The sequence below is a fragment of the Artemia sp. Qi Xiang Cuo genome, chromosome 3 (assembly GCF_049724085.1).
Source record: "Artemia sp. Qi Xiang Cuo chromosome 3, ASM4972408v1, whole genome shotgun sequence".
Lineage (NCBI taxonomy): Eukaryota > Metazoa > Arthropoda > Branchiopoda > Anostraca > Artemiidae > Artemia > Artemia sp. Qi Xiang Cuo.
In genome coordinates, this window is record NC_142796.1 from 85,010,550 (window position 1) to 85,082,638 (window position 72,089).

The 72,089-nt window shown below is 35.6% G+C and overlaps 1 pseudogene; it reads left to right on the forward strand.

Moving 5' to 3' along the window:
• The first annotated feature begins 541 nt into the window (after positions 1-541).
• On the forward strand, positions 542-39,174 carry LOC148954674 (general transcription factor IIF subunit 2 pseudogene; annotated as a pseudogene).
• The last annotated feature ends 32,915 nt before the right edge of the window (positions 39,175-72,089 follow it).

Sequence of the window (72,089 nt, forward strand, 5' to 3'; positions counted from 1 at the left end):
TTTTTGAAGCAGCATCATAACCAAAGTTATCCCTCCCTACTCCAGAAGGACTAACTGTGCGTTTATGTATCTTTTTAATTATGTATCTTTTTACATGTGTAATTAAGTATTGTATCTTATTTTTTTTTAGGAATATGTCAGACTCTAAGAAAGCTGCTAACAGCAGTGAGCTTGAACTCGATACGTCGAACTCTAGAAACAGTGTATGGCTTTTGAAAGTCCCAAAGTATATTTCAAGCAGATGGGAGAAGTCAAAATCGGACATGCCTGTTGCAACTTTAAAGATTGCTAAAACTCCTGGTCAGAAACCATCGGTTTCTCTATCTCTCACAGAAGAAGCAATGAGACTAGAAAGTGATTTGATCTTCGCCTAACCGAAGTCTGGATTCCGTCCCCAGAATGAGTAAACACTGACAAAACTCCCCCGCAGTGCGGGGGATGGGTGGTAACAGGAATTTCTCGAAACAGAATTTCCCCCTTTGTGTTTTTTGATATTTTTGCTAAAAATAATATGCCTTTGGTTGCTTAAGGACTGAGAAAAATGGCTCGGTGGACTGGACACTTCCTCGGAGGTGGCCAGCGAGGGGGCCGGTATCATAGTGGAGGGCTGTTGTGGGCTAACAAAAATAAGAAAACATTTAAAAATTAAACACTTGAAATTTACCACTTTGCGCAAAGAAAAAAACATAAACATAAATGACTAGATAGAAAAAGGCAGTGCTGCGCAGGTGGAGGAAAAACAGGCCCCCTCCTCCCCACAGACGCTCCTCCGCCCCTGAAGTCCTCTCCCCTCATCTTTCCTTAAATTACTCATGGTATTGTTTATATTTTATCCTTTTATAAGGCACAATAATGCCTAAAAATTGCATCTATTATCATGGCACCCTCTGAAAATGAATGCGAGGTGGAGAGTGTAGCCTCAGATATTGTGACATATTCATAAATTTAGTTCAATGAAAAAGGGATGTTTCCTTAAAAGCTCTTAAAACGTTTTAAATCCATCTGTAATATCACTCCCCCTCCCCTACTCCCCAGGGTTGCATGCTCGAAACCCCTTATTTTCTATAATACGCGGTCACCATTTAGCCGGGTCGCTTCTTACTTACAATTACATGTACAAAGTGTATCTTTATTAAGTTCAGTATAGCCCCACAACATTCTTAAAAAGTTTTAACTTAATTACATTAGCTATTACTGAGATTTTGAACACGTCATACAAACGGGATGCACGTAGTGTCTTTTGATTAATTTCAACACACACCCCCCTCAACATACTCTAGAAGTTTCAACATCATACCCTTAAAAGTTCCTGAACTATTGCAGACGTGCTATTTTGACAACCAGAATATATATAGTGGCTTTTGGTTCAGATAAACATTAAAATTGACATTTCCTGAAAGTTTGAACTTAATAATTCTAGTCGTTCCTGAAATACTGTAGCGACGCCCATTTGACAACCAGAATGTGCATAGTGTCTTTAAGTTAAAAATCCCCTCAGTATTCTGTGAATGTTTCAACGGAATATCCTTATTTAATTCTTCTTGAAATATTGAAGATGTGATGTTTGGACAACCTGGATGCATATAGTGCCTTTTGATTTAGTTTGGTATCTCCTTAGCATTCCCTGAAAGATTCAACTTAATGCTCGTAGTTGTACCTGAGATCAATATGGAAACGCCCAGATATGTCTTTTCGACAAATTGGATTAACCCAGTGTCTTTTCATTTAGTGCAACATCCCCCTCAGCATTTTCTTAAAGTTCAAACTTCAAATCCTTAACAGGTCTTTAGATATTTCAGATACGCCCTTTCGAGCACATATATGCTTATAGAGTCTTTTGATTTAGTTCAACATCCTCCTCAATATTCCCTGAAATTTTCAGCTTAATAACCTTAGCCATTGCTGAGATATTGCAGCTAAGCCCTTCGAATACCTAGATTTTCACCAGCAAGATACACTTACACTCTTTTAATTTGATTCAATAGTTTTAGTTGAAGTAGTAGAAATAGTACTAGTAGTAGTCGCAGTCGCAAGCAGCTGCAGTCACAAGTAGTCATAGCCATAATAGTCGTAGTCGTAGCTAGTCATGGTCGCCAGTTGTCACAAGTAGCTGTAATCGCAAGTGTTCCCAGTCGCAGTCACAAGTTGCCTTAGTAGCAGTGGCAAGTAGTCGTAGTCACAAGTAGTCGCAGTCGTAGATGCAAGTAGTCATGATTTCTGTTCTGGTTTCGAAACGTTGGGAAATTTATTAGGTTGCCAAGTGATTGATATGTACAGCTCTCTGTCCTAATGATGTGAAAAGTACCAAAAATCAGAATTAAAACAAGATTGAAAATGAGACTTCGTGCTTCGATTCAAAATTAGAGTGAATATAGCCTTGCCAACCAAGCTTCGATTCACAATTAGAGGGAATATAGCCTTGCCAACCAAGCGACTTCGTGCTTCGATTAATAATTAGAGGGAATATAGCCTTTCCAACAAATCTACTTCGTGCTTTGATTCAAATTTAGAAGGAATATAGCCTTGCCAACCAAGCGCCTACGTGCTTTGATTCATATTTAGAGGGAATATAGCCTTGGCAACCAAGCGACTTCTTGCTTCGATTCACAATTAGAGGGAATATAGCCTTGGCAAACATGCGACTTCGTGCTTTGATTCACATTTAGAGGGAATATAGCCTTTGCAATCAAGCTCCTTCATGCTTTGATTCACATTTAGAGGGAATTTAGCCATAGCAATCAAGCGCCTACGTGCTTCGATTCACAATTAGAGAGAATTTAGCCATACCAACCAAGCATCACCTGCCAGCTGCAAAAGTGAATTTTTAAAGCATAGTTTTGGGAAAAAATGGTCTTTTACCTTAGCCACAACAGTATGCCTTATTTCATTATGTGTATCCAGTTGTTTTTTTTTTCCTTTTTTGTTTAGTATAAATTGCCGTGAGCCACAGTTCGATAGAGAAGCTATTAATAAAGGAGAATCATACTTCCTGTAAATTTTGCCCAAACAAATGCTAGAACACGATATAATGAAAGTCTACAGATAAGAAAAGCTTTTTTTTCAAGTACCCCCTTCCTTCCCCCTCCGAGAAAATACTCTTTTTAAAGGTTTCTACATACTTTTGACTGTACAATACACCTTAGACGGTTCTTTTTTTTATGGTCATGAGTTCGTTAATAATATTTTCTTTCTTTATTGGTAAATGCAAATGCTCTTGAAGAACAGTCCCTGAACTTGTAAAAATAGTGGCTTCGCCTAGAAAAACATTCCTTTTGGCCTCTCTCTTATTCAAGTAGGGAATGTCAAGATGACCTTTGTTGCTTTCTTCTGTTACATTCAGATAAACAATTCTTGCATTGTTTGTCAATATATTCGATGACAGATAGCCGATCTGAAGTAGGTCATTATCATAGTCTGAACTTATTCTAAGTTGTGGTAAGACTGGAAGATAGTAAGATAAGACAAGGAAACTTAACACCTTGTATGAGGTCAATGTCTTTGGAACCAGCGACAGAGAAAGAAATTACTAAAATTGTTATGGGATTGATAAATTCTTCGTCGTCTGGCCCTGATAATATTCCTACTAAAGTAATTAAGTTCATACTTACTTCCATTATTTCTCCCTTAACAAAACTTATTAACCTCTCCTTTCAGCATTGTATTTCTCCGAGTAGTCTCAAGGGCGCTTGAGTCATCATATTGTATAAGGGGGGGGGGGCACGAAATGATCCAGCCAACTATCGGCCAAATTTTTAGCGAGGTTTAGCAAAATATTTGAGAAGGTGATGCTTTTTCGTCTTAATAATTTTCTTACTTCTACAGATTTTTTTCAAGATTTTCAATTTGGTTTTCGAGCAAAGCATTCGACTGAGCATGCTTGTGCAGTTTTACTGAATTATCTTCACTCTGCCCTAGACTCCCTTTTGATTCCTGCTGCTTTGTTTCTGGATGTTCGTAAAGCCATTGATTTCTTAACCCACAGTGTTCTTCTATTTAAACTTTCTGATTTTGGCATAAGAGGTAGCGCTTTTTTTAGGTTCAAGTCTTTCATGTCTGGTAGAATAATTTTTGTTGATCCACTTTTTCAATCACCATCAAGTGTTGGCCAGTGGGTCCCTCAAGGGTCAGTTTTAGCGCAGTTAATGTGTTTAATTCATATAAAAGACCTAATTTTTGCAGTTAGAAATAAAAATCCTCTTTATTTCTGTCGTCTATGTCGTCCAACATTTCCCGTACCCAAAACTATAGTTTGCAAACCTCGGATTCTCTTGTTACTTTTGCCGATGATACCACTCTTATTATTTCTGGGAGGACATAGGATGAGGTTCGTACAAAGTTAGCGGACCTCTTCGAGAGAGTTTCAATTTGGTTTGATGGTAACTCCCTTGCCTTAAATGTTTCTAAAACTAGTTTTTTAATTTTTTTCTCGTATATCTCAGGCTTGTGCTCAATTATCTGAAATTCACCTATCCAACGGCTTTATTAGTAGACCAAAGGATGGCCATGTCCGTTTCCTAGGTATCCTCTTAGATGAAAATTTATCTTTTAAACACCATATTGATTTGATTAAAATGAAGGTATGAAGAAACCTCGGTATTCTAAGTAAACTAAAACATATCCTTCCAGGACACCCTCGCCCGGGGTCATAAATACAGGCGGAGGAGGAAGAAGGCCCCTCAATGTTGAAGTAAATCAATAAATTAGGCTAGACATTAGTTTTACAAAGTAATGTTGAAGTAAATAAATAAATTAGGCTAGATGTTAGCTTTATATTAGTTCTACATTAGTTTTACAAGCTAATGTTGAGGTAAATCAATAAAACAGGCTACACATTAGTTTTACATTAGTTTTTACATTAGTTTTACAGGCTAATGTTGAAGTAAATCAATAAATTTGGATAAACATTAGTTTTACAAGCTAATGTTGAGTTATATTAAATAAGAAAACCAAAAAGTATTCTGTATAACTTTGTTCATACTTCCCTATAATAATTTGATATTTAAAAAGTCATACAGAAGACTATACCATTTTCCATGTTTAAAGGAAACATAATATTTTTAATTGATTTCATTTTCATGTTCCTGGCCTCCCCCAGGCCATTTAGCGTGTAGGGCGATAGGGGAATGCTCTTCAGATATGTAGGGTACCTCCATAGGAGGCACGGACCAAGGAGGGACCTTGTCCCTAGGGGTCCATAATTGAAACAGGGGCACCCTCGCCCGGGGTCATAAATACAGGCGGAGGAGGAAGAAGGCCCCTCAAATGTACACTCAAAAAGGCCCACTGGTTTTTCTACAAGTCCCATGAGTTGCAAACCTTCTCCCAGTAATTGGTGAAATTGCATGGTGATGCAGAACACCATCGCGGGAGGTTCCTCTATAGGAGGACAACTACGACAGGGCGTAAGATCCAAATCTATGGACAACCGCCTCTGCAAAGGGCTGCCTCGACCTTTTCGGTGTACCTGCAAGACTGGGGACCTTGCGGTCAACTGTATTCCCACTTGAAGAGTGGCGCCCCTCGAGGAAATTATAGCCTAGTAAACGACACAGCATTCGCACGGGAATCTGACTAATGGACAATTTTTCTGGGCTTGGTATGTTTTGATGGGTGTCTTTGGGCTGAAAAACCTCTTCCTAGCTGATTTATCTATTATGGGTTGCCTCCCCGTAGTAGCATGATATTTGTAGGCATGAATATATAATGAGTCGGAGGTAATAGGCTTGAGACTGTCTGTGCAGGATTTCGACTCCTGTTGATAGAAGAACATCGCCAAGCGCTGAAAACCATGTTGTGACCAAGATGGGCCCAGGATTGCACAAAGCCTTCATTCATGGAGGTCCCAGGGACTTCTTGCTGTCCGGTTCTAAGCCGGTGTAGACTTCGGTGTAGACTTTAGAAGATATGTGATCCCCGTCCTGCACTGGTATACGGGATCATTACTTTTCCTGAGGCGAAAATAATTTCAATGATTTAAAGAACATGAAAATTGGAACTTGGAATGTTACGACATTAAAAAATGACTATCGTATGGACATTTTGACTGACGAATTCAGACGATTCGAACTGGATTTATTAGGAATTTCAGAAACTCATATCCCAGGGGTAGGAAGCATGAAATTCGGTGATATAGAATTTGTTTACTCAGGCATGAAGGATTTGGTACATAGACAGGGAGTAGCGCTCATGATGAATAAGGAAGCTGCTAAGTCTTGTTAAGGCTGGGAAGGTATTAATAATATAATACTAATTGCTCATTTTATGACTAGAAAGTTTGGGGTATCACTTATAGTAGTATACGCCCCTTTAGAACTGACTGACGGAGATACTAGTGACTCACATGAATTTTACTTACAGTTACAGGAGCAAATAGACAGGGTCCCAGGTAGAAATATGATGTTATTCCTGGGAGTTTTTAACGTCCAGGTTGGTAGAAATAGGGATAGATGGTATCCCAGCCTAGGTAAATTTGGTGTAGGAAACGAAAACAGTAATGGATAAAGACTTTTGCAATTTTGTAGGTATAACAATCTAGTTATAACCAATACGGTGCTTGGTCATAAAATGGCTCATAAGTTAACGTGATATTCAAATGATGGTAAGACAGTAAGCTTCATTGATTATATTATAGTAAACCGAAGACTAGCAGGATCAATACAAGATACTAGGGTATATAGGAGTGCTGTTATTGATGTTAAAAGTAAAGATCACTATCTAGTAGTGTCAAGGGCTAATTTAAAACTGAAATATCGGAAGGATAACTACCTCCCGGGAAGTTATGATGTTGGTAGACTCCAGGATGAGAATTTGAGAGACACTTTCCAGAAACAGTTGAATACTAAACTTGAGAGTTTAAAATTTGATAATGTGGAAGATGGTTGGAATAATTTTAGAAAAATAATTTGTGAAGTTGCTGAAGGTGCATTAGGGAAAACAGCTTGAACTGCAGCTAAGAATATTAGTGAAAAAGCTTTATGTTTAATAGAAAGGAGAAAGGACTTGTACAAGAATTATCTAAGTGATAGATCGTATGAAAACAAAAGAAATATAATGAAAGTGGAGAAAGCATTAAAATGTGAACTAAGGAGGTGTGAAGTAAAGGCCATGGATAAAATTGGCGAGAATCTGGAAGATGCAGCTAGACGGAATAATAGTAAAATATTTAACTGGCTCGTTAACAAATTGAGAGGGAGTAGTCAATCCGGACTTGGCCCAGTTAAAGATAGGAATGGGGTCGTAATTTGCGATAAGGAAAAAACTAAAGAGAGATGGGCCGAACATTTTGAGAATCTGCTTAACCGAGATAGAGTTGCAGGGAAAGATATAGAGGAAAATTAAAAAGTTTGTGATACCTTGGATGTGAAGTAAGATTTGTTTTGTGAGGCAGAATTAGCAACATTACGAAAAGGACTAAAAAATAATAAGGCTCTAGGTGCTAAAAGGGTGATAAATGAGTTTTTTATATATGTTTGCTCTGAGGACAAATGAATTACTGGAGACTGTGAATATGATTTTCGTAAAAGGGGAAGTACCAAACGATTTTACGAAAACCTTAATTAAGCAACTATATAAGATAGGTGATAAAAGAGAGTGTGGTAATTATTGAGGCATTAGTCTGTCTCTGTAGGTAGTAAATTACTTAGTAATATGATACTTTTTAGACTGAGAGATGCTGTAGACAAAGTTTTAAGAGAAGAACAGTACAGTTTTAGAAAAGGTAGAGGATGTGTCGACCAAATTCTCAATCTTAGGCTAATAATTGAGAAGTGCCTGAGTTTTCAAACACCTTTGGTCCTCAGTTTTATAGATTATGAGCAACCTTCCGATTCTGTTGATAGAAGAGCCTTAGTAAAGGTTTTATCCTTGTATGGTACACCAGACAAATATATTAAAGTGATTGGTGCTATGTATGAGAATAGCGCTGCTGCGGTTAAGGTAGGAAATGAAGTTAGCGGCGGGTTTTGTATTAAATCAGGAGTTAAGCAGGGTTGTGTTCTATCCCCTTTTGTATGGATTATTTTGATAGACTTTGTTTTATGGAGCAGAGAAAATTCAATGGGAGACCACGGAATCAAATGTGGAGGGAAAAGTCTCCTGGACTTGGATTATGCAGATGATTTAAGCATCCTAGATGAAAGTGTGAGCAAAATGAATGAAGTTTTAGAGATTTTGCGAGCTCAGGGTGCTAGAATTGGTTTTAAAATTAACGTTAGGAAGACTAAGTCATTAAGGCTAGGAATAAGTTAAGATGAAAAGGTTACGTTGGGTAACGAAAAGATTGACCAGGTGGGCAGCTTCACTTACCTTGGTAGTATTATTAGTAAAGATGGTGGGAGCAGTGAAGATGTTAAATATAGAATAGCCAAGGCTCAGGGTGTTTTTTCACAGTTAAAAAAAAGTGTAGAAGAATAGGAAGATAAGTCTGCAAACCAAGATTAGAATATTAGAAGCTACAGTGATGACAGTGGTCAAATACGGATCTGAAGCATGGACGCTCCGAAAAGCGGATGAAGATTTTCTAGATGTTTGCCTGAGAAATAGCTTGAGGATTGATCTGGGTACCCTGCTGACTGACCGTGTTTCAAACGATAGGCTGTACGAACATTGTAGTTCAACACCGCTCTCTATGGCTATAAGGAAAGAAAGGTTGAGGTGGCTAGGACACGTTGTTTGGATGAAGGATGACAGATTGCCGAAGATTGTTCTTTTCGACCAGCCGTCTTGGGCTAAACGGAAAGCAGGTCGTCCCCGTCTGGGGTGAGAGGACGTCATAAAGAAAGATTTAAAGGAAATGGGAACTTCGTGGGCGGGTGTAAAATGGGAGGCTTTGAATAGATTGGGGTGGAGGAGGAGCGTGCGTAGCTGTGTTGGCCTCAGTCGGCTTGGTGCTGCGGTGAGTTGTTAGTAGTAGTAGTAGTAGTATATTATGATATGGCTTTTTTCAACTTTTACTTTTTGTCGTGTTTTTAACTGTTTTTTCTATGTTTTTAATATTGATTGTCAATTTGTTTGAAATAATAAAATCTTTCATTTACAAAGTCTTTGTTTTTAAGATGTATTGTTTTGGACAATTAAGGAGATTTCTTGTCTAAACCACTCCTTGGTCTGTGTATCTATTAATACCTTGACAGCAATTGTCTTCTGGAGCGTGTCAAATCGGGAGAGTAACACGTCCTTCAAGTGTTGGCCAAAAATAGGGAATCTTAGGTGTTACGCATTAGGTTAATTTTAGAATACTAAGAGTAGGATAAAATACTGGAAATGGTTTCATGAACGACATGCTTAGGGCACAAATCCATTGGAGGAAAATTGACCTTTCGAATCCTAGCGGGATCAAAGAAACATCTAATGAAAGAAAAAAAGCATTGTTTGTTTCGGAAGAAAAATGAAATGCCCAAAAAAGGTATTAAGCAACAGTGAAGGATGCACCGTCCTATGCGTAAGATGCGCTAACCTTATATAAAGTGTGTGCCACTATTAAGTAAATGAAAAAAAAACACTTTGAAGTTTTCAGGCGAAAAAAAGTATTACGTGACAGTGATTCACAATCATTACGTAAGGTATGTGCTCTCGTTACGTTATAAGCGGAGCTTCCCCATGGTTTCCTGAGGCAGGGTAACATAAAATTGCGCTAAGCATATTAGACCTAACCGTTAGAAACGGGGTGTGCTATGTCATCATTGGAGTTTAGAGGGGTGAGTCATGTGAGTCTGGTCGAGTGTATTCCCTTTAATAGAACCGGGGACTGCATTGCGTAGGTGTGACGACTAGAGGGCTCTAATCGGAATCTTGCCAGCTGACTGCATTTTACAGGTGTAATGGCTTGAGGGGGTGGTAGCTCCACATATCTAATGTATTAAAAAATGGCGGTTGTTAAGGGGAAATATTGGACATGTTCCATAATGACCGTCTATGGTTTTCAACAGAAAAAAAATCGGGGGATTCTACCACCTAGGAGGCATGTTTGAACATGCATAAGAGGAAAATCACCTGGGAATTTCGCCTAGAAACAAGGGGTGGCATTGACTAGTAGTAGTATTTATTTTCAAACATATCCAAAGCAACATCCAACAATCAACATAACCATCAAACAACATAACTATCAACAAACATAACCAACAACCAACAAACATCAAATATAACCCACAAACACAAACAGCTAACAACATCCGGCAATCATAACCATCAAACCACATAACCATCAAACATAACCAACAAAAATAACCGACAATCAACAAACATAACCAACAAACAACACACATAACGAACAACCATCAACAAACATCTAACAATCATAACCATCATTCAACAGACATAACCATTAACCAAAAATCATATTCAAGAAACATCAAACATGACCATCAACAAACATAGCCAGCAAACATAACCAACAAACAACATAACCAATAACCATCAAACAACATAACCATCAAACATCAAACCAAATAACGAAAAAACATAACCAACAAACAACATAATCAACAAACATTAACCATCAACAAACATAACTAACAAAACATAAACAACATCAAACATAACCATCAACAAACATAACAAACAACAATCAAACAACAAACATCAAACTACATAACCAAGAAATATAACCAAAAAACAACAAACAGAACCAACAAACAACATAACAATCAAACAACCTACAAACATAAAACAACATAGCCATCAAATATAAAACCACATAACCAACAGACATAACAAACAACCAACAAACATCAAACATAATCAAAAAACAACATAACCAACAACAAACATAACCAACAAACAACATAACCATCAAACAACCAACAAACATCAAACAACATAACCATCTAATATCCAACAACCATCAAACATAACCAACAAACAACATAACCAACAATAAACATAACCATCAAACATAACCAACAACCACATCCAACAAACATAATAAACGTTAAACATAACCAATAAACGACAAGCATCCAACAAAACTTAACCAACAACCAACAAATAATAAACCTAACAAACAAACAACACTATGACGTCAGAGGGTTCCGTTTGAAATCCAATGCTATTTTTCCTATGGCTGCGTGACGTCAGATGGATCCGTGTAAAATCCTATGCTATTTTCCGAGGGCTCTCAGAGAATAGCCAAATGCCTACAACTTTAAAAAAAGTGTCCGGATCGGGATTCGAAGGTGGTGGGCTCTGTTTAAAACTAGACCCCCTCCCCAATACTGGGGCCGGCAGAAAATTTTCCCGGGGGGGAGAAGAGACCAAAATAGCAGTGGCGGTTGGGTGACAGGGAATATTTTTCAGGATATTTCTTCGTAGGAATAAGTATATTTTAAAATACTCTTTGGGAAAAAACTATCAAATAAAAAGAGCAATTAAATTGCAAGCAAAATGAAACAAAATACAGTAAGTTTTAAATGACATAGATTCCTGGCAAAGGGATCAATTTATTCAGTCATTAATATATTTAATTATTATGCATTTCATCTTAAAAGAAAATAAAACTCAAACCAAAATTACAGAAAGACTCATTGCTTTGGTAGATAATAACAGATGTAGACTTGTCTTTTTGCAATTTTCTAGGCCTTAGAATAGTTTACAGAAAGAGTAAAGATACTCAAAAATAATCCTGCCTGCATAGATACCACGTTTTGATTTTATAACGGCCATGTAAAATGTACGTCTGTCATAACAGGACAATTCTCCCCCTAGGACGTAAATCCCTTATATATTCGAACAGATCCCTTATATATTTCAACAAACAGAAATTATTGCTTGTACGAGGGGTATCGCTTCCTCCTCAACACCTTGTTCTTCACGCCAAAGTTTAAATTGTGACCCCATTCTTTAAAACGAATCCTGAAACACAAGGATCATTTAATTAGAACAATAAGTAGCTTTTTTTTAAAGTGCAAAAAATTGTAGCATGGAGAGCGAGGTGTTTAGGAGGGGGCAAATCCCTCATATACGTAATAAGTTTTGTTCGTTTCAAGATTCAATATTGCTCCTTACTTTCAGTTGAAAAAAAAACTTTTTTATTTATTTAATGAAACTTAGAGGCAAATATTTTTTTTTAAGACAATGAAAAAAATATGTCATTTAAAGTAAGAGTATATAAAAATGAAAAAAGTAAGTAATTACAAAAAATACACAAATAATAGCCTACTTACAAAAAATAAGATTTATACGGGGCTACCACGGCGTCAATAAAGTTAATAAAGCCACAATGTTAATAAACCCTTTTTCTCGCATAACTTTGTTGACTTTATTGCAGTCGGAAAGAAGTTAAAAATTATTTAACTTTTTCAAGAAAGTCCGCAAAGTTCAACCAATAGCAGAAGACGTATGGAAAATTTCAAATAAACAACATACAAATTAGTTTCTACAAATATAATCGTTTAACTTGATTAAATGTTTAGCTTGCTAAAAGAAACAAAAAATATTTTCATTTACTATTAATAGGAAAAAATGCTTAAACAGATATTTTTTTCAGCTCCATGTCTGAGTATTTCTGTTGCTTTCTATGAAAAACTGCTGTTAAGTCAAACAGATGTAATCCTTGTGTGAGGACAAACTTTATTAACTTTATTGACGCTATGGGAGCCCCGCTTAAAACTCCCAGCCTTCAGTTTGGTTGAGCAACGCTGAAGCGTTGGACAGATATTTTTTTTTAAATATCGGCACTTTTGAACTTGGTTATCAAAAACCAAAATATTTAATGCCTTTAGATTCAGTGTTTGTAAAAATTAACACATTATCAAAGTAGTTTGTTCAAAGTAAAGCATTAAAACTAAAATTAAGAAAATCAAATAAAAAATTTTAATTCAATATTTTTAATTTAATTTTGAATAAAAAACCCAATATATATTGACACCTTTATACTTCATAACTGTAAAAAATTAATTTTTTTTCAAAGCGACAGGTATATAAATACAATATCTCCTAGAAAAAATAAATAAATGATAATATTAGTAAAAAAGCTATCTCAAAATTTTCATTGGATAGGTTTGGAAAAAAAGTGTGGAAGGGGGGAGGGGCTAGTTGCCCTCGGATCTCTTTTTGACTCTTAAAAAGTGAACTCGAACTGTCAATTTCTAGCCAAAAGAGACCTCTCTGAAGTTTGTATAATCATCCCTTTTATAAGATCCATATATAACCCCAGGGCATAGCTTATAATGCCCCCCTTGCCCTAGGGGGTTTTGTCAACACCTGAGTTTTGTTATCTGACTTTTGAACTATTATTAACAAAATGACTAACTTAAAATTTTCATCACATACATTTTGGGAAAAAGGGGCGTGGGGGGGGGGGCTAGTTGCCCTCCAATCTTTTTTGAATGTCAAAAACTGATTTTGAAATTTCAATTTCCAATCAAATGAGCCCCTCAGGAGTTTTTACGAGTATCCCTTCCATAAGGGCCATATATTCCCCCAGGGCATATTTTACGACGCCTGCCCACGGGCCCAGGGGGTTGTGTCGACCCCAGAATTTTCGTTATATGATCATTGAACTATTTTTAAAAAATAGCTTTCTCATAAGTTCTTTTTGGATGATGAACAATCAGTAGAACAATAGAGAAATATGTTATATAAGACAGTTGAACGCAACTTTAAATGCATATTTCGACCCTATATCCAAGGGCCGTTCTCAGCAAAACAAATGAAGAAAAAACAAAATAAAAGAAGCTCAAATTGAAATTCAATCATAAAAAAAAAAATTCAGAATAGCCCTAGCATCATTACTTCAAAGGAGTTCAACCAGGACTTTGAGTTCTGGACTAGTTGCCCTCCACTCTCTTAACAAACCCATTTAACAAAATAGCTATCTCAACACTTTAATCGGATGGGTTGGCAAAAAATAGCATGGAAGGCGGGGGGGCAAGTTGCCCAGTGACCTCTTTTGACTCTTAAAAATTGAACTCGAACTTTCAATTTCCAATCAAATAAGCCCTCTCTGAAGTTTATACGAGCATTCCTTCCATAAGAATCATATTTGCCCCAGGGCATAACTTACAACGCCTGCCCCCGGATCCTGGGGGCTGTGTCGTCACTGGTGTTTTTGTTATATGATATTTGAACTATTTGTAAGAAAATGGCTATCTCAAAATTTGTATCGAATGCATTTGGGAAAAGAAGAACGTAGGGAGGGGAGGGGGGCTAGTTGCCCTTTGATCACTTTTGACTCTTAAAAAGGGCACTAGAACTCTCAATTTACAATCAACTGAGCACCTTTCAAAGTTTTTGTGACGACCCCTCCCGTATGAAGTGTCTCTGGGGAAAAAAATAGTAAAACATTGGAGCCGCATTGCCTTTAGCCTAGTCAAATCTATAGCGTTGCATTTGATATTGCGCCATGGAGCGTCAAAACTTTTTTCTTTTTGGTAAGGTAAAATATTTCTTTTAATTTTTCCTCTTTTATATTCTTTTTTGGGCCATTATAATGTCCTTCAGAATTTGAAATATTACCTTTGTTTTTATTATAATAACTGGTGGAATAGCCCCATCCAAGAAAATACCAAACGTCTTCTAAGAAATGTTTGTTGTGAAATTTTTAGTGTGTTTTTAAAATATTGAGGAACATCAAAAGAATTGAATATGTATAATTAGAATTAATTAAAAAAACTTTTTCACAAAATAAGTTTTTCAAAGAAAAGTAAAGAACTTCAATAAACAAAAAATGAGCAAAAATAAAATCAAATAATCTACCAAGCGTGGAACTACCACAAACCAGCATCGATAAATAAATGAAACCCAAAAAGAACAGAAATTACAATAATTAACCGAGTCATACTCAAAACAAGCAGAAATTAATATGAGTTGGGCTCAAAACCCCTATGCATTCCCAAGGCCAGAACAAAATTGGCACCTCACTGAAAAAATATATGTGTTTTTATTTCTATAACTTTAATAAATCAAATATTATTAACATTTTGTTTACTAAATATCAGTATATGTATATTAAACGGACAATGCACATTCATTTGTATTTATTTCAGTAAAGTGCAAATTATGTTGTGGCCTTGGGAAGGCCCAACTTATGGTAATTTCTGCTCGTTTTCAGTTTGACTCGGTTATTTAATGTAATTTCTGTTCTTTTTGGGTTTCATCTATTTATCGATGCTGATTTGTAGTAGTTTCAAGCTTGGTAGATTATTTGATTTTATTTTTGCCCATTTTTTTTTAATGGAGCTCTACCTTTTTTTGGAAAACCTATTTTGTGAAAAAGTTTTTTTTTAATTAATTTCTGTTCGTTTTATATTGAAATAGTCTTTTCAGGGAAAAAGAATATAATACTTTAAATCTTTTTGTTTTTTTAAGAATTTATAGTATGGCCTGCTATTTGTATGCTGGAAAATATTTTTCAGCATTTCTTAACAACATACACCCTTTTAAAAATCTGCACACAAATAGTAGTGTCTAATTTATCTTCATACCTTTTCTAGTTGCCCTGAAATGGAAAACTTGATACCATTCACAAAAAAATCTGTTTACTTTCTTTGATAGCTTGGATACACTTACGCTAGTTTGGATTGGTTAAATTTTAAGAGCAGAAGTCGCCTCAAAAGTTTTAACAAAATACCATCAGTCGTTCTTGCGATAATTCTGAGATGCTTTATTGGTAATTAGCATTAGCACAGTGCATTTTGATTTAATCTTAAGGCAACATTTAGTTTTCAAACATAAAGAAAGATGGGGGGGTGGGCGTGGGAGGGGGGTTATTTCCCTCCAATCACTTGACTAATAAAAAAAGCATCTGCCCTTTCTATTTTCAATCGAATGAGCCCTTTTCGAAGTTCCTACGACAACTATTTCGATGCGAAGTGCCCTGGCCTAAACAACAACAACTGTAGCGATGAAAGCTTTAGGGTCGTGTTTATAAATATTGACCACGTCAAATGTAATATCGTACCTTAAAGCTGAGAATTTACACTTTTTAGGTTCTCCGATAGTGCCGATTATAGCACTAAAGATTGTGTCAACTAGGCTAGTGCCGCCCTCAATTAATGGGAGAAAATAGAATATTTTGACATATTAATGTGGCTTCTTTTTCTTAAGCGATCTGGAGATCAGATTCGCTGGGAGTACCCTTGGAGATTTTGCTAACTAGTTGCCTATTATTAGACTAGATGCAGACATATAAAGTGAAATAAACACTGATAAAAAACAATAGATTTATTGGGACTTACATATTTAGGTGCACAGCAGTGAGTCACTTCAGACGACAACAATAGTGACTGAAATACAACAATCAAAAAATGCCTAAGATCGTACGCGGAATAAATATGTTTAAGTGGTCTTGATTTTCAAATACGAATATCTTCAAAAAGCACTTCTACCCCACTATCAAACTTAGCTCTTTGATCTTGCGCTGTAAGAACTGGCTCACAATTGGCTCGAGTGGCCCCAAGGATGCGAACCCTTCGTCCAATAATACGTCTTAAATATTTTTGATGATTTAGACGTTCACACGGTTCTTATCGTTTAAACTTCCTGTGAAAGTGACTGCACTTTTTCTCTTTGCTGATTAAGAACTTTTCATTTTTGAATCTAGATTTAACTTAATCAGAGGAAGTTAAATTTATCTTAGGAAAGAAGAACCTTTATTTTGGTATTTTAAATATATCATATTTTACTCATGGTACATATTACCCGTCCCATTAATTAATGACGTCCCGTCATTATGACGTACTTGCCTTTGGGCTTTTTAGTGTTCGAAATTTATTAATTATTTCTTCTACATAATTATTTTATATTTATGTTATGGCCTAATCAGGAGTGCTAAAAATTTTCTCTATTACTTTTCTTATTTTATTCTACATCCCTATCTAAAATTCATATACCGGACTAAGATTATTCATGGTTCTAGGCTAACTACTATACTACAGTTTTTTTTTCCTACACCTAACACTGATTACTTTTACATTTCCAACAAGGTTGGGGCTATTCTACCTTCACATAAGATTTGTTTTCTTTGAATTCACTTTTTACAAGGCTTTTTTTGCTGTCTATATGGAACACTACTTTCTATCTACGCTACATTAAATGAATAGCTCGACAACGCTACACATAACTCTATCTAGACATCTAACACTACATACAAAAACGATTTAAAATACACAATATTGGGTTTACCATATTCACTGGTAAAATTAAAACACTTTCACTGGGGATGTTTTGCTACGCAACGTTAATGATGGGATATTGGGATTTTTGAGTTGTCAAAGTTATTAAGAAGTAACATATGTAAATTCACATCTATTTTATCACGATTCGAGTCTTTAGTGTACTCAATCCTTCTGTTGTAAATTATTCTCCTTTACTCTTTTCGTCTTGGCAAAAATTTTTTAAAGCACTTACGTTATTGTTTCTTCATGGAACAGTTCGAGCCTGATTGTGTTCACACGACAAGCTTTCTCTAATTGTCAACTGGGAAATAATACTTCCCACTACAGGTGTTGGCATATGCTTTAGGGTTCATTCTCACCTGCTTTTTCACAGTTCATATCATTAAGGGGCCTTATCATTAAGGGGTCGAACACTGGGAGTGCGTTTATTTTCTTCTCAACATATCATTTCTGGGATATTTTGAGGCACATAGAGAATGTATTCTCGTATAAAATTGTTCATTTGTGTCTCTTATAAAATTTTTAGCTCATGGCTTGCGTCGATTAAGCATTGCGATGATTCCTAGGTTAATCACGGGGGAATTGAAGTTTGGATTTGGAACAGGTTGACATCAAACTATAGTAACTCCTTCAACATATTGTCTTTAACTTGTGGGAGGGGCATATTGTCACTGGCTTGATCACTGGGGTTAATTTTGGTTTCTAGGTCCTTTTTTCAGAAATTATCTCGTGCATTTATGGCATAACAGAGATACGAACTTTCCACACAGAGGGGATAGGATGGATTCTGAGAGATGGTCGAAAGGGATTCGACGCGTGAATCTGCGTCATATAGATAATTTTCGGGATCATCAAATATCATCACCATACAGTCAAATGGTTCTGTGGTCCATAATGATTGTCAAAGGCGATATTTATGTATTTATATCTTGTACTGATCGTTTGGGTTCTCAGCATTTATGTGATTATATAGTTCGATAAAGCACTGGATACTGAGATTCAAATATAATATTACCTGATACGTAATATGGTTTGTGGTCGAAGGAACAATGATCAAAGGTAACATTTGTTTTCGTAGACGAAGCTGGGATGAAAATTGTCTGGAGTGTATGGTGAGTACTCTTCGTTGGTTGAGGTATGATGAAAATAGATGCTACTAGGTTGTATCTGCACTGGGCAACTCATTGTAATGCTCGATATCCAATTTGTCAATCCACTTCCTGTAATAAAAATAACGAGGCAGAATCACACGTTCTTTAAAGTAAATACTTATAGTACAAATAAGTCAGGTATTGATCGGGTACATGAATTTTACGCTATAAGACAGGTTTAAATGAATACACTAATATTAGTACAAAAAACTAAATTTTTATCGTGTTCAACACTTTTTCAACACTCAGTTAATTTTACATTTGATTTAAAATGATCGTTTAAACAGATTTTACGCTGCATGGTTAATTTTGAGGTCCACTTTCATAACTGATTTCATACCTGCATTGTTCACGCAAGCCTGTGCTTTTTAAGAAAGGCATGTTGGAGTGTCATAACCACACGGTTTTATTTAAACGATACTACAATGTGGGAACGAGACAGCAAGGATGAGTGGAGAACTCTAGACCCGCTCGTTTTCTAGTGTCCTCCGTAATTCTTGGCTTAGACGTTCTCATGGGGTTCCGGGTTTAACCTCTGCATTTCAGCTTTTTCCCCGTGTTCTTCTCTTGGTTTTCGTCTTCTTAGTCTCGGGATTTTTCCGTAATTAAAAGTCAATAGGGTTCTTATGGTCAGGGAAGTTGCGAATACGAAACATACGGCCAATAGTATGTTCCACCAGAAATTGGTTCTTGATCTCGATAACTGGGTACATTATAGGTTATCCAACTGATTAATTCACATTTATAGGGGTATAGTTGATTTTCGTAAGGTAGCTACCTAGTAGGCAGAGTGTGCCACACAGGACCTAAAAACACTATTTGTCACCATCGGTTGACCACGAGATTCCCACCTTGGGCCTTTCTCCCTGATCGCCGACGTTTTGACATCCCTTTTATTATATTTTTTTTTCATTAATATTTACTTGGTTAACTTTACTTGCACATTGTTAAATTAATTATGGTGTATCATAAGGTGACTTTCATAAGGGATTTGAAATTTGTCTTTACATTAATTAGGGATATTTCCATCTGTCAGGTTTTTTAACCGTTCTGCCTGACTGTGTCGTTATTTTCTCCTCTGTTTCTTACGGTTTTTTTCAGTTTTTCTAGCGAAATAAGGTCGAACTTTTTGTATTGTTTTTTCAAAAATTCTTGCCCTTTTAATCTCGTTTGTTTAGTGTTTGCGGCGGCTGAAGTCGGTTTTTATTTTCCTATTTCTTTAACTACTATATGATGTGATTCTTCATCAGACTCTTTGGAACTGGTTTCCGACAAATCTGGAGGAGAACATTTAGAGGTGGCACTTTTTTAGGCATCACCTGCCCTTCCTTCATAAATTTCTACTCCTCTGAAAGTTGAAGGTTTATTCCCTCGGTCCTCGCCTTGAGGCTTCAACTTGGGGGATTTGAAAGATTCTAATCCCCGTTCTTCTCTTGGTTTTCGTCATCTTAGTATAAGTATTTTTCTGTAATTAAAAGTCAATAGGGTTCTTATGGTCAGAGAAGTTGCGAATACAAAACATACGGCCAATAGTATGTTCCACCAGAAATTGGTTGAGAATAATCCGTATCTATTATCTATATACGTTGATCTTTGGTCTTCAAGGGTAAATAGGTGAATTTGCGAACCAAATGCGTCCATTATATTTGTAAGCCTTATAAAATATATTTACTTTTCTATTTTTGACCAGATCAAGATTCATATTTCATTATTTTCTATACTGTTACGATCGTATTACAGTCTGATTGCCTGGTGGTTAGTTATTTTTGGACTTATCTTTGTGCTCGTGGTAATTAACGGCGTTCGGACGGTTGACTCTTTAGTTACGAGTCGACACCCTTGTTTTATGTTTACCGTACCCACATTTTGTAATAGTAATTCTGTTTTGTATTTTGGGTCTATTCTTTCTGTATTATTGTAACAAGACAAAGTTCCAACAGTTTCTCTTGGAACAGAAAATCAAGATAGTGTTCATAAATATGAACAGGATCAGCTCATAATTAGACGCTTCTGTACTGGTAGTTTTTTTTGTTTTTTTTATGACATCAATCTTTTTTAGGACCTGGGTCGATTTTTCATGGAAAATCCGAGGGGACTTGAGTCAGTATAGGTAAGATATAACGTGACTGACTTGCAAAAATATGTCACAAAAATTAGAACACAAAATATGTCATAGATAAACCAATGAAATTAAAGAACATTTTTGTCACAGAACTATAGAACAGTGATCTCTCTGTTATTGTATACGTAATAGATGTAAACTAATGAAATTAAATTTTTCGCCAAGGAGCTAAAGACATTAATGCCCCTGTTTCTCTTTGAAAGTAATGTTTAACACAGAGCTGCAGAACAGCATAAGTCATAGATATAATATAATGAAATTAAAATGCCTTTTTCGCCTCGGAGCTATAAGAAAGTAAACTCTCTGTTTCTCTTTCAAAGTATTCTGATCCAAAAACCGAAAACTTAACTAGCTCACTGAATTTTCTATTCAACCTTTAAGTATTGTTTTGACTGGCCCTGATTGGCATAAAAATACTAATTTCTTACACTTGAAGGACTGAGAAATATCCCATCCTTCGATCGTTTACACAAAAAAAAAACTACAAAAAATAATCATGGGCCACGAGTTCCTCCCCAGGCTTCCCACAAGACATGCTCCAACGCCAGTTGTCGTTATCAGTCGACCAGGAGCTTCCTACCGTTGGTTATTTTCTGTTCCAACCTTTCTCTCTGATCACCAGTGTTTTGACATCACTCGTATTATCATTATATTTTTTTTCATTAATATTGACTTGGTTAACTTTACTTGCACACTATTAAAGTTATTATGGTGGATCACAAGTTGATTTTCATAAGGGATTTGAAATTTGTCTACATTAATTAGGGATATTTCCATCTGTCAGGTTTTTTAACCGTTCTGCCTGACTGTGTCGTTACTTTCTCCTCGACTTCTTGTGGTTTTTTCTTTTTCGGTTTTTCTAGCGAAATAAGTTTTTTCAAAAATTCTTCCCCTTTTAATTTCGTTTGTTTCATGTGTGCGGCGGCTGAAGTCGGTTTTAATTTTCCTATTCCTTTAATTACCCTATGGTCTGATTCGCCGTCAGACTCTTCGGAACTGGTTTCCGACGAATCCGGATTAGAACTTTTAGAAGTGGCGTTTTTGAGGTATCACCTGCCCTTCCCTCGTAAATTTCTACTCCTCTGGAAGTAAAAGGTTTATTCCCTAAATCCTCGCCTTGAGTTTTAAACTCGGAAGATTTGAAAAATTCTTGAGAGCTTTGGGAGGAATCAATAGTTTTTGCGGCGTTCCTCCACTGTTTGAATGCCATGTCGTCAGGGGGATCGGGCATTTTTTGCACTAGGGTTTCCCTCCATGAAGTCCACTGTTTAGGCTAGACCTTTGACACAGTTATATCATGATATTGTCCTTGCTGGTCATCTATGGGAGTTTTACTCTCGAGCAATGTACTTTGACTCGTTTTTATGGGAAAATTTATTAAATCCATAGCTTCTCGCAGGTTTGTTTTAGTTGAATCTTTGGGGGGAGTTTTCTTTACAGTAATACCGGGGGTTTCTACAACTCTATTCAGTTCTTGTTGTAGAGACGGGGGCCTCTCTATCGGTGTTGCAGAGGATACCATATCGCCTGGAAATCTTTTGAGGGGACAAGGGGTAGAAATTCTATTTGGAAAAAATTGGTTCTTTGGAGATATCGTGTAATATAACTCTCTTGCGCTCCTGATGAATAACTTTTTGGATCTTTTGGTGTTTTTATTTCGGGGAAAAATCCTGGTATTAGGGATTTTTTCTTAGGAACAACTAGATTTTCCATCGCTAAAAATTCTTTAAAGTTTTCCTCATCACTGTCATCTTCAAAATAATCTTGTTTAAAATTCAAGGGTTGTAGCTCTGCCTATCTTGAATTAGGTGGCTCATTTTCCGAATCTGACGAATCAGTAGAGGAGGGATGTGATACCCATCTTTTAGGAAATTCAGCTCTTTTTTATTCTGCTAATATGTGCCTTGTAAGTTTTTCCGCTATCGGGGTTCTCCATCTGCAAATTGTAGTCGTTATCATACTTTTTGATTATTCTGTACGGTCCAGAGTATTTTGGGTAGGCTTGTTGACTTCGATTTTTTCTCCGTTCTTTAGGTAAACGATGTCTCCTACTCTGAAATCTATACCTCCCTTGACTTTGGGTTGGTTTCTTAGCTCTTGGTTTATTTTACATTTTTCCAACTCTTGCCAAACTATTTTATAAGTTTTCCTCATCTTATTTATGAATTCTTGTTTGTAATCTTCCGAGCTATTATGATACTGCCGAGATTCAATAATCTCATTATACCTGATTCTAAAATCACGACCAAAAAGTAAATAAAATGGATTATCTTTAGTTGTTTCTGAATAAGCAGTGTTTATTACGTTAATTAAATAAGGTAAGAATTGATCCCAGTCGTTCCTATTATCTTTTGTATAAATACTTAATACGTTCAAAAATATTTTATGCCTATTTTCTATTTTACCATTAGCTTGTGGGTGGTACAGAGCTGTCACCATTAACTCTATATTAAGAAAACTCATTAAATCTTTTGTTACTTTTGAAACAAAATTACCTCCGTTGTCACTCAAAATTTTATTAGGAATGCCAAATTTTAAAAATAATTTTGCTAACGCCTTACTGGTGTCATAAGCACCTTGATTTTTTAATGCTTTTGCAAAAGTAAATCCTGAAAAGTGGTTTATAACCGAAAGAATACAAGTATGGCCTCTGCTGGAAACAAGCAAGGCTCCACTTGTTCCGTATAAGTCAAATGAGATAATATCGAAGGGGCACATTGCTACCGGGACCCTTCCCATTGGAGGATTAGGATAAGTTGGAGGGATTTTTCTTAAGTTACACAGTCCGCATGTACTTACAGATTCTTTAAGTTTTGTCGTTGCCGACGCCACGTAAAAATATTGTTTTAATTTATAGAACGTTTTCATTACTCTTAAACGTCCACCTATATCGGAATGAAAATATTCAAATGCAGGCACTATTAAGTTTTGTGGTAATACAGGTATTATTGAAGTTTGGTTTCTTTTTGTCTCAGCAGTCACGATTCTACACAGCATTTCTTCCTCAAGATCATAGTAAAAATTATCTATCTCTTTTCTAAGAGTTTTGAATTTATCCGGTAACGTATCATCATTCACAAAATTATAAATAAGCACCAAACATTTTTCGTCCTTTTTTTGCTTTCTTTTTATATTTTCTATTGACAAGAAACAATAACTAATCCTATTTTGCCTTGCTGTGTCCTAGATTGTGTTTTTCTTGTGTCCATGTTGGCTACTAGTCTTGATGGCTATAACTTTATCTTCCTCAGCTTTTAACAGACTGTGTCCTGGACATCTACTCGTAAACCTACAAACTCCGTGTTTTTTACTTTTGAAGTGTTTAAATTCAAAATGGAGGTCTTGGATTTTTATAATCCTTCTAGCTAAAATGCCTATGAGTTTTTTAAATGTGCGCAGGTACTGTAAGATTTTATGGTCTGATAATATTATAAATTTTCTACCAATTAAATAGTGTCTAAATTTGTCCAAGTGGTGGATTATAGATAATAATTCTAAGTTTGTGGCGGAATAACTACTTTCGCCCTTTGATAGGGTTCTACTCAAATAGCATATAGCTTTTTCTATTTTTTTATTAAAAGGTCCTTGTAAAGGATCAGGGTTGCCCATGGGAATTATTTGCGAAAGAATAGCCCCAATGCCTTTTGAACTAGCATCGGTCGTAACCACAAATACTTCGTTTTCGAAATCAGGAAGTGATAAAATTGGTTCAGAAGTGAGCGCCTTTTTGAGACGCTCTAGGGAAGTTTGAGCTTCGTAGGACCAGGTAACATTATAGGAGTTCCCTTTAGTTAATTCCGTGAGGGGTTTTGCAATTGGGATGTAAGTGCGCATAAATTTTCTTAAGTAGTCAGTAAGACCTAAAAGTCCTCTTAATTATTTCATAATTCTGGGGGGTTTGCTTCTTTCAGCACATTTTATTGTATTAGTGCCGGGGAAAATCGCTTCTCGGATCATTAATAACCCTAAACATTAAGTTTCGTGCTGAAATAAATTCACTTTCTCAGGCAGGTATTTTAAATTGCCTTGTCTGAACTTCTCGAACACCTTAGCTAATGTCGCTAAGTGTTGTTCAGTGTTTTCCCCCACGCATATGACATCGTCGACATAATAAATGACATTCTTTAATCCTCTTAACAGGTACAGTAGGGGTCTACATAGCGCGCTTGAAATTGTTTTCAGTCCAAACGGTACCCTTAAGTATTCATATGAACCACATTCAGATGCTGAAAATGCAGTTTTATGGACATCCTTTTCGGCCATTTTCACTTGGTGGTAGCCTTGGGTAACGTCCAAAGAAGTAAAAATTTTGTTTTTGCTTGAAATTGAGTCAAGAATTTCATCTATTCTTGGTAGAGGAAATTTATTAGTAACTATTTGTTTATTAAGGGCTCTTTAATCTACTAAAAGTCTCAGGTCACAGTTCCTCTGTGGTATGTTTATCACAGATGTAGTATATGTACTTATACATAGCCGTATAATTTCATTTTTTTTCTAATTCGTGAACTATATTTTTTAACCATTCTTTGTGCTTATATGGCACACGATATGGCTGTTTTGCTACGGGATTGCCATTCGTTACAATTGAGTGTTCATAAAACGGTACAAGCCCGATGTCATCTTCAGATGCCAAAAATACATCTTTAAAATTTCATAATAATTTGCATAATTTTGTCTTAAGTTCCAAGTCTGTAATACGATCCATATTAAATTTGTTTAAAAATTGCGATTTAGTTAGAGGATATTCGTTATTTGAAGTTTTAACGCCGTTAACTAGAATTCTCTTAGAATTTTCCTATGTATTTAAATCATTCTCCGTTAAAACCTGGATTTGAACTAAACACGTCCCCTTTTTAATTGTAATTGTATCAGTTTCGTGGTTATTAGTTACCCAAATGAAACCTTCTCCTTTGTCATAAGATATAATCTGTTCCTCGCATAGCAGATTTTCAGGTATTTCAGATGGGGCGCAAACCATATTTCGCATTTGCTAACTACTGGCTCAATCATCTGTGATATTTGAATTTTTGCATCGTTTTGGGAGGGACTTTTGTTTTCCTTATCGCGAATCCGTAATATTGCTCTTTATTTTTATTATTTATTAGATTCATACTGGCGCTATGCTGTGCCATTGCGGCCTCTTGTGGCATCACGTTGGGTTTTACTATGTTTTTCCATAGTTCCACTATTTACTTGATTTCGTTTGACCTGTACTGTCGCATATCTCCTATTCTTTTTTTGCGAATTCAATACTTTTATTATTTAAATTTACTTCATCTCTGCAATGTCTTTCAGAATAATTGGGCAAGTTTCTTATTATTCCTTTTTCTCCTTGTGAGACATGAGGTTCAAAAGATTGCGACATTATACCGTCAGAAACTTTGTTTACTGTTATGTTGCCTTCGTATCCTCTGTTACGATTTCTTAAGGTAGAAATTTCTTCCCCCACCTTAGCCGGGTAGACAAGCCTCTCATTTGCTACGTCTAATAGTACTCTGTTAGATCTTAAAAAATTTGCGCCTATGATTACTTCATATGGAAAGTTATCGCATATTATAAAATTTGTCATAAAGATCCTATTGTCTCTTTTTACGTTTAGACAAATTTAACCTCTTGCGTCCAATGTATGGCCTGTCACACTAGTTAAATTGGGATTATTAGGGTTCTTCTGTCGACTAATATACGGAGGCAACATATTAAATACGCAAGAGTTTATGATACTAATCGTTGCACCGGAATCGACCAAAGCTTCGAAGTAAACATTTTCTACAAAAAATTAATTAGATATAGGTAACGTTCTATTATTATTACTACAAGAGGCCTTTATAATTGTCTTGAACCTTATCAATGTTTTGAAAACCCTCGTGGTCCACGATAGATGTGTGAAAGGCTGTACACGTGTCCAGGAATATTTATTCCATTTGTAGGTGCCTGTAATAGATATTCAGACGTATGAGTTTCCGTAGGAATATCTAATTGATTTACGTCTGTCTGTCTTCGCCATGTATTATTATGGTGACGTCGATGTCCTGTGTCAGTGACGCTTGCTGGCACTGACTGTCATATTGGCTTATATTGGCTTTGGCGAGTATTTGGGTTTTCAAATCGGTAATTAATTTGTCTGTTGGGGGGAGGGTTATACAAGTTTGGTTGGTACGTGTTGTAAGGTACTGATTGGCGCAATCCCCCCTGGCTGTAGCCTATTGCACGACCGGTGCTAAAATTTGTTCTTCCGAACAAATGGTTGCCGTAATTTTGCGTGTTACCGACAGCAATTCTTGGAATGCGATTGGGGACATAACGGCACTCTCTCGTGATATGGTCAACACGATTACAATTATAGCACCGTATTGTTGTGGGGCTATTTTCGTGATTGAATTGTTAGACAAGCTGAAAACGTACTGTTTTCTGCCCAGCGAGTTCTTGCGTTTTGTTCCTTTATGGTGCTGGGGAGTTAACCCTTGAAAAGATATCGGGGGACGCCTGATCGCCCTTGAAGTTTATGTTTGCGTTTGAATCGCCTAGGCTATTTATTTTTGCTTTACTATGATTAGCGACCATCGTATCCACTTCGATTAATCGCTCTACCTCCTGAACTGCAAGATCCAGCGTCTGAATATTTTTGGATATTACCACTCTATATAGTTTTGGGGGTAGCCCTTGCAAAAAGGTATTTAGTATGACTTTCATTTCCCCGAACCACTTCCGTATTTTGCCTCTACAGAAATACGTATATTTTTAAGGTATTCTCTTATATTTTGTGAAAAGTCAAAGCTCACTGTTCCGTGTTTTAATTTATTTATGGAACTGGTTTCTATAAACCTATCTTTAAATGCTTTTAACAAGTTATCAACCGTAGTTATTGGCAAGTTGGCATTATTGCCTATGGTATGTTCAATCTGTTTTAGAAAGGTTAAGGACTGGCCTTTTAATCGTAGTAGGAGCATATTGACTAACGGTTCTAGCTCTGTTTTTGTTAGTTGTATAAACTGGGCCAATTGGATATTAAATTCGTCAATATCTGATTGACCATTGTACTCCGGGATCGATTTTGCTATTTGTATATTTTTCGCGACCAATTTTTTAGCCATTAATTGTTCTTCTAAATCTTCAGAGATTTTTTTTTTGGATAAATTTTATTTTTTCACTTAACCTATTTTGGGGGAGGTTATTATCTCCTAAGAGATATTTTAAAGGGTTTACTGTCGTAGCTTAGCGGTTATAGGCCTAATCACTTTACTTATATGTCTGTATCTCTCTAATAATTAAATTCAAATTACAAAGTTTATAGCGTAATTAGTTCGCAATTTATCTTCCAATTTCCGACTGGCCCATTTGTAGCGATGAAACCTTTAGGGTCGTGGTTATAAATATTGACCGCGTCAAATGTAATATCGTACCTTAAAGCTGAGAATTTACACTTTATAGGTTCTCCGATAGCGCCGCTTATAGCACTAAAGATTGTGTCAACTAGGCTAGCGCCGCCCTCAATTAATGGGAGAAAATAGAATATGTAGACATATTAATGTGGCTTTTTTTTCTTGAGCGATATGGAGATTAGATTCCCTGGGAACGTCCTTGGAGATTTTGCGAACTAATTGCCTATTACTAGACTAGATGCAGACATATAAAGTGAAATAAACACAGGTAAAAAACAATAGATTTATTGGGACTTACATATTTAGGTGCACAGCAGTGAGTCACTTCAAACGACAACAATGGTGACTGAAATACAACAATAAAAGAATTGCTAAGCTCGTACGCCGAATAAATATGTCTAAGTGGTCCTGATTTTCAAATACGAATATCTTCAAAAAGCAGTTCTACCCCACTATCAAACTGAGCTCTTTCGTCTTGCGCTCTAAGAACGGGCTCACACTAGTCTCGAGTCGCCCCAAGGAGGTGAACCCTTCGTTCAATAATACATCTTAAATATTTTTGATGATTAAGACGTTCACACGGTTCTTATCGTTTAAACTTCCTGCAAAAGTGACTGCACTTTTTCTCTTTGCTTATTAAGGACTTTTCATTTTTGAAACTAGATTTTACTTCATTAGAGGAAGTCGAAATTATCTTTAGAAAGAAGGAACTTTATTTTGGTATTTTAAATATATCGCATTTTGCCCATGGTACACAACAACAAAAAAATAATACATTATACACACATCGATCTTTACTATAAAAATGTCACGCATTCCAATAACTTTCGACTGTTAAAAAGGGCACAATACCTTTCAATTTCCAATCAAATGAGCCCTTTTTGTGTTTCTATGACAACACTTCTTATAAACACCTTAAACGTCCCCAGGACATAAATTACAACCCTTACCCTAAGGGCGGTGAGAGTGGTTGTCATCCTCTAAGACCTAATTTCCAGAGCTTTCAACTACATCAAACAAAGTAGTTATCTCAAAATTTTGATTGGATATGTCTAGGATAATTGTGGGCGTGATAAGTGCGTTAGTCGCTCTCCAATCAGTTTCAACTATTAAAAAAGGCACTAGCCCTTTCAATTTCCAATCAAATGATCCCTTTTGAAATTTCTATGATAACACTTTCGATAAAAACCTTATATTCCCCCAGGGCATAACTTAAAACCCTTGCCCTGAGAGCTGGGGGGGGGTGTCATCCACAAAGACCTAATTTCCAGGTTTTCTGCAACGTTGAACAAAATGGCTATCTGAAAATTTTGATTGGATGTGCTTGGGGGAATGGTGGGCGTGAGAGGGAGTTTAGTTACCATCCAATCACTTTCAATTTTTAAAAAGGGCACTAACCCTCTCAATTTCCGGTTGAATGAGCCGCTTTTGAAGTTTTTACGACAACTCTATCTATAAGAAACTTAGATGTCCCCAGGGCATAACTTACAACCTTTGTCCTGAGGGCTCTGGGGGGTTTGTCAACCTTAAACAGATAATTTCCAGAACTTTCAACCACGTTGGACAAAATGGCTATCTCTAAACTATGATTGAATGTGTTTAAGGAAATGTTGGCCGTGAGAGGGGGGTTCATTACTCTCCACTCACTTTCGACTTTTAAAAAGGGGAATTCCAAGTTCCAATCAAATGAGCCCTTTTTGACGTTTCTACAACAACTTTCTATATAAACCTTATATGCCCCCAGGGCATAAATTACAACCCGTGCACTGAGGGCTCTGAAGGGGTTATCATCCGAAAAAACCTAATTTCTAGGACTTTTGACTACGTTGAATAAAATGGAAATCTCAAAATTTTGATTGGATGTGTTTGGGGAAATGGTGGGTGTTAGAGGGGGTTAGTTGCCCTTTAATCACTTTCGACTATTAAAAATGGCACTAGCCATTTCAATTTCCAATCAAATATGGAAATTTCCCCAGGGCATAACTTACAACCCTTGCCCTGAAGTCTGTGGGGGAGTGTCCTGCTCGAAAACATAATTTCTATCTTGAAATAAACTATGCTGAACAAAATGGCTATCTCAAAATTTTGATGGAATGTGTTTTGGGAAATGCTGGGGGGGGGCTAGTTGCCCTCCAATCACTATCGACTATTAAAAAGGGCAGTAGCCCTTTTAATTTTTAATCAAATGAGCCTTTTTTGACGTTTCTATGACAACACTTTCTATGAAAACCTTATATACCCCAGGGCATAACTTAAAACCCTTGCCCCGAGGGTTTTGGGGGAGTGTCCTCGTCAAAAACATATTTTCTATCTGGAAATCAACTACGCTGAACAAAATGGTTATCTCAAAATTTTAATTCAATGTGTTTGGGGGAATAATGGGCGTAGGAGGGGGTGCTAGTTGCCCTCCAATCACTTTCGACTATTAAAAAAGGCACAAGCCACTCAAATTTCCAGTTGAATGAGCCCTTTTCGGAGTTTCTACGACAACTTCTTCGATACAATGTTCCCTGCTCTAAAGGAAAAAAAAATGATACATTGTGCCAACATCGTTCTTATATGCCCTCAGGGTATAACTTAAAACCCTTGCCCCGAGGGTTGCTGCGGAGTGTCCTTCTCAAAAACATATTTTCTATCTGAAAATCAACTACGCTGAACAAAATAGCTATCTCAAAATGTTGATTGGATATGTTTTGGGGAGCGATGGGCGTGCGGGGGGACTAGTTACTAAACTCCCTATTCAAATGTCATCACGTTATGGCATTGTTCAAATAAAACTTATTTTTACCTTGATTGCCATTATAAATATAAATTCTTAGTTTTCTTTTCCAATCTGAAACTAGTGCTATCTTTACCTTTTCCATTATTACAGCCAGATCTAGCAGAAGTAGTTGTAGATTTTAGCAAAATGGATCTTCAGAGAGAAAAGGAGGTGGGGTAGCTTTATTAGTTAAAAATAATATAAAATTTTGTGGCATCCATTTTCCAGATTTTGCTAATGATGTTGATGCAATTGGTATCAGTGTTTGGCTGAATAATTTAAAAACCTACATAATAAGCTTTTATAACCCTAATGGCCAAACTACAGATGCCAAGGATTTCTTTAATTATGTAAATAATTCTAATATGTTAAAAATATCATTATTTGTGGAGATTTCAATGCCCGAAGCCTTTTGTGGGGGAATAAACCAGCAAATAAAGCTGGTAGATTCATTGAGCATATGACTTCAAGTAATACTGAATTAGCTGTTGCTACCCCTCCAAACCTGAATACATATTTCAACCTCAAAAGTGGCAGATTCTCCACAATTGACCTACAAATTGTGTCATTAAATATTTTGAATAAAATTTACAGAAATAAAATTGATAGTCTATGTACTGACCACTTTGCTATAGTTTGCTACCTAAATGAACCTGCTGAAACTTTATCTCATACCTCCAAATATATCAACACTAAAGCAAATTGGTCTATGTTCCAAAATAAGCTAAATGATGAAATTACAAGTTTCACCCGAATTTCATGCATTTCTAACACAACAGTTGACACACATGCTGAAGCCTTGACATCTTTACTAATAAATACAGCTAATCATGGTATCCCCAGGACAGCACCTAAAAAAACATTCCCTAAACAAATTCCTAAAGCATGGTGGACAAATGAGTGACTAAATAAATGGAAAATAAAAAAGGCAGCTAGGTTAGAATTCATAAAAAAAACATCACCTACTACATATTTAAAAAAAAATTACAAGCAGAATCTAATCTAAAAAAGACTATAATAGATGCTAAATATGAATACTGGAATAGTTTTGCAAATAATCTCTCCAGAGAGATACATGAGCCAATTATACATAGTCATAAGTCACATCGATGGGAAAAAGACTTCCCCCAACGCACTCCTGTATGATCTTATACATAATAATACCCATTATGACAATGATAATGAAAGAGCTAACCTATTTGCAACTCTTTTTGTTAATAAGCTAACATAAAATAATCTAAGCAAACTGTCCAAAATTCCTATGAACCCAAGTTACCATCCACGCCAGGGATCCGAGTACATAACTAATCCATTTTCAATCAAGGAATTGAATAATGCAATACATCATATTAGGACCAAAACTAGCGGCAGCTATGACAATATACACCCTACATGGATAAAGAATCTCACACCTTCATACAAACAAGAACTTCTAAATTGTTATAATCACGCTTGGGAATCTTCTAGGTTCCCCAATATATGGAAATGTTCTTCCCTCCTACCAATCCTAAAGAAAAATAAACCAAAAGATAACCCTGAGTCTTATAGGCCCATAATGATTACTCCTGTGATGGGGAAAATAATGAAGAAAATGATCTATCACAGACTCCTCTGGTTTGCTGAAAAAAATAATATGATCCCTCACACTCAAAATGGATTCAGGAAACACCACTCCTCAACAGATGCTTTCATTTTGCTAAAAAATGCAATAAATGAATCTTTCTAAAACAATAATGTCCTAGTGGCAGCTTTCCTAGATTTTGAAGTTGCATATGACAATGTGAACCACCAAATCCTTTTAAACAAACTTGCAAACCTTGGAGTACCTTTAAGCTAGTATCTTTTATTAAATCCTTCATAGAATTGCAAAGTTTCATCGTTTGTGTTGGTTCAGCCTCTTCATCCCAAAAGACAATAACCAAAGGCCTACCTCAGGAAGCAGTCCTCAGTTGCCTCCTATTTGCCCTATATCTCTGGGACCTGAACCTACCCCACACGAATCTACAATATCCTGATGATCTGGTGCTATGGTCATCTGGCAACACCTTTCAGATAGCACAGTCAAATCAGCAAAAGTCACTTTTCCAGTTTGAAAAATTCTCTCAACATTCAGATTTACCCATTGCACCCACCAAGTCAAAAATAATCTATTCCAGAAGACCAGACTATTCCAGAAGATAATCATATTAATTACCTAGGTCTCATGCTTGACCAAAAACTTAATTTCCACCTCCACATTTCAAACACAATAAAAAAATGCTATAGAAAAACAATTATACTAAAAAGACTTCTTTCCACACCCTGGGGATGTAAGGAGAAAACCTTACTCCAGTTTTATAAATCACATATAAGACCCCATATTGACTTTGGGCTCATCCTCTATGGTGCATGTGCAAAGACCCAGATGCAAAAAATTGAAACAACACAAAATGATATAATACGTCTCATATTTGGTCTTAGGAAACCCACAAGCACCAAGTTTCTGCTTATGGAGAGTGGATTAACAACAATAAGGGAGAGACGTAGCTTTCTCTTGACAAAACATCTTACAAAAATTGAATCAAATAGCTCAAAAACACTACATAATTGGTTAAGCAATCCAGCCATGTATAGAGGCATTGCAAATGAGTATGCCAGTATTCAGAAGAAGTTCCCTGTGCCAGCAAAGTCTATTGTACCCACTTTCCCCCGCTCCCCCCCCCAAGGAATTGGTAAAGTCCCATAATAAATAATGAGTTCTCAAAGTGGAATAAAGATTTAAACCCCATTGCTTTTGTCCAGAAAATATTTTCATAACTTAATAAAATTACCTATAAAAATCCCTCACAAATATTTGTTGATGGGTCAAATATGAATGAGAAGGTTGCAAGTGGTGTTTTCCTTCCTCACCTGAAAATTGCAATGGGCGTGAGATTATATAATAATTTATCTATAATGTCTGCTGAGTTAAATGCCATAATCATGGCATTAGAACACCTTAAGCAAAACCAACCTTTGATTGCAAATTCGAATAATATTATCATATATTTCGACTCTCTATCAAGCCTTGAGTTACTGGCCTCAGCTCCTCAATATAAGTTGAACATTGACACTTATCATTGTCTCAGTATTATTGATAATCTTGCATCAAGTGGCATAAAAACTTATTTTCAGTACATTCCTAGCCACTTTGGCATAAGTGGTAATCATCAGGTTGATGAAATCGCAAAAAAATGCTATAAATATTGACCAGCCAAGTGGGAAACCAATCCCAATTAGAGATATTTTCCGATGGAGGCTATTAGATATTAATTTTAATAAGATTAATCCTATCCTTTCCCCCTTTCCCAATAAGTATCTTTCTAAAATTTATCATAGAATTTGTTCTGGAACAAATGGACTAAATTTCCTTGCATTCTCATGTAAGCTTTCTAATTCAAGTGGCTCAATTCCCCTGTCCCCTCTTTGCAGGCATTGTAATATGAATAATGAAACAATTGACCATTGACTATTTCAATGTAATATGCTGACGTCTGCACAACATACCTTGCTTTGTAAACTGTTAAAATGCTTCAAACATCACAAAATCTCACTATCAGCCAAGAGCCTAGCCAACTATACCTGCACACAGAGCACAGAAATCGATATCTATCATCTTATATTTGAACTCCTTGAGTCAAAAGATGTACTGAAAGATATCTGAGAATATCTAATAAATAAGAGACGACCAAGCCAGTAGCTCTGTAGCCCACAGAGTGAAGCAAAAAGAAAAGGGCTAAATAGTACCAACTGAATAGCCCGCCTGCTGTGAATTAGAAGAAGAAGATATATTTTCTTGTGACTTATTATCGCTTCTACTCAGTATTTTTACGAAACCAATCCTGCTCAACTCATCCTCAAGAATATACTTTGGTATTTCTCATCCTCATATAACAAGGAAAAGGTGTTGGTTTCTTTAAATTTTCACCTTTTTGTTTTAGTCTTGTCCTTTCTTTGTTTCGAGCTTTTTCGAGTAAGCAATGTTTAGAAGTCCTCCAAAAAAAAAAGTTCCCCCAGATCCCAAATCAAATTCCAGTGAAAGTGTGATAGTGAAAGATACCCATCTTGGCTGGTCATGCACACTGTCTCAAAGTTCAAATGATAGCTCAAATTCGGAGAATAGGACAATGATAAGTGTAGGGGCTAATGTAACCATAATTGATGATAATAGGTTTCAAGAGGTCCTCTCTAGAAGCTCTAAAAAAAGGAAAAAAATATCCCCAATCAAAACCATTTCCCCTCTCCCTGCCCAAGATCCTCCCTCTAAAAACTTAGGAATTTACCTTAAAATTACTCCCACTACCCCCTTTGAAATAAAAATGATCCCTGCAATAAGAGTTGCAATTTTTAAATTGCTAAAATCAATGTTCTCTCTTAATATTAACCGTGATGGATCTCTGCTAATAGCTGTAGAAGATCAGAAATCAGCAGATACAATAATTAACCTAAAATCCCTTCTGAATACCCCAATTATTGCATCTAATTGGAACCCAAAACAATCACCAACCAAAGTAGTAGTTTATAATGTTCCCCCAGAGATATCTACTCAGGAGTTAAAAGAAGGGCTCTCAGATAGGGCTGGAAACACAATCCCAGTTGAGGATGTTACCCAACTTGGAAAACCTAACTCTAATGGCCTAAAAACTAGTAGATCCTTCTTATTCATACTGAAGGATAAAATTGATATCCCAGTAAAATTATACCTATTTGTGCACATTAAACCACACAAGGAATACAAGCCTAAGCCTATCCAGTGTCAGAAGTGTTTCAAACTGGGACACACAACAAACAAATGTAATGAAATTCTCCGAGAGTGTAGTAATTGTAAAGCTTTCCATCCAAGACAGTAGCTCTGTAGCCCACAGAGTGAAGCAAAAAGAAGAGGGCTAAATAGTATCAACTGAATAGCCCGCCTGTTAAAAAAACAAAAACAAAAAAAAACACACTGTGTAGACAGACTTCCAAAATTCTTCTTTTTCTTCTTCTAATTCATAGCAGGCGGGCTATTCAGTTGGTACTATTTAGCCTTCTTCTTTTTGCTTCACTCTGTGGGCTACAGAGCTACTGTCTTGGTTGTCTCTTATTTATTAGATATTCTCAGATATCTTTCAGTAGATCTTGTGACTCAAGGAGTTCAAATATAAGATGATATATATTGATTTCCATGCTCTGTGTACAGGTATAGTTGACTAGGCTCTTGGCTAATAGTGAGATTTTGTGGTGTTTGAAGCATTTTAACAGTTTACAAAGCAAGGTATGTTGTGCAGATGTCAGCATATTACATTCAAATAGGCAATGGTCAATTGTTTCATTATTCATATTACAATGCCTGCAAAGAGGGGACAGGGGAATTGAACCACTTGAATTAGAAAATCAAGGACAGTGATAAAAAATTAATCAGTGTTCTAATTAATTATCAACTGTGACAATGATTATAATAGTATCAGGAGCCAGGGCTTCATCTTTGTCTCAGCACTTGGCATGCGACAAGCCTGTATATATTTGATTCTCTAATTGCATCAGCATAATCATCCTGCCATTCTTTGGTTTTAAGTCATGAGGTGTCAAATCAGTGATTTTAATCAAATTAAGAAATTTTAGCGAGACTTCAATTCCTCCTTCCTGTTAATGCGTCAAAGTATCATTCATTTCATCAGATTTGTTTTCTCCTGGGACTCGTTTTGATTTTCACTATTGCTTCTCTTCTAACCACAGATTTTGTTTATGATACAATGTTACAATCCATATCCATTATCTTCCAACTGAAGATGATCATCTGTAGATTTTTGTGTCATTATTTTTATTTGGGATTCATTGTGATGTTTGTTGTCACTTGTCTTTTAGCTGCAAATCTTGTTGCACTTAATATTTGTGCATCCTTGTGTATTACCTTGTGTAATTTGGGACATGTCATAGATACTAAAACCGATTCCTCCCTCCTGTTTATCCACTGACTCACATGCTAAACTAACACATTTCTTCATTCCATTGTAATTTTGCTTTGTCTTCTCACTGTAGATTTCATTGTGCAATGTTTTCATTTGCAGTTCAATGTGATTTTGCTGTTTCTTATTTCATGGCACCTTGTGCAATTTTGTAATTTTTAAATTACAAAAATGTGCAATTTTGTAAATGCTGTTTCTTGTAATTTGTCACCTTGTGTAATTTTGCAGTTGATTAAGTTGAAACATACATATATGTCTCAAATATAGTAAAAATTGGCAATTCAATAAAAAAAAATTACAACCATATGTGGTTGTGTATTATTTGGTTGTAGCAAATACAAGGGCAATTCAGAAACTAACCTCCAGTTGATTGAAAAAAATACACCAAGTTAAGTAAAAATATTTTAATATATACATCTTACAACTATATCTTTGCACTATTTTTCGACATAGTCTCCATAACGATTGAGGCACTTATCGTATCTCTCAAATATAGTAAATCTCTCAAATTTAGTATCGTATGTCTCAAATATAGTAAAAATTGGCAATTCAATAAAATAAAATTAAATCCATATGTGGTTGTGTAGCTTTTGGTTGTAGCAAAAAAAAAAAAAAACTAATGTGAGAACTCACCAAAATAAGCTAAAAACCAATGGCACCAAACAGCTGAAGAAGATGTAACCATCTTTTGAGTGTTTAGTTGTCTTTGAATACTTATATTTTGCATGCTGACCAATGATCTGCATAGCACAGGTACCAATATCCTGATTCTCTGCCTTTGGCTGGGAGTGCAATGTGTGGTTGGGGGGAAAATCATCTGATGCTTCCTGTGTTTTCCCCCATATTTCTCCAGGTGCCCATTTAGAGTTGGGTCGACTCTTGGTTAGGCTTACAGGGTCACAGCACTGACCCCCGTTCCCAACCAAATAACCAGCAACACCAGGACTCAAACCCCATCCTCACGAACAAAATATTTCAAGTCTAGCGTGCTAACCTCTCGGCTAGGACGTCGGTTTTTCGATAGATTTCAATCAAATATATGAACAAAAACATACAAGTACAAAAGCAAAGGTGTAGAAAAATTCAATTAGTATTGAACAGTCACAACACTACTAATGACAAGTCACTGCGGCGCCAATCCGCTTGAGACCAACTCAGCTATGTAGGCTCCTCCTCCATTCCAATTTCTTCAAAGTCTTCCTCTTTACACCCTCCCAGGAATTACCCATTCCCATAAGTCTATCCCTAAGACTTCATCCTACCCCTTTGGGAATGACCTGTTTCTTCTTTGGCCCTATTTTGATGGCTGACTGACAAGGACAATCTGTGGTAATCTATCATCCGCAAAACGTGTCCCAGTCATCTCAACCTTTGTCTCATTACAACCCTAGAAAGCTTGTCAATGATTATAGCCCTAACAGCCAATAGTTTGTGAGATAATTAGGCTCCAATAATAAAAACAAATAATTTGGCTTCGATGATGTTTTTTATAAGAGCGTCATGATAATGACTGACTATTTTTCAAATATTTTATCTGGGGGTGTGGGGTATAATTGAAAATATCGATAATTGAGGTTTTAGGGACAACATCCTGGTATTTTTTCCAATTTGTTTTTTTTTTTTTTTTTTTTTTTTAAGAAGCATCATAACCAAAGTTATCCCTCCCTACTACAGAAGGTCTAACTGTGCGTTTATGTATCTTTTTAATTATTTATATTTTTACATGTGTAATTAAGTATTGTATCTTATTTTTTTTAGGAATAGGTCAGACTCTAAGAAAGCTCCTAACAGCAGTGAGCTTGAACTCGATACGTCGAACTCTAGAAACAGTGTATGGCTTTTGAAAGTCCCAAAGTATATTTCAAGCAAATGGGAGAAGTCAAAATCGGACATGCCTGTTGCAACTTTAAAGATTGCTAAAACTCCTGGTCAGAAACCATCGGTTTCTCTATCTCTCACAGAAGAAGCAATGAGACTAGAAAGTGATTTGATACCAAAAGACTATAAGATGCTTATTACTCCTATTCAGAATCAGTCACTTGGTGATTTTTACGAATATCGGCAGGATAAAAAAGAGGATTTCCTGTCTGATGGTGTTAAAATATGTATGGCTGGGAAAGTGATGCAACGTTTAGAATGTCAAGCTGCTACGTCTGTTGAGTATATGACACTGAAAAAAAATGCTATATTTGAAGCTGCTAAACCAGCGCGTATGACTCAGCCATTGGAGAGGGCAATTGTTAATCCAAAGCCAGTGGCTTCTCATAAAGAGCTTATTGAATATGAACAGAGAAAGAAAGCTGAAGGAAAGAAACAGCGTGATGACAAGAATGTGATTACAGACAAATTATTTAAGGCCTTTGGACAGCATCAGTATTATAATCTAAGAGATTTGGTGAAACTGACAAATCAACCAGTAACATATTTGAAAGAGATCTTGAATGAGTACTGTGTCTATAATACAAAGGCACCACATAAAAATATGTGGCAGCTCAAAAAGGAATATTCTAATTATACAGCATCTGACGAGTAGAAGTGTGTGCAAAGACTTTTGTGTGTTTATTCCCAGAAATATGGAAGTATTTCAGATGTCAATGTGACCAAGTCCACTTTCGTAGTTTTTGAGGTTTTAAAACCGAGGCATTCTGTGTATTCCCAATTATATTGTTCAACAATGAAAACTAATGTAAAAATAGCTGTATGTTATACATTTTATAAATAGTTTGTATATATATATATATATATATATATATATATATATATATATATATATATATATATATATATATATATATATATATATATATATATATATATATATACATATATATATATACATATATATATATATATATATATATATATACATATATACTACTATATTTGCATATATACTATACTATCATATATATATATATATATATATATATATATATATATATATATATATATATATATATATATATATATATATATATATATATATATATATATATATATATATATATATATATATATATATATATATATATATATATATATATATATATATATATATATATATATATATATATATATATATATATATATATAATCTTATATAATCTTATATAATCTTATATTTGTAAATAAACAAGTATAATAAAATAAAAATATAGTTTACGCATGTTTTTATATATTACTTACTAAATTTTCTTATTAGAAGCCATTTTGGCTAAGTTCATTTTAAAATTTACTTAAATGTTTTTTGTATTCAATAACATAAGTAAAAGACCAACAATTTTCTCAATGCTTTCCCTATCAGATGAATATTATGGTTGTAGGCTTGTTCACTTTGTCTTTAAATGGTTTGTTTATTCATGCGAAAGTGGCTGTTACAAAGTATTATTTTCACAACAAAATTGTCCGTGACCAAAATAACTCTTAAATTTTAAGTTATGTAAATGCTGTTGAGAATAAATTTTGAAAAATGGGATGTATTTGATGTATTTTTATTATAAGTAATTTGTATATTTGTTTTACTGGTAGCATAATTATGCTGGCATTTTTGATTGCTAATATTTTGAACATCTTTTCTTTTGCCTCTACTTTTCATCTATGGATTTATTTGTGCATTTAAATTAAAAAGATGATTTACCAGGACAAGCGCCTTGCTAGGATATTAAATCCTGTTTGGGCACTTGTCATTTATTATTGTGCCCATGTCCTCTGTATGTAGTCCAATGTCACACTTGATACGACATTTTTTTTTATCTAAGACTCTTTGCTTATTTGTAATCGAATTTGTCCCTATTTCTCTATTGTTCCTTCACTTTACTACCTATCTATCTTACCTCCTACTCGACGTTCCATAGCTTTCCACTTTTATAATTCCTCACATACATAATTTTTTCTCTCCTAGTACGTTTTATCTACCTTTTTCCTAAAAACTTTTTTTTCATTCATACGATTCTCCATCCATTAGTTTACTGTATAATAATTTCAATTATTGTACTGTTATGAAGTGTTATTTGTGGTATTTGGGGGTTGTAGTCTTAGATGCCTTTATTCTCCTTTTATAGGGGAGATAAACTCTGGCCCTAAGGTAATTGAACTTTGGTAGCGTGCCTTAGGCTATGACCGAACTAATGAGGCGTACCGACTGAGTATGTTCGAGAGGCTAAAACTAGATCGTAGAGAGTTCGTCTAAAATACAATACTTTTATTCATTTATCAGATAATAAAATTGGATATATTCTGGCTACTGGGACTGGCTGTCCCAAGTAGCCCACAAGTCTCAATAACACAACAATTAAATATAAATTAGACACTTACGATTATAAAGCAAGGTCCCAAAGTATTGCTAAAACAACGGACCACAGGTCATCCGGTATATATTTTGTAAGAGATTTTTACTTCCGATAAAATGTATCTTTTATACATTTTTTATCAACCACACTTTCCCACGTAAATGCTAGGAAGTGGTAATTTCTTAATTTCCCGTTAAACAGAGCTTAGCAGGATATGTTTCTTATCTTAATAAAAAAGTGGTATTTTCAAACTTCATATTTGCGTCATATATATTTTTACTAAATTAATAATTAACTAACATTAGGAAGCTTTACCACAATACTCCCCATTTAAAGAAGAATTGTCCCAATTCTCCATATTTTACTTTTAAAAAAACTTAGTTTCGTTTACAGCCATTATGCTGCTATCTTTTGGTCATTAAGTGTAACGACCCTCAATGGGTCTCCTTAGGGTTATGTTTCCGGTCAAGTCTAGGTAATATTCTTTTTTTTTTCGTCAGATAATTTCAATTTGAAATTCATAATTGTTTCTCTTTTTCTATGTACATATCGCTAAGAATAACTCTTTTATACTCTTGATGAGCTTTGTATGTTTTACTTGACCGCCAGCGGTTTGTAAATAATATTTGTGATTTTGCTTAATTTAGATTTACATTAGAATAGTTTTATGAATTTGTTTTAGTTTAAATTTAATTCCCATTAATAATTTAATTTATATGTGTGATGTGGTTGATATACCGTATATTTTTTTTTTTTTGTTTTAGAAATGCCTTGGGTAAATCACATATAACATTATTGATTAAAAAAATAAATTTTCACATATATTTTTTTCAGCACAAAGCATTTTCACATATTTCCATACATAAGCCATTTGGCTATGTAGCACATATTCTAGGCCTAAACTAAGTTCTGTTTTTATCTCACTTTCGATGATTTTGTAGTTCTGTAGTTTCCAAATATCAGTTGATCAAGTATGGTTTGGTTTCTGATGGTATTAGGATATCATTGAACTGGCTTTGAAATTTGCTACTTTCCAAAAATGCGTCAAAGAAATGATTGAGAAATGGGTCCAAAAGGATGTTATGAAAAATTTGATTTCCAAAAAAAAAATTAGCTAAGGCTGTATCTAAAATAAATATCCACATTAGTATACATATAAAGCATATATTTTTACATACATAGTAGAATGAAACACTCAGCATTCGAAAGTTAATTCCTTTAATTACTTTCTCCACCTTTTTTTTAATCACTCCAAAAATAATATCCCGCTGAAATTGAAAAATTATGTTCCTTGTTGGATTATTCTTTCAAACTTAAATATTAAACTGATTATTCTACAATAAAAAAATTATTAATACTTTGACTCGAGGTCAAACATTCACATATAACATTACATCACTAGTTAAAATTTAAAGTAAATTAAAAACATAGTATATACACAAGAATTGTGTAATATACTTACACAAGGATTGCTAAGTAACAAAAATTAAATACAACATTTATCAATAAATACATTTGGTTAAAGTTTTAAAAGTTATTTTAAAACACTATATAGTAATTTAAATATACACAAAGCATTTTTTTCAAAGTAAATTTCTCAAAAAGGAACACTAAAATGTTTTATAACTCTTTTTTCAATTAACAAAACGCTCAAAATACCAATTTAATTACAATCAAAAGTATTACTACTGTCATAGCAAAGAACTCGCTTCACTATCTATAGTACTCTTTTATTTTCATATTTATGCACTCGTAGTGCCAACCGTTGTCTGCGGTTGCAGATAAAGTTCTTTTTTTTTTTTTAAATTCATTAATTTCTTTGCGAGAGATTATGGTTTCGTGCAGACAGGGGTTCTTACATCCTTCCCTCTGGGGTTTGATGTTTCCTATAATACCAATATTTAAAAACATATATAATCAATCCCATAATCAATAAAGCAGTTATGAAATATCCCCAAGTTCAGGCTAATAAGCCTTTATAATAAGTTGTTCTTTCCACTTCCGGCTAGGTAAGTCTTTTTTTCCGGGGAGCGATTTATTGTTCATTTCTTAGTAACACGAGTTTGCAAATATAATTACAGTTCTATGCGCTATGATGCGCAAAAATATTACACTACGTCTATGCGCTAAGCGCTACGTTTGCTCAATAAAGTAGTTACGTGTGCTCAATGGTTGTCAAAAACCTGAGACAAGTTTTTTTTGCTCAAATCTAGGTTTATCAGTAGTAATTCACATATTCAAGTTTTATTCTTTTATAAAATAAAATATATCTTTTTTTTCAAAATTATATTAAACTATAGCTAAATTTGTAGCTTGAAAATCAGCTTGAAAAAGCTTGAGATGGAATTTTCTGACTTTTTACCTTCTTGTTGTGCCCTCACCTCAGTAATGTCTATTTGGTGCTTGATCACCATAACAAGCGTCTGTTAGGTTCAACAGCAGTTTTCCTTGTGATTCTGTTCAATCTAATAGGTTTATTAAGAACACGAGACACAACAATATATTATGTATATCTACACTTTTTATTTGTAGCTAAAATCTTCCTATAGGCTCTTCCCTTTATTAAAAAGGTGGTTCTTTTCCAAGGAATATATCCTTATCTCCATATTTTTTTTTTACGTACGGCAGTTTTTTTTTTTTTTTTTTTTTTTTTTTTTTTTTTTTTTTTTAAGACATATAAGCGAACATAACTGTTTTCGCTTTAACTTCCCAACTTTTTAGTTGGCTTGCCTTAAATTTCGACTTCAGCTTGTGTTAATTTGTCACCCAATTTCTTTTACTTCATTTCCGTCTGGCTATTTTTTCAACTTGTACTTTTTTTTTTATTTACTTTTTTTTATTTACTTCAGTGAAGCCTAAGCGGTTTTTTTCAAATCTTTGTCAGCTTTTTCAGTTTAATAGGTCTTTTCTAAGCCTATATTTATATGTCTCCTGTTTTATTCAACAGCTTTTACAAGTTTTTACGCCAATTGCCATTCTTCGGTCAATTTCATTATCTCCTTGTTTTTAAGGGGGGGGTGTCTATTGTCACAACCTGTATTATTTTGAAATTATTTAAGTTTCTCCGTCCAAAAGTGTTTGTATTCTAAAAGCATTGTGTTTTTTAGTCGATTTTTAGAACATTTTTATTTAAGTTTTTCGCAGCATTTTTGGCCCTCATTTGTTTATAAATATTCAATGTTCACCATATACTGGTTGCAAATTTTATTCTAGATTTAATTACGATCCTTTTTGCCAAGGAAAGAAACAAAATAATCTCATTGGCAAGGCTGAATAGCTTTGAATGCGTTGTTCCGTAGTCTGCGGTTTACTGATAAGTTTGAATTTGGAAGAATTACAAGAATGAATTTGCTCATTACTGCGAGTTTTTGCTGTTGTGAAAGGTTATATTTTAAATAAAAAGTGGATACGTTTAGTTTCTGTTAAAGGTTCGACGGCTTGGGATTTGGGTGTTTGGGTTGGCACAGGTGAAAGCCAATTGTTTAAACTAGGGATCTCCTGTGCCAATTCGTTTTCTCAGATCCAATACATCGCTAGAGTTAAAATTATTACCCTGAACAATGAATTGTGGTTTCCTTGTGACGATGGGGTTAATTTTTGGCTTATTTTTAATAGCTTTTGTCCTTGGCTTATACCTCCTGGTAAGTTTTTAGGTTATAATTTATTTTTATATTGCTTTTCGTTTCTTTTACCTCGCACTTTTTTTTGCTTTATAAGCTTATTCTAAGTTTCGCTTAAATCTTTATAGCGCTTAATTATTGTCTTTATTTTTTTAATTTTTTTTTTTCCTCTTTCATAGTGTAACTAATAAAAAAAAATTATTATATTATACTATAACTAATTTTAATAAGATTACAGCTAGCTTGTACATGTTGCGATTCATGTAAACTCTCGCTGCCTTTCTTATTAATATTATTTTTCAAAATTCTAAAAAAAACAGATTTTTTTTTTTTTTTTTAATTATACCCCAAAATAATTCTTTTCAATATACATATTAAACGAATCGCCTTTTAATGCTGATTTTAAATATGTATAATTTAATTAGTTCAACTACACCTATTAAAAGTTACGAGTCAACTATTAACGCCACTGTGTAATTGTTCCCGTGATAAAGTTTATGTTGGCTTCCTAGACACGATCTATTTGTAGACTAATTGGGATATAAGGGGCTATGGGCTTCACTCTATTTGATTTCTACTATCAGACCATATTTATCTGATATACACTATCTGATATTTGACTAAACTGTACTGATTTATAGTTAGACTAGACTTGAGGATGGTTCGTCATTGAGTAACCGTAAAAGCGGACCAGAATTATCAATATTAGCTATCCCAAAAGGATGCATTACCTTTTCTGTTTGTCCTACTGTGGGCTTATATTCTTTGTAAACAAGCATAACAGTTTTCATACACTGGTAGCTTTACATCTATATGGCTCAAAAGCAGCCATGGTTTAAAATTCAACTTTAAATTTTCTTCTGACTCATTTCGCGCAGCTAATTCAGAATTTGAACTTTTTCTAACACCATTATTCAAATGAAGGTCCTCTGTGTAGGGAAAGGAGGCTCTTTTAAGACCTATCCCCATGACTCCATTTTCTGTGATTAACGGCTTCTTTCACCGAATTTCTCGCCTTATGCAGAGTTCCCATCATAACTGGGTAACAACTCTTTTTTTTTCTTCCTTCGGCGACTTTTGCTAAGCTTCCACATTTGCTTTCTTACTTATAACGTTACTTTTCTCGTTTTTTTTTCATCCCTTTCCTCAAGTACTTTAATTATATATATTTATATATCTTTTCCTTCCCTTTGCTTGTGAAACTACATAACTAACCTACTATTTGTTAGCTTTAACAAAGGTAATTGTATTGCTTATTACGTCGTAAGATGCCATATTTTCGAAGCATCTCTACTCCTAAAACACTCGGAAATGGCAGCTTCCAACCTATAATTATTCGGACCACAATTTATGTGTTTCCTTTGCTAAAATGTTGCAGTCTTACCCTAGAACAATAAGTCTGTAGCCTGTACTTGTAGTAAGGCTGAATCAGGACCCTATTTGCTACTATTATGCCTAAAATTCTTCTGTTTCTACCAACGTTTTTTCGGTCCAGCTAGTTTTTTTTTTCTTTGCGTATTATGTTTTATTTTATTCTTTAAATTCACGGTACAATTACTTTATTATTTAGGTATATACGGCACTAATTCACTGCAGTTATTACTAACACTAATAAAACTACTAACAATACACATCCTTCTACTTACTAAATACTGAATACTATTTTTTTTACATTTTACAATTCTTGATTGAGCCTTTTTTCCATTTTTTCTATTGCACCCTAATCTTTGGGGGGACACAAATCTATTTCTACTAGCCAAAGTTTGAGCAAAGCTGCTCGAAGATTTGCTAATTCGAGCACCGCTAAAAACGAATCCATTTACTTTCTTCTTTTGACAAAGCCATTTCTGTTTCAATATACAATTTAGTTCAATCTACTATTTTTATCTAGCCTTCTCGACCCAGTTTTTCTAGCGACCACCAGTTGTTGTGATGGTGTTCGAGGGGCTAAAGAAGGATTGTAGATAGGTTGTCTAAAATACAATACTTTTATTCATTTATCAGATAATAAAATTGGATATATTCTGGCTACTGGGACTGGCTGTCCCAAGTAGCCCACAAGTCTCAATAAAACAACAATAAAATATAAATTAGACACTTACGATTATAAAGCAAGGTCCCAAAGTATTGCTAAAACAACAAACCACAGGTCAGTCCGGCATATAGTTAGTAAGAGATCTTTCCTTCCGATAAAATGTATCTTTTATACATTTTTTATCAACCACACCTTCCCACGTAAATGCTAGGAAGTGGTAATTTCTTAATTTCCCGTTAAACAGAGCTTAGCAGGATATGTTTTTTATCTTAATAAAAAGTTGTATTTCCAAACTTCATATTTGTGTCATATATATTTTTACTAAATTAATAATTAACTAATATTAGGAAGCTTTACCACAGTACAAATTACTGTACAATAATTATGTAATACATTACAACACTGCAAAACTAATTCAGGTCTTACAGTTCAACGAAAAAATTCGAATGTCTTGGTGTTGTGTGTGTATGTGTTTGTGAGTGTGTGTGTGTGTGTTTTTTTGTGTATGTGTTTTGTGTGTGTTTGTGTATTTTCGTGTGTTTTTGTGTGTGCGTGTGTGTTTGTTTGTGTGTTTTGTGTTTGTGTTTGTTTTTGTGTGCGTGCGTTATTGTGTGTGTGTGTGTTTTTTTTGGTGTGTGTGTTTTTTTGTGTTTGTGTTTTTTTTTGCGTGTGTGTGTTTTTATGTGCTTGTTTCTGTGTTTTTGTGTGTGTGTGTGTTTGTGTGTGTTTTGTGTTTGTGTTTTTTTGTTTGTGTGTGTGTTTGTGTGTGTTTTTGTGTGTGTGTGTGTTTTCTGTGTGTATGTGTTTGTGTGTGCATGTGAGTGTGTTTTAGTGTGTGTGTTTTTTTTTGTTTCTGTGTGTGTTTTTTGTGTGTTTGTGTGTTTTTTTTTGTGTGTATTTGTGTATGTGTCTGTATATTTTTGAGTGTGTGTGTTTTGTGTTTGTGTGTGTTTTAGTGTGTCTGTGTGTTTTTTTGTGTGTGTGTGTTTTGTTTGTGTGTGTTTTTGCGTGTGTATGTTTGTGTGTTTGTGTGTGTTTGTTTGTGTTTCCAACTTTAGAAGACGCTTTCAATGATAATGACGGGTACCTTAGGGGGGCTAGAGAGTAGTTATGGTGTGGTATTGTGGCTTGAATTCCTTGCAAAAACCCGAATGAATGACAAGAAGCAAAACTTTTAACAAGAAATGCCTGAAAAGTGTTTTGGGGGAAATGGAGCGATGTCATAGGGGTGCCAAAGGGGGGCAGTAATATTCTGGCATTGTGAGGCGAAATGCTTAGAGTATTAAACACTAGTAGAGAAAGGGGAGGGCGACTTTTCTCTTTTCAAAAATATGTTGTTTAATGGGATTATTTAGCTTTGTTTCGGATCAAAAAAAGGTTTAAGAGGCCCTAGGGGGCAAGGACTGGTACCAACTGAGTGATAGTGGTCAGTGGAGTGATGAGAGGCTGGTGCCAGTGTGAAAACAGTGTCGCAGCGCCATTCCGCTCTGGGTCATAAGTATACTTTTTAATGGTTTGGGGTATCTTTCCTTCTCGCAAGATGATCTTCCAGCCTCTCTCATTAGGTGTCATTGCTTAAGATGAGCACCGCCGTTATTACGCAGCACCCGCGTTTGTACCGTGCTCAGGGAAATTCCCCCCTGGTCTCCTGGATTCTAGTTTGTAAGATACAATGGCGTCATCCATATGAAACCTGGTCACAAAAATCTTAAGGATCTTCCAGAAACACAGTATGCCAAAAATTGGTGGTAATCTTGGCAATACATAAGAAATATTAGAATGCCTGGAATACCTGGTGATCTGTCAGGGGTGGGAATCTTACCAGCTAGAAAAAGGGATGTTGTGAGGTTAGAGGGCATGTCACAGAAATTCTATGATAATTTCCCTATTATTTATACTTTTTAAATTACCTCGAGCGAGACCATTTTTTTTAACCTCCTTCTTCGCCTAGCCGAAGTCTGGATTCCATCCCCAGAATGAGTAAACACTGACAAAACTCCCCCGCAGTGTGCGGGATGGGTGGGAACAGGAATTTCTCGAAATAGAATTTCCCCCTTTGCGTGTTTTGATTTTTTTGCTAAAAAAATATGCCTTTGGTTGCGTAAGGACTGAGAAAAACGGCTCGGTGGACTGGACATTACCTCGGAGGGGGCCGGTATCATAGTGGAGGGCTGTTGTGGGCTAACAAAAATTAGAAAACATTTAAAAATTAAATACTTGAAATTTACCACTTTGCGCAAAGAAAAAAAACATAAACATAAATGACTAGATAAAAAAAGGCAGTGCTGAGCCGGTAGAGGAAAAAACAGGCCCCCTCCTCCCCACAGACGCCCCTCCTCCGCAGGAGTTCTTTCCCCTCATCTTTCATTCAATTACTCAAGTTATTGTTTGTATTTTATCCTTTTATAAGGCACCACAATGCTTAAAAATTGCAGCTATTATCAAGGCGCCCTCTGAAAATGAATGCTAGGTGGAGGGTGTAGCCTATTATTGGGATATTGTGACATATTCATAAATTTAGTTCAATGAAAAAGGGATGTTTCCTTAAAAGCTCTTAAAACGTTTTAAATTTATCTGAAATATCACTCCCCCTCCCCTACTCCCCAGGGTTGCATGCTTGGAACCCCTTATTTTCTATAATACGCTGTTCACCGTTGAGCCGGGTCGCTTCTTACTTACAGTTACATGTACATAGTGTATCTTGATTAAGTTCAGTATCGCCCCTCAACATTCTTCAAAAGTTTTAACTTAATTCCATTAGCTATTCCTGAGATTTTGCACACGTCATACAAACGGGATGCACGTAGTGTCTTTTGATTAATTTCAACACACACCCCCCTCAACATACTCTAGAAGTTTCAACATCATACCCTTAAAAGTTCCTGAACTATTGCAGACGTGCTATTTTGACAACCAGAATATATATAGTGGCTTTTTTTTTAGATAAACATCAAAATTGACATTTCCTGAAAGTTTGAACTTAATAATTCTAGTCGTTCCTGAGATACTGTAGCGACGCCCATTTGACAACCAGAATGTGCATAGTATCTTTAAGTTAAAAATCCCCTCAGTATTCTGTGAATGTTTCAACGGAATATCCTTATTTAATTCTTTTTGAAATATTAAACATGTGATGTTTGGACAACCTTGATGCATATAGTGCCTTTTGATTTAGTGCGGTATCTCCTTAGCATTCCCTGAAAGATTCAACTTAATGCTCGTAGTTGTACCTGAGATCAATATGGAAACGCCCTAGATTTTGTGTGTGTGTGTATTTTTGTGTTTGTGTATGTTTTTGTGTGTGCGTGTTTGTTTGTTTGTGTGTTTGTGTGTCTTTTTGTGTGTGTGTGTTTGTGTGTGTTTTGTGTTTGTGTTTTTTTGTGTGCGTTTTTGTTTCTGTGTGTGCCTTTTTGTGTGTGTTTTTGTGTTTTTGTGTGAGTGTGTTTTGTGTGTGTATGTGTTTGTGTGTGCATGTGAGTGTGTTTTAGTGTGTGTGTTTTTTTGTTTCTGTGTGTGTTTTTTTTGTGTGTGTTTTTTTGTTTGTGTGTGTGTGTGTGTATATTTTTGAGTGTGTGTGTTTTGTGTTTTAGTGTGTCTGTGTAAGTTTTTGTGTGTGTGTATTTTCGTGTGTATGTTTGTGTGTTTGTTTGTGTTTCAAAATTTAGAAGACGCTTTCAATGATGATGACGGGTACCTTAGGGGGGCTAGAGAGTAGTTATGGTGTGGTATTGTGGCTTGAATTCCTTGCAAAAACCCGAATGAATGACATGAAGCAAAACTTTTAACAAGAAATGCCTGAAAAGTGTTTTGAGGGAAATGGAGCGATGTCATAGGGGTGCCAAAGGGGGCAGTAATAGTCTGGCAATGTGAGGTGAAATGCTTAGAGTATCAAACACTAGTAGAGAAAGGGGAGGGCAACTTTTCTCTTTTCAAAAATATGTTGTTTAATGGGATCCTTTAGCTTTGTTTCGGATCAAAAAAAGGTTTAAGAGGCCCTAGGGGGCAAGGACTGGTACCAACTGGGTGATAGTGGTCAGTGGAGTGATGAGAGGCTGGTGCCAGTGTGAAAACAGTGTCGCAGCGCCATTCCGCTCTGGGTCATAAGTATACTTTTTAATGGTTTGGGTATCTATTCTTCTCGCAAGATGATCTTCCAACCTCACTCATTAGGTTTTATTGCTTAAGATGAGCACCGTCATTATTACGCAGCACCCGCGTTTGTACCGTGCTCAGGGAAATTTCCCCCTGGTCTCCTGGATTCTAGTTTGTAAGATACAATGGCGTCATCCATATGAAACCTGGTCACAAAAATCTTAAGGATCTTCCAGAAACACAGTATGCCAAAAATTGGTGGTAATCTTGGCAATACATAAGAAATATTAGAATGCCTGGAATCCCTGGTGATCTGTCAGGGGTGGGAATCTTGCCAGCTAGAAAAAGGGATGTTGTGAGGTTAGAGGGCATGTCACAGAAATTCTATGATAATTTCCCTATTATTTATACTTTTTAAATTACCTCGAGCGAGACCATTTTTTTAACCTCCTTCTTCGCCTAACCGAAGTCTGGATTCCATCCCCAGAATGAGTAAACACTGACAAAACTCCCCCGCAGTGCGGGGGATGGGTGGGAACAGGACTTTCTCTAAATATAATTTCCCCCTTGGGGTGTTTTGATGGTTTTGCTAAAAAAAAAAATTTGCGTTTGGTTGCGTAAGGACTGATAAAAACGGCTCGGTGGACTGGACATTACCTCGGAGGGGGCCGGTATCATAGTGGAGGGCTGTTGTGGGCTAACAAAAATTGGAAAACATTTAAAAATTAAATACTTGAAATTTACCACTTTGCGCAAAGAAAAAAAAACATAAAAATAAATGACTAGATAAAAGAAGGCAGTGCTGAGCAGGTAGAGGAAAAAACAGGCCCCCTCCTCCCCACAGACGCCCCACCACAGCAGGAGTCCTTTCCCCTCATCTTTCCTTAAATTACTCAAGTTATTGTTTGTATTTTATCCTTTTATAAGGCACCATAATGCTTAAAAATTGCAGCTATTATCAAGGCGCCCTCTGAAAATGAATGCTAGGTGGAGGGTGTAGCCTATTATTGGGATATTGTGACATATTCATAAATTTAGTTCAATGAAAAAGGGATGTTTCCTTAAAAGCTCTTAAAACGTTTTAAATCCATCTGTAATATCACTCCCCCTCCCCTACTCCCCAGGGTTGCATGCTCGAAACCCCTTATTTTCTATAATACGCGGTCACCATTTAGCCGGGTCGCTTCTTACTTACAATTACATGTACATAGTGTATCTTGATTAAGTTCAGTATCGCCCCTCAACATTCTTCAAAAGTTATAACTTAATTCCATTAGCTATTCCTGAGATTTTGCACACGTCATACAAACGGGATGCACGTAGTGTCTTTTGATTAATTTCAACACACACCCCCCTCAACATACTCTAGAAGTTTCAACATCATACCCTTAAAAGTTCCTGAACTATTGCAGACGTGCTATTTTGACAACCAGAATATATATAGTGGCTTTTGGTTTAGATAAACATTAAAATTGACATTTCCTGAAAGTTTGAACTTAATAATTCTAGTCGTTCCTGAAATACTGTAGCGACGCCCATTTGACAACCAGAATGTGCATAGTATCTTTAAGTTAAACATCCCCTCAGTATTCTGTGAATGTTTCAACGGAATATCCTTATTTAATTCTTCTTGAAATATTAAAGATGTGATGTTTTGACAACCTGGATGCATATAGTGCTTTTTGATTTAGTTTGGTATCTCCTTAGCATTCCCTGAAAGATTCAACTTAATGCTCGTAGTTGTACCTGAGATCAATTAAATAAAAAAAACAAGTTTTTTAAACTGAAAGTAAGGAGCGACATTAAAACTTAAAACGAACAGAAATTATTCCGTATATGAAAGGGGCTGTGCCCTCCTCAACGCCTCGCTCTTCACGCTAAAGTTTGACTTTCTCACAACTCTTTTTTTAAACAATAAAAACTTTAGCGTAAAGAGCGAGGCGTTGAGGAGGGCACAGCCCCTTTCATATACGGAATAATTTCTGTTCGTTTTAAGTTTTAATGTCACTTCTTACTTTCAGTTTAAAAAACTTGTTTTTTTTATTTAATTTCTGGTCGTTTTTTAGTTAATGCAGCTTTTATTTTGGCTCGCCGGCATTGAATAAGTAAACAAAATTTGAATAAAACATTTACTTTTCTTTTGATAATTGGCTGTCTCTAAATTTGGTTCTGACGTAATTTACAAATTAACTTACGTAACGAACTTATGTATTCGTTTTTTTTTTTATTTATTCTGTATTTGGAAGGGGCTTTCCCTCCTCAACGCCTCGCGCTTTACACTAAAGTTTTTTATTGTTTTAAAAAATAAAGTTTTGAGACATAGACAAACTTTAGCGTAAAGAGCGAGGCGTTGAGGAGGGGAAAGCCTTTTATTTTGGCTCGCCGGAATTGAATAAGCAAACAAAATTTTCATAAAAAATTTACTTTTCTTTTGCTAAATGGCTGTCTCTAAATTTGATTCTGACGTAATTTAAAAATTAACTTACGTAACGAACTTCTATATTCGTTTTTTTTTTTTATTTATTATGTATTTGGTTGGGGATCTTCCCTCCTCAACGCATCGCGCGTTACACGAAATTTTTTTTTTTTTTATAAAAATAAATTTTTGAGAAAGAGTCAAACTTTAGCGTAAAGAGCGAGGCGTTGAGGAGGGGAAAGCCCCTTCCATATACGGAATAATTTCTGTTCGTTTTAAGTTTTAATGTCGCTCCTTACTTTCAGTTTAAAAAACTTGTTTTTTTATTTCATTTTTGAACATTTTTTAATTAATGCAGGTTTTGATTTTGGCTCAACGTGCATGAATAATTAAAACTAAATTTGTATATTAGTTTTACTTTTATTTGGTTAAATGGCTTTCTTGAAAGTTATTTAGCTTTATTTACGAACGTTTTTATTAGTAATAAATATACGTAACTTACCAATTAACTTACGTAACGACGTTTTATATTCATATATTTTCAATAGATATATTAGGGGATTTGCCCCCTAGTCAATACCTTACTCTTTAAGCTAAAGTTCAAATTTAGTTCTAATTCTTTAAAAATGACCCCTTAATCACAAAGGCCGTTAATTAGAATAGATAGCTCTTTTGAAAGCACTAAAAAAAAACTATAGCGTAAAGAGCGAGGTATTGACTTGGGGGAGCCCCCCCTCATATACGTAATAATTTCTGTTCATTTTAAGTTCTAATGTTGCTTCTTACTTTCAGTTGAAAAAACTTGTTTTTTTAAATTTAATTTCTCATCGTATTTTAAATAATGCTTGGAAATCCGGCGCCCCCTTCATAGACGTAAATAATCCCCCTTCATAGAAATGTCCCTTACTCCAAAGAACATCCACCACGTAAAGATTCTCCCGAGTAACCCCCTCTTTCAGCCCCCCCCCCCTACCTGATAAAAATTCTTCCTGAAAATGTTTGTATAATTCCCAATAACCAATACAATATGTAAGCAATGGTCAAAGTTCATAACTTGCAGCCCTTCCCCTGGGAACTGTGGGGGATTAAGTCATCGTAAAAGACATAGTTATTAGATATTTCGACTATGCTGAACAAAATGGCTATCTCAAAATTTGGATCCGGTGACTTTGGAAAAAAAAATGTGGGAGGGGGCCTAGTTGCCCTCCAATTTTCTTGGTCACTCAAAAAGGGCACTAGAACTTTTAATTTTCGTTCCAATGAGCCCTCCTACAATATTCTAGGACCACTGGGTCAATACGATCACCCCTGGGAAAAAAAAACAAATAAACACGCACCCGTGATCTTTCTTCTGGCAAAAAATGCAAAATTCCACATTTTTGTAGATAGGAGCTCGAAACCTCTACAGTAGGGTTCTCTGGTACACTGAATATGATGGTGTGATTTTCATTAAGTTTATGTAACTTTTAGGGGTTCTTTTCTCCATTTCTCGAAAATCAGCCAAATTTTCTCAGGCGCGTAACTTTTGATAGGTAGGATTAGACTTGATGAAACTTATGTATTTGAAATAAGAAATAACATCTGATTCTTTTAATATATCTATTGGTATCAAAATTCCGTTTTTTAGAGTTTCAGTTACCTTTGAGCCGGGCCACTCCTTACTTACAGTTTGTTACCACGAACTGTTTGATATGGAAAAGCCCAGATATGTCTTTTCGACAAATTGGATTAACCCAGTGTCTTTTCATTTAGTGCAACATCCCCCTCAGCATTTTCTTAAAGTTCAAACTTCAAATCCTTAACAGGTCTTTAGATATTTCAGATACGCCCTTTCGAGCACATATATGCTTATAGAGTCTTTTGATTTAGTTCAACATCCTCCTCAATATTCCCTGAAATTTTCAGCTTAATAACCTTAGCCATTGCTGAGATATTGCAGCTAAGCCCTTCGAATACCTAGATTTTCACCAGCAAGATACACTTACACTCTTTTAATTTGATTCAATAGTTTTAGTTGAAGTAGTACTAGTAGTAGTCGCAGTCGCAAGCAGCTGCAGTCACAAGTATTCATAGCCATAATAGTCGTAGTCGTAGCTAGTCATGGTCGCCCGTTGTCACAAGTAGCTGTAATCGCAAGTGTTCCCAGTCGCAGTCACAAGTTGCCTTAGTAGCAGTGGCAAGTAGTCGCAGTCGTAGATGCAAGTAGTCATGATTTCTGTTCTGGTTTCGAAACGTTGGGAAATTTATTAGGTTGCCAAGTGATTGATATGTACAGCTCTCTGTCCTAATGATGTGAAAAGTACCAAAAATCAGGATTAAAACAAGATTGAAAATGAGACTTCGTGCTTCAATTCACAATTAGAGCGAATATAGCCTTGCCAACCAAGCTTCGATTCACAATTAGAGGGAATATAACCTTGCCAACCAAGCGACTTCGTGCTTCGATTCACAATTAGAGGGAATATAGCCTTGCCAACCAAGCTACTTCGTGCTTCGATTCACAATTAGAGGGAATATAGCCTTGCCAACCAAGCGACTTCGTGCTTCGATTCACAATTAGAGGGAATATATCCTTGCCAACCATGCTACTACGTGCTTCGATTCACAATTAGAGGGAATATAGCCTTTCCAACCAAGATACTTCGTGCTTTGATTCACATTTAGAGGGAATATAGCCTTGGCAATCAAGCGACTACGTGCTTCGATTCACAATTAAAGAGAATATAGCCATGCCAACCAAGCATCACCTGCCAGCTGCAAAAGTGAATTTTTAAAGCATAGTTTTGGGAAAAAATGGTCTTTGACCTTAGCCAAAACAGTGTGCCTTATTTCATTATGTGTAACCAGTTGTTTTTTTTCCTTTTTTGTTTAGTATAAATTGCCGTGAGCCACAGTCCGATAGAGAAGCTATTAATAAAAGAGAATAAAAATTACAGTAAATTTTTCCCAAAAAAATGCTATAACACGATATAATGAATGTCTAAATATAATAAAATTTGTTTTTTCAAGTACCCCCTTCCGTCCCCCCCTCCGAGAAAATACTCTTGTTAAAGGTTTCTACATACTTTGCCTGTGCAATACACCTTAGACGTTTCTTTTTTTTATGTTCATTAGTTCGTTCCTAATATTTTCTTTCTTTATTGGTAAATGCAAATGCTCTTGAAGAACAGTCCCCGAACTTGTAAAAATAGTGGCTTCGCCTAGAAAAACATTCCTTTTGGCCTCTCTCTTATTCAAGTAGGGAATGTCAAGATGACCTTTGTTGCTTTCTTCTGTTACATTCAGATAAACAATTTTTGCATTGTTTGTCAATATATTCGATGACAGATAGCCGATCTGAAGTAGGTCATTATCATAGCCTGAACTTATTCTAAGTTGTGGTAAGACTGGAAGATAGTAAGATAAGACAAGGAAACTTAACACCTTGTATGAGGTCAATGTTTTTGGAACCAGCGACAGAGAAAGAAATTACTAAAATTGTTATGGGATTGATAAATTCTTCGTCGTCTGGCCCTGATAATATTCCTACTAAAGTAATTAAGTTCATACTTACTTCCATTATTTCTCCCTTAACAAAACTTATTAACCTCTCCTTTCAGCATTGTATTTTCCCGAGTAGTCTCAAGGGCGCTTGATTCATCATATTGTATAAGGGGGGACACGAAATGATCCAGCCAACTATCGGCCAAATTTTTAGCAAAGTTTAGCAAAATATTCGAGAAGGTGATACTTTCTCGTCTTAATAATTTTCTTAGTTCTACAGATTTTTTTCAAGATTTTCAATTTGGTTTTCGAGCAAAGCATTCGACTGAGCATGCTTGTGCAGTTTTACTGAATTATCTTCACTCTGCCCTAGACTCCCTTTTGATTCCTGCTGCTTTGTTTCTGGATGTTCGTAAAGCCATTGATTCCTTAACCCACAGTGTTCTTCTATTTAAACTTTCTCATTTTGGCATAAGAGGTAGTGCGTTTTATAGGTTCAAGTCTTTTATGTCTGGTAGAATAATTTCTGTTGATCCACTTTTTCGCTCACCATCAAGTGTTGACCAGTGGGTCCCTCAAGGGTCTGTTTTAGGGCAGGGTACGTTTTTAATTAATATAAATTACCTAATTTTGCAGTTAGAAATAAAAATCGTCTTTATTGCTGTCGTCTATGTCGTCCAACATTCTCCCGTACCCATTACTATAGTTTGCAAACCTCGGATTCTCTTGTTACTTTTGCCGATGATACCACTCCTATTATTTCTGGGAAGACAGAGGATGAGGTTCGTACAAAGTTAGCGGACCTCTTCGAGAGAGTTTCAATTTGGTTTGATGCTAACTCCCTTGCCTTAAATGTTTCTAAAACTAGTTTTTTAATTTTTTTCTCATATATCTCAGGCTTGTGCTCAATTATCTGAAATTCACCTATCCAACGGCTTTATTAGTAGACCAAAGGATGGCCATGTCGTTTCCTAGGTATCCTACTAGATGAAAATTTATCTTTTAAACACCATATTGATTTGATTAAAATGAAGGTATGAAGAAACCTCGGTATTCTAAGTAAACTAAAACATATCTTTCCAGGACACCCTCGCCCGGGGTCATAAATATAGGTGGAGGAGGAAGAAGGCCCCTCAATGTTGAAGTAAATCAATAAATTAGGCTAGAGATTAGTTTTACAAAGTAATGTTGAAGTAAATAAATAAATTGGGCTAGATGTTAGTTTTACATTAGTTTTACATTAGTTTTACAAGGTAATGTTGAGGTAAATCAATAAAACAGGCCGCACATTAGTTTTACATTAGTTTTTACATAAGTTTTAAAAGCTAGTGTTGAAGTACGTCAATAAATTCGGATAAATGTTATTTTTTCGAGCTGATTTTTAGTTATATTGAACAAGAAAACCAAAAAGTCTGCTGTATAACTTTGTTCATACTTCCTTATAATAATTTGATATTTAAAAAGACTATACCATTTAGACTATACCATTTAAGAAGACTATACCATTTTCCATGTTTAAAGAAAACATAATATTTTTAATTAATTTCATTTTCATGTTCCTGGCCTCCCCCAGGCCATTCAGCGTGTCCCCTGGTGGCGATAGGGAACGCTCTTCAGATATGTAGGGTACCTCCATAGGAGGCACGGACCAAGGGGGGACCTTTTCCCTGGGGGTCCATAATTGAAACTGGGGCACCCTCGCCCGGGGTCATAAATACAGGTGGAAGAGGAAGAAGGCCCCTCAAATGTACACTCAAAAAGGCCCACTGGTTTTTCTACAAGTCCCATGAGTTGCAAACCTTCTCCCAGTAATGGGTTAAATTGCATAGTGATGTAGAACACCGTCGCGGGGAGATCCTCTATTGGAGGACAACTGCGGCAGTGCGTAAGATCCAGATTTCTGCACAGCAGCCTCTGAAAAGGGCCGTCTCGACCCTTTCGGAGTATCTGCAAGACAGGAAACCTTGAAGTCATCTCTATTCCCACTTGAGGAGTGGCGCCTCACGAGGAAATTACAGCCTAGTAAACGACACAGCATTCGCACTGGATTCTGACTAATGGACAATTTTTCTGGGCTTTGTATGTTTTGATGGGTGTCTTTGGGCTGAAGAATCTCTTCCTAGCTGATTTATCTATTATGGGTTGCCTCCCCGTAGTAGCATAATATTTGTAGGCATGAATATATAATGAGTCGGAGGTAATAGGCTTGAGACTGTTTGTGTAGGATTTTGACTCTTGTTTATAGAAGAGCATCTCCAAGTGCTGAAAACCATGTTGTTACCAAGATGGGCCCAGGATTGCACAAAGCCTTTATTCCTGGAGGTCCCAGAGACTTAGGGTGGACTAGTTTTAAGACGGCTTAAGCGCGTTGGAGTAGAATTGAGAAGACTTTTGATCCTCATCCCGCTATGGTCTCTGGGATCATTGATTTTCGTGATGTAAAAAAAATTTCAATGATTTAAAGAACATTAAAATTGGAACTTGGAATGTTACGACGTTAAAAAATGACTATCGTATCGACATTTTTACTGACGTATTCAGACGATTAGAACTAGATTTATTAGGAATTTCAGAAACTCATATCCCAGGGGTAGGAAGCATGAAATTAGGTGATATAGAATTTGTTTACTCAGGCATGAAGGATTTGGTACATAGACAGGGAGTAGCGCTCATGATGAATAAGGAAGCTGCTAAGTCTTGTTTAGGCTGGGAAGGTATTAATAATATAATACTAATTGCTCATTTTATGTCTAGAAAGTTCAGGGTATCAGTTATAGTAGTATATACCCCTTTAGAACTGACTGAAGGATATACGAGTGACTCAGATGAATTTTACTTACAGTTACAGGAGCAAATAGACAGGGTCCCAGGTAGAAATATGATGTTATTCCTGGGAGATTTTAACGCCCAGGTTGTTAGAAATAGAGATAGATGGTATCCCAGCCTAGGTAAATTTGGTGTAGGAAAAGAAAACAGTACTGGATAAAGACTTTTGCAATTTTTTAGGTATAACAATCTAGTTATAACCAATGCGGTGTTTGGTCATAAAATGGCTCATAAGTTAACATGATATTCACATGATGGTAAGACAGCCAACATTATTGATTATATTATTGTAAACCAAAGACTAGCAGGATCAATATAAGGTACTAGGGTATATAGGAGCGCTGTTATTGTTGTTAAAAGTAAAGGTCACCATCTAGTAGTGTCAAGGGCTAATTTGAAACTCAAATATCGGAAGGATAACTACCTCCCGGGAAGTTATGATGTTGGTGGACTCCAGGATGAGAATTTGAGAGACACTATCCAGAAATAGTTGAATACTAAACTTGAGAGTTTAAAATTTGATAAATGTGGAAGATGGTTGGAATAATTTTAGAAAAATAATTTGTGAAATTGCTGAAGGTGCATTAGGGAAAAAAGCTTGAACTGCAGCTAAGAATATTAGTGAAAAAGCTTTATGTTTAATAGAAAGGAGAAAGGACTTGTACAAGAATTATCTAAGTGATACATCGTATGAAAACAAAACAAATATAATGAAAGTGAAGAAAGCATTAAAATGTGAACTAAGGAGGTGTGAAGTGGGAGGCCATGGATAAAATTGCCGAGGATCTGGAAGATGCAGCAAGACGGCATAATAGTAAAATATTGTACTGGCACGTTAACAAATTGAGAGGGAGTAGTCAATCCGGACCTGGCCCAGTTAAAGATAGGAATGGGGTCGCAATTAGCAATAAGGAAAAAACTAAAGAGAGTTGGGCCGAACATTTTGAGAATCTGTTTAAGCGAGATAGAGTTGCAGGGAAAGATATAAAGGAAAATGAAAAAGTTTGTGATATCTTGGATGTGAAGGAAGATTTGTTTTGTGAAGAGGAATTATCAACAGTACTAAAAGGATTAAAAAATAATAATGCCCCAAGTGCTGATAGTGTGGCAAATGTCTTTCCTAAGAGTGACGATTTTTAAGTTAAAGATACGTTGATAATGATTGTGAATTTGATTTTAGGAAAGAGGGAACAAACATCTTATCTCAGGAAAACTCCATGTGTGCCCTTTTTTATGAAAGAGGGTAAGAACAAGCTGTTCAGTTATTGATGCACCACCTTTGTTTCTATAGATTGCAAATTACTTAAGAAGAAGATATTTTATAGACTGAGAGATGCTGTAGACAAAGTTTTAAGAGAAGAGCAGAGCGGTTTTAGAAAAGGTAGAGGATGTGTCGACCAAATTTTTTCTCTTAGGCTAATAATTGAGAAGTGCCTGAGTTTTTCAAACACCTTTGGTCCTCAGTTTTATAGATTATGAGCAAGCATTCGATTCTGTTGATAGAAGAGCTTTAGCAAAGGTGTTTTCCTTGTATGGTATACCAGACAAATACATTAAAGTGATTAGTGCTATGTACGAGAATAACACTGCTGCGGTTAAGGTAGGAAATGAGGTTAGCAGCTGGTTTTGTATTAAATCAGGAGTTAAGCAGGGTTGTGTTCTATCCCACTTTATATGGATTATTTTGATAGACTTTGTTTTAAGGAGCACAGGAAAGGCAATGGGAGACCACGGAATCAAATGGGGAGGGAAAATTCTCCTGGACTTGGATTATGCAGATGATTTAAGCATCCTAGATGAAAGTGGGAGCAAAATGAATGAAGTTTTAGAGGCTTTGCGAGTTCAGGGTGCTGGAATTGGTTTGAAAATTAACGTTAGGGAGACTAAGTCATTAAGGCTAGGAATAAGTTAAGATGAAAAGGTTACGTTGGGTAACGAAAAGATTGACCAGGTGGGCAGCTTCACTTACCTTGGTAGTATTATTAGTAAAGATGGTGGGAGCAGTGAAGATGTTAAATATAGAATATCCAAGGCTCAGGGTGTATTTTCACAGTTAAAAAAAAGTCTAGAAGAATAGGAAGAAAAGTCTGCAAACCAAGATTAGAATATTAGAAGCTACAGTGATGACAGTGGTCAAATATGGCTCTGAAGCATGGACGCTCCGAAAAGTGAAATTGCTTAAAGATTGTTCTGGGTACCCGGCTGACTGACCGTATTTCAAACAATAGGCTATACAAAAATGTGGTTCAATACCGCTCTCTAGGGCTATAATGAAAGAAAGGTAGAGATGGCTAGGGCACGTTATGCGGATGAAGGATGACAGATGTCCGAAGATTGTTCTTTTCGGCCAACCATCTAGGGCTAAACGGAAAGCAGGTCGTCCCCTTCTGGGGTGGGAGGACGTCATAAAGAAAGATTGAAAGGAAATGGGAACTTCGTGGGTGGGTGTAAAAAGGGAGGGTTTGAATAGATTGGGGTGGAGGAGGAGCGTGCGGAGCTGTGTTGGCCTCAGTCGGCTTGGTGCTGCGGTGAGTTGTTAGTGGTAGTAGTAGTAGTATATTATGATATGGCTTTTTTCAACTTTTACTTTTTGTCGAGTTTTTAACTGTTTTTTTCTATGTTTTTAATATTGCTTGTCAATTTGTTTGAAATAATAAAATCTTTCATTTACAAAGTCTTTGTTTTTAAGATGTATTGTTTTGGACAATTAAGGAGATTTCTTATCTAAACCACTCCTTGGTCTGTGTTGCTATTAATACCTTGACAGCAATTGTCTTCTGGAGCGTGTCAAATCGGGAGAGTAACACGTCCTTCAAGTGTTGGCCAAAAATGGGGAATCTTAGGTGTCACGCATCAGGTTAATTTTAGAGTACTAAGAGCAGGATAAAATACTGGAAATGGTTTCATGAGCGACTTGCTTAGGGCAAAAATCTATTGGAAGAAAATTGACCTTTCGAGTCCTAGCAGGATCAAAAAAACATCTAATGAAAGAAAAAAAGTATTGTTTGTTTTGGAAGAAAAACGAAATGCCCAAAAAACGTATTAAGCGACAGTGGTGGATGCAGCGTCAATGCGTAAGATACACTGACCTTCTATAAAGTGTGTGCCACCATTAATTATATGAAAAAAAAACGCTTTGGAGTTTTCAGGCGAAAAAAAGTATTACGTCAAAGTGATGCACAATACTCACTCTAGGTGTGTGCTCTTATTGTGTTACAGGCGGGAATTCCCCCATTGGTTCCTGTCGCAAACTAACATAAAATGCGTTATGCAAAATGCACATAAGCGCTTGAAACGAAGTGTGTTGTGTCATCATTGGAGTTTAGAGGAGTGTGTCATGCGAGTCTGGTCAAGTGTATTCCCTTTAATAGAACCGGTGATTGCATTGCGTAGGTGTGACGACTAGAGGGCTCTACTCAGAATCTTGCCAGCTGACTGCATTTTACAGGTGTAATGGCTTGAGGGGGTGGTAGCTCCACATATCTAATGTATTAAAAAATGGCGGTTGTTAAGGGGAAATATTGGACATGTTCCATAATGGCCGTCTATGGTTTTCAACAGAAAAAACATCGGGGCATTCTACCACCTAGGAGGCATGTTTGAACATGCATAGGAGGAAAATCACCTGGGAATTTCGCCTAGAAACAAGGGGTGGCATTGACTAGTAGTAGTATTTATTTTCAAATATATCCAAAGCAACATCCAACAATCAACATAACCATCAAACAACATAACTATCAACAAACATAACCAACAACCAACAAACATCAAATATAACCAACAAACATAAACAGCTAACAACATCCAGCAATCATAACCATCAAACCACATAACCATCAAACATAACCAACAAACATAACCGACAATCAACAAACATAACCAACAAACATAACCAACAACCATCAACCAACATCTAACAATCATAACCATCATTCAACAGACATAACCATTAACCAGAAATCATATTCAAGAAACATCAAACATAACCATCAACAAACATAGCCAGCAAACATAACCAACAAACAACATAACCATCCAACCACATAACCATCAAAAAACATAACCATCAAACCGCATCAAACCGACAAACATAACCAACAAACATAACCAACAGACATTAACCATCAACAAACATAACTAACATAACATAAACAACATCAAACATAACCATCAACAAACATAACCAACAACCATCAAACAACAAACATCAAACTACATAACCAAGAAATATAACCAACAAACAACAAACAGAACCAACAAACATTATAACAATCAAACAACCTACAAACATAAAACAACATAGCCATCAAATATAAAACCACATAACCAACAGACATAACCAACAAACAACATAACCAACACCCAACAAACATCAAACATAATCAAAAAACAACATAACCAACAACAAACATAACAAACAAACAACATAACCATCAAACAAACATCAAACAACATAACCAATATCCAACAAACATCAAACATAACCAACAAACAACATAACCAACAACAAACATAACCATCAAACATAACCAACAACCACATGCAACAAACATAATAAACGTTAAACATAACATTAATTAATATATTTAATTATTATGAATTTCATCTTAAAAGAAAATAAAACTCAAACCAAAATTACAGAAAGACTCATTACTTTGGTAGATAATAACAGATGTAGACTTGTCTTTTTGCAATTTTCTAGGCCTTAGAATAGTTTACAGAAAGAGTAAAGATACTCAAAAATAATCCTGCCCACATAGATACCACGTTTTGATTTTATAACGGCCATGTAAAATGTACGTCTTTCATAACAAGACAGTTCTCCCTCTCGGACGTAAATCCCTTATATATTCGAACAGATCCCTTATATATTTCAACAAACAGAAATTATTGCTTGTACGAGGGGTGTTACTTCCTCCTCAACACCTCGTTCTTCACGCCAAAGTTTAAATTGTGACCCCATTCTTTAAAAACGAATCCTGAAACACAAGGATCATTTAATTAGAACAATAAGTAACTTTTTTTAAAGTACCGAAAAATTGTAGCATGAAGAGCGAGGTGTTTAGGAGGGGGCAAATCCCTCATATACGTAATAATTTGTGTTCGTTTCAAGATTCAATATTGCTCTTCACTTTCAGTTGAAAAAAAACTTTTTTTTTATTTAATGAAGCTTAGAGACAAATATTTTTTTTTAAGACAATGAAAAAAATATGTCATTTAAAGTAAGAGTATATAAAAATGAAAAAAGTAAGTAATTACGAAAAATACACAAATAATAGCCTACTTACAAAAAATAAGATTTATACGGGGCTACCACGGCGTCAATAAAGTTAATAAAGCTGTCCACAAAGTTAATAAGTCCTTTTCCTTGCATAACTTTGTTGACTTTATTGCAGTCGGAAAGAAGTTAAAGATTATTTAACTTTTTCAAGAAAGTCTTCAAAAATCAACCAATAGCAGAAGACGTATAAAAAATTTCAAATAAACAACATACAAATTAGTTTCTACAAATATAATCGTGCATACTTGTTTAAATATTTAGCTTGCTAAAAGAAACAAAAAATATTTTCATTTACTATTAATAGGAAAAAATGCTTAAAAAGATATTTTTTTCAGCTCCATGTCTGAGTATTTCTGTTGCTTTCTATGAAAAACTGCTGTTAGGTCAAACAGATGTAATCCTTGTGTGAGGAGAAACATTTTTTTAACTTTATTGACACCGTGGGAGTCCCGCTTAAAACTCCCAGCCTTCAGTTCGGTTGAGCAACGCCGAAGCGTTGGACAGATATTTTTTTTAAATATCGGCAGTTTTGAACTTAGTTATCAAACACGAAAATATTTAATACCTTAAAACTCAGTGTTTGTAAGAAGTAACACATTATCAAAGTAGTTTGTTCAAAGTAAAGCATTAAAACTAAAATTAAGAAAATCAAATAAAAAATTTTAATTCAATATTTTTAATTAAATTTTGAATACAAAAACCAATATATTTGCCACCTGTATACTTCATAACTGTAAAAAAATAATTTTTTTTTAAAGCGACAGGCAGATAAATACAATATCTCCTAGAAAAAATAAATAAATGATAACATTAGTAAAATGGCTATCTCAAAATTTTCAGCGGATGGGTTTGGAAACAAAAGCATGGAGGGGGGCTAGTTGCCCTCAGATCTCTTTTGACTCTTAAAAAGTGAACTCGAACTTTCAATTTCCAACCAAATGAGCTCTCTCTGAAGTTCATATAATCATCTCTTTCATAAGAACCATATATAACCCCAGGGCATTGCTTATAACGCCCCCTTGCCCTGGGGGTTTTGTCAACACCTGAGTTTTGTTATCTGACTTTTGAACTATTTCTAACAAAATGGCTAACTCAAAATTTTTATCACATGCATTTTGGGAAAAAGGGGCGTGGTGGGGGAGCTAGTTGCCCTCCAATCTTTTTTTAATGTCAAAAACTGAACTTGAACTTTCAATGTTCAATCAAATGAGCCCCTCAGGAGTTTTTACGAGTATCCCTTCCATAAGGGCCATATATTCCCCCAGGGCATATTTTACGACGCCTGCCCACGGGCCCAGGGGGGTTGTGTCGACCCCGGAATTTTCGTTATATGATCATTGAACTATTTTTAAAAAATGGCTTTCTCATAAGTTCTTCTCGGATGATAAACAATCAGTAGACCAATAGGGAAATTTTTTATATAAGACAGTGGAACGCAACTTTAAATGAATATTTTGACCCTATATCCAAGGGCCGTCCTCAGCAAAACAAATGAAGAAAAAAAAAATAAAAGAAGCTCAAATTGAAATTCAATCATAAAAACTAAAAAAAAAAATTCAGAATAGCCCGAGCATCATTACTTCAAAGGAGTTCAACCAGGACTTTGATTTCTGGACTAGTTGACCTCCACTCTCTTAACAAACCCATTTAACAAAATAGCATTCTCAACACTTTCAGTGGATGGGTTTGGAAAAAAAGGCATGGAAGGCGGGGGGGCTAGTTGCCCAGGGATCACTTTTTACTCTTAAAAATTGAAATCGAACTTTCAATTTCTTATCAAATAAGCCCTCTCTGAAGTTTATACGAGCATTTCTTCCATAAGAATCATATATGCCCCAGGGCATAACTTACAACGCCTGCCCCCGGATCCTGGAGGGTGGCGTCGTCACCGGTGTTTTTGTTATATGATATTTGAACTATTTGTAAGAAAATGGCTATCTCAAAATTTGTATCGAATGCATTTGGGAAAAGAAGACCGTGGGGAGGGGGGCTAGTTGCCCTTTGATCACTTTTGACTCTTAAAAAGGGCACTAGAACTGTCAATTTACAATCAACTGAGCACCTTTCAAAGTGTTTTTGACGACCACTTGCATATGAAGTGTCTCAGGGGAAAAAAATAAAACATTGGAGCCGCATTGCCTTTAGTCTAGTCAAATCTATAGCGTTGCATTTGATATTGCGCCATGGAGCGTCAAAACTTTTTTCTTTTTGGTAAGGTAAAATATTTCCTTTAATTTTTCCTCTTTTATACTCTTTTTTGGGCCATTAAAATGTCCTTCAGAATTTGACATATTACCTTTGTTTTTATTACAATAACTGGTGGAATAGCCCTATCCAAGAAAATACCAAACGTCTGCTAAGAAATGTTTGTTGTGAAATTTTTAGTGAGTTTTTAAAATATTGAGGAACATCAAAAGAATTGAATATGTATAATTAGAATTAATTAAAAAAACTTTTTCACAAAATAAGTTTTTCAAAGAAAAGTAAAGAACTTCAATAAACAAAAAATGAGCAAAAATAAAATCAAATAATCTACCAAGCGTGGAACTACCACAAATCAGCATCGATAAATAAATGAAACCCAAAAAGAACAGAAATTACAATAAATAACCGAGTCAAACTCAAAACGAGCAGAAATTAACATAAGTTGGGCTCAAAACCCCTATGCCTTCCCAAGGCCAGAACATAATTTGCACTTTACTGAAAAATATAAATGTTTTTATTTATATAACTTTAATAAATCAAACAATATTAACATTTTGTTTACTAAATACCAGTATATGTATATTAAACGGATAATGCATATTCATTTGTATTTTTTTCAGTAAAGTGCAAATTATGTTGTGGCCTTGGGAAGGCCCAACTTATGGTAATTTCTGCTCGTTTTCAGTTTGACTCGGTTATTTAATGTAATTTCTGTTCTTTTTGGGTTTCATCTATTTATCGATGCTGATTTGTAGTAGTTTCAAGCTTGGTAGATTATTTGATTTTATTTTTGCTCATTTTTTGTTTAATGGAGCTCTACTTTTTTGTGAAAAACTTATTTTGTGAAAAAGTTTTTTTTTAATTAATTTCTGTTCGTTTTATATTGAAATAGTCTTTTCAGGGAAAAAGAATATAATACTTTAAATCTTTTTGTTTTTTTAAGAATTTATAGTCTGGCCTGCTATTTGTATGCTGGAAAATAATTTTCAGCAATTCTTAACAACATACACCCTTTTAAAAATCTGCACACAAATAGTAGTGTCTAATTTAGCTTCATACCTTTTCTAGTTGCCCTGAAATGGAAAACTTGATACCATTCACAAAAAAATCTGTTTACTTTCTTTGATAGCTTGGATACATTTACGCTATTTTGATTTGGTTAAATTTTAACAGCAGAAGTCGCCCCGAAAGTTTGAACATAATTCCCTCAGTCGTTCTTGGGATACTTCTGAGATGCTTTATTGGGAATTAGCATTAACATAGTGCATTTTGATTTAATCTTAAGGCAACATTTAGTTTTCAAACATAAAGACAAATGGGAGGGTGGGCGTGGGAGGGGGGTAATTTCCCTCCAAGCACTTGACTAATGCAAAAAGTATCTGCCCTTTCTATTTTCAATCAAATGAGCCCTTTTCGAAGTTCCTACGACAACTATTTCGATGCGAAGTGCCCTGGCCTAAACAACAACAACAACAAAAAAATAATACATTATACACACATCGATCTTTACTATAAAAATGTCACGCATTCCAATAACTTTCGACTGTTAAAAAGGGCACAAGGCCTTTCAATTTCCAATCGAATGAGCCCTTTTTGCGTTTCTACGACAACACTTTTTATAAACACCTTATATGCCCCCAGGGCATAAATTACAACCCTTACCCTAAGGGCTGTGAGGGTAGTTGTCATCCTCTAAGACCTAATTTCCAGAACTTTCAACTACATAAAACAAAGTAGTTATCTCAAAATTTTGATTGGATATGTCTGGGATAATTGTGGGCGTGATAAGGGCGTTAGTCGCTCTCCAATCAGTTTCAACTATTAAAAAAGGCACAAGCCCTTTCAATTTCCAATCAAATGAGCCCTTTTGAAGTTTCTATGATAACACTTTCAATAAAAACCTTATATTCCCCCAGGGCCTAACTTAAAACCCTTGCCCTGAGAGCAGGGGGGTGTCATCCACAAAGACCTAATTTCCAGAACTTTCTGCAACGTTGAACAAAATGGCTATCTGAAAATTTTGATTGGATGTGCTTGGGGGACGGGTGGGCGTGAGAGGGAGTTTAGTTACTGTCCAATCACTTTCGATAATTAAAAAGGGCACTAGCCCTTTCAATTTCCAATTGAATGAGCCCCTTTTGAAGTTTTATGACAACTCTATCTATAAAAACCTTATATGCCCCCAGGGCATAACTTACAACCTTTGTCCTGAGGGCTCTGGGGGGTTTGTCAACCTTAAACAGATAATTTCCAAAACTTTCAACCATGTTGGACAAAATGGCTATCTCTAAACTGTGATTGAATGTGTTTAGGGAAATTTTGGCCGTGAGAGGGGGGTTCATTACTCTCCACTCACTTTCGACCTTTAAAAAAGGGAATTTCAAGTTCCAATCAAATGAGCCCTTTTTGACTTTTCTACAACAACTTTCTATATAAACCTTATATGCACCCAGGGCATAAATCACAACCCGTGTACTGAGGGCTCTGATGGGGTTATCATCCGAAAAAACCTAATGTCTAGGACTTTTGACTACGTGGAATAAAATGGAAATCTCAAAATTTTGATTGGATGTGTTTGGGGAAATGGTGGGTGTTAGAGGGGGTTAGTTGCCCTTTAATCACTTTCGACTATTAAAAAGGGCACTAGCCATTTCAATTTCCAATCAAATGAGGAAATTGCCCCAGGGCATAACTTACAACCCTTGCCCTGAAGGCTGTGGGGGAGTGTCCTCCTCGAAAACATAGTTTCGATCTGGAAATCAACTATGCTGAACAAAATGGCTATCTCAAAATTTTGATGGAATGTGTTTCGGGAAATGGTGGGCGTGGAAGGGGTGTTAGTTGCCTTCCAATCACTTTCGACTATTCAAAAGGGCACAAGCCACTCCAATTTCCAACTGAATGAGCCCTTTTCGAAGTTTCGACGACAAATTTTTTGATACGAAGTGCCCTGCTCTAAATAAAAATAAATAAAGAGCGCATTGTGCGAACATCGTTCGCATGTGTCCTCAGGGCATAAATTAAAAACTTTGCCCCGAGGGTTGTCGGAACGTATCCTCCTTAAAAACATATTTTCTATCTGGAAATCAGCTAGGCTGAACAAAATGGCTATCTCAAAATTTTGATTGGATGTATTTGGGGGAATGATGGGCATGGGGGTGGGCTATTTGCCCTCCAATCACTGTCGACTATTAAAAAGGGCAGTAGCCCTTTTAATTTTTAATCAAATGAGCCTTTTTGACGTTTCTATGACAACGCTTTCTATGAAAACCTTATATACCCCCAGGGCATAACTTAAAACCCTTGCCCCGAGGGTTTTGGGGGAGTTTCCTCCTCAAAAACATATTTTCTATCTGAAAATCAACTACGCTGAACAAAATAGCTATCTCAAAATTTTGATTGGATGTGTTTGGGGGAATGATAGTCGTAGGGGGGGGGGGGGCTAGTTTCCCTCAAATCACTTTCGACTATTAAATAAGGCACAAGCCACTCCAATTTCCAGCTGAATGAGCCCTTTTCGAAGTTTTTACGACAACTACTTCGATACAAAGTGCCCTGCACTAAAGGAAAAAAATAAATGATACATTGTGCCAACATCGTTCTTATATGCCCTCAGGTTATAACTTAAAGCCCTTGCCCCGAGGGTTGTTGGGAAGTTTCCTTCTCAAAAACATATTTTCTATCTGAAAATCAACTACGCTGAACAAAATAGCTATCTCAAAATTTTGATTGGATGTGTTTTGGGGAGCGATGGGCGTGCGGGGGGACTAGTTGCCCTCCAATCACTTTCGACTATTAAAAAGGGCACTAGCCACTCCAATTTCCAACCGAATGAGCCCTTTCCGAAGTTTCTACGTCAACTCCTTCGATACGAAGTGCCCGGGTATGAAGGAAATAAAACACATTGTGCCCATATCGTTCTTTACTTAGGCAGCGCTATTGCGCTGCCTATGATAATGTAAAGTAACGCTTATTGTTATTATTATTGTAAATTTTCTTCCACGAACTTGCAAATTACGTAAAACTTGTCATGAGAAAACATTTTTTTATGACTCATTAAGTTAACGCTCACGATTATTTTCATTATCTTTCAAGTTTCGGGTTACGTACAAGTTTATTAGAAAACTTGGAATGTTTCAAAGTTTGTGTTAAGATTATTTGAAAGTATTTAATCATTCTAGTTACCAAATTTATTGTCAGTTGCTAATCAAACTTCGATTTGTCTAGGGCATGTTTGAACACTGAGGGAGGTGGGAGTATGGCCCCTTACTAGATCCACCAATGGCCTTGCTTGCATAACTTGCCTTAGCTTAATCATTAAGCTTTGCTATGACATAGCAAAAGACTTTTGCAAATGTCAAAACAAATGATTTTAGTCATGCACATCTCTAGGAATTTCTTTCTCGGTTATTATCTCCTTTTCTCAGTAAAGAGGCAAAGTTTTTGAAACCTAGTATTTGGCTATCTCCTTATTGAGCTTCCCAGTGCTACAGACAATAAAAATCAAACCAATATTAATAAAAATATGCGAAAAAAGTAAGTGACTAAATTTAATTAAGTTGCGACTCGGCAATTCATGCCGGCAACTTAATTTTCCTTTGAGAAAAAACTGATAAAACATTGGAACTGAAATATCAATGCGAACCACTAAACTACCTATTCAAATGTCATCACGTTATGGCATTGTTCAAATAAAACTTATTTTTACCTTGATTGCCCTTATAAATTCATTCTTAGTTTTCTTTTCCAATCTCAAACTAGTGTTATCTTTAACTTTTCCATTATTACAGCCAGATCTAGCAAAAGTAGTAGTAGATTTCAGCAAAATATCTTACGTTATTTCCCAAAATTAATGTGAAAATGCGTTTCTTCTTTTGTAAACCTGGAGTATGGAATAGCATTTTGAATATGTTTCTTGCAGTGGCCTCTTGAGTTTACAATTAAAATAGTCAATTAGCCATATGTTTTTTTGTAATTTTTTTAAATAATTTTTATAATCCCAGCCGCGGGGGTATTTTCCAGGGAGGCTACTTTTCCTGGGGTATTTTTCCTTGGGGGGGAGTATTTTCCGCGGGGAGATATTTTCCATGGGAAGGGACTTTCCAGAACGTATTTTCTGTATTGAAGTGATTTACTTCATTTAAATAAACTGAGAGGACAATGAAGCCAATCATTTAAAAAAAAAAGGTTGTATACATTTGCAACACCAAAAACTGGGCTATACATTTTGTTGACCGGTGTTTACCCCCCTCCCCTCGGAAAATACGTTCTGGAAAGTCTCCTCCCATGGAAAGTACCTCCCCGCGGATAATATCCCCCCCTGGAAAATATCCCATGAAAAGTAACCTCCCTGGA